Source organism: Rhinoderma darwinii, chromosome 5 (assembly GCF_050947455.1).
Source record: "Rhinoderma darwinii isolate aRhiDar2 chromosome 5, aRhiDar2.hap1, whole genome shotgun sequence".
NCBI lineage: Eukaryota > Metazoa > Chordata > Amphibia > Anura > Rhinodermatidae > Rhinoderma > Rhinoderma darwinii.
The window spans coordinates 205,312,241-205,384,329 of NC_134691.1; the positions used below are offsets into that span (position 1 = coordinate 205,312,241).

The window sequence follows — 72,089 nt, forward strand, 5'->3', positions numbered from 1 at the left end:
AATTTTTAATCAATTTTTTTTGTAACACAAAGTTTTACCAGAGAAACGCAACTCAATATTTATTGCCCAGGTTCTGCAGTATTAGGAAATATCCCACATGTGGCCCTAGTGTGCTACTGGACTGAAGCACCGGCCTCAGAATCAAAGGAGCTCCTATATTATTTTGGGCCTCCTTTTTATTAGAATATATTTTAGGCACCATGTCGGGTTTGAAGAGCTCTTGCGGTGCCAAAACAGTGGAAATCCCCCAAAAGTGACCCCACTTGGGAAACTACTTAAGGAAATTATTTAGGGGCTATAGTGAGCATTTTGACCCTACAGGTTTATTGCAGAAATTATTGGAAGTAAGTCGTGAAAATGGAAATCTACATTCTTTCAAAGAAAATGTAGGTTTAGCTAATTTTTTCTCATTTCCACAAAGACTAAAGGAGAAAAATCACCGCAACATTTATAAAGCAATTTCTCAATTTCCAAAGAGCTTTTGGAGCTCAAATTTAGCAGGAATGGTTTGCGGAGGCCATGTCACATTTGCAAAGCCCCTGAGGGACCAAAACAGTGAAAACGCCCAAAAAGTGACTGCATTTAGGAAGTTAAACCCCTTGAGGAATTCATCTAGGGGTGTAGTGAGCATTTTGACCCCACAGGTGTTTCATAGAATTTATTAGAATTGGGCAGTGAAAATAAAAACAATCCTTTTTCTTCAATAAGACGTAGATTTAGCTCAAAATTTTTAATTTTCTCAACAAATAAAGGAAAAAAAGAACCCCGACATTTGTAAAGCAACTTCTCTGGAGTACAGAAATACCCAATATGTGGTCATAAACTGATGTTTGGGCACACGGCAAGGATCAGAAGAGAGAGGAGCGCCATCTGGCTTTTGGAGCACAGATTTTGCTGGATTCGTTTCTTGACACCATGTCGCTTTTGCAATGCCCCTAAGGTACCAGTACAATAGAAACTACCCAAAAGGGACTCCATTTGGGATACTACACAACTTGAGGAATTCATCTAGGGGTGTAGTGAGCATTTTGACCCCATAGGTGTTTCATAGAATTCATTAGAATTTGGCAGTGAAAATAAAAACAATCCTCTTTGTTCAATAAGACGTAGCTTTAGCTCAAAATGTTTTATTTTCTTAACAAATAAAGAAAAAAAAAGAACCCCAACATTTGTAAAGCAATTTCTCCCGAGTACGGCAATACCCCATATGTGGTCATAAACTAATTTTTGGACACAAGGCAGGGCTCAGAAGGGAAGGAGCGCCATTTGGCTTTCGTAGTACAGACTTTGCTGGATTGGTTTCTGGTCGCTGTGTAGCATTTGCAAAACCGCTGTGGGACCAAAACAGTGGAAACCCCCCAGAAGTGACCCCATTTTGGAAACTACACTCCTCAAGGTATTCACCTAGGGGTGTAGTGAACATTTTAACCCCGTAGGTGTTTTGCAGAAATTAGTGTGCACTCAATATTGCAGAGTGAAAATGGTTTTTTTTCTATAGATATGCCAATATGTGGTGCCCAGCTTGTGCCACCATAACAAGACAGCTCTCTAATTATTATGCTGTGTTTCCCGGTTTTAGAATCCCCCTACATGGGGCTCTAATCTTTTGCCTGGACATTCGACAGGGCTCAGGAGTGAAAGAGTACCATGCGAAATTGAGGCCTAATTTGGCGACATATAAAGTATTGGTTCACAATTGCAGGCTTTTGAAGCGTTGATTTTGCTTGGTAATAGTTTTGTTTGAGTATTACTGGTATTTCAGTTTATAATGTGGGGGTACATGTAAGCTGTACGGAGTACATCAGGGACATAGTCAGGTGGTATAATAATGGAGTAAACAATAAAACAATCCATAGATGTGTGTTACGCTGTGAAGAATGCTTTCTGCAGAGGCCGGTGTCACACTGATAAATGGTGACTTTACTTTTGGTCCACACTCCGCACCTTTGGAGTTTGGGGAATTTTGCTGGGTAGTGTTGTCCTGGTATAATACGGGCACCCTCGCTTCTAGCAAATATGTTTGGGCCCTCCCCTTCTGGTTCCCGAATTTTAGTGCCCCGCTAAATCGCCTCTTGAAATAGACGAAATATTCCCCTCTGATCTGCACAACCGAATATTTTTATTTCCTGACTTATGGAAGCCTTTACTAATTTTATTTCTTCATAGACGTAGTGGCATGAGGGCTGTTTTTTTGCGGGACGAGCTGTAGTTATTATTGGTACCATTTTGGGGTACATGCGACTTTTTGATCACTTTTTATCCTATTTTTTTGAGAGGCAAGGTGACCAAAAGACAGCAATTCTGGCATAGTTTTTTTTATACAGCGTTCACCATGCGTTATAAACTACATGTTAACTTTATTCTGCAGGTCAGTACGATTTCGGCGATACCTAATTTATAGCACTTTTTTATGTTTTACAACGTTTTGCACAATAAAATTACTTTTGTAAAGAGAATGTATTTTTTCTGTCGCCATGTTGTGAGAACCATAACTTTTGATTTTTTCCGTCGACGGAGTTATATGAGGGCTTGTTTTTTGCGAGACGAGCTATAGTTTTTATAGGTACCATTTTTGGATACATGCGACTTTTTGATCAGTTGATATTTACATTTTTGTAGGGCAAAGTATCCAAAAAACAGAAATTCTAACATTGTTTTTTTACTTTTTTTTACGCCGTTCACCGCGTGGAATAGATAACATAAGATTTTTATAGTTTAGGCTGTTACTGTCGCAGCAATACCAAATATGTATGGTTTATTTTTTTTTTCAATAATAAAGGAAAAAGGGCATTTGTGTTTTATTTTATTACTTGAAACTTTTATTATATTTTTTACAACTCTTTTTTTCCACTTTCTTTAGTCCCACTAGGGGACTTGAAGGTTCAACTGTCAGATTTTTTTCTAATACACTGCACTACCTATGTAGTGCAATGTATTAAATCTGTCAGTCATTCACTGACAGCAAGCCTCCGGGCGGAACCTAATCGACTTCCGTAATGGCAGACAGGAGGCCATTGTTAGGTCTCCTGTTGTCATAATAGGAGTCGGCTGTCGTGCGATTGCAGGGCACAGTTGCCGATCTGCAAACAACCACAAAGATGCAGCGATCGCTGCATCTGAGGGGTTAATGGCAGGGATCGGAGCTAGCTCCGGTTCCTGCTGTTACAGGTGGATGTCAGCTGTAACATACAGCTGACATCCACAGATGACACCGGCTCATCTCCTGAGCTGACGCCTCCAGGCGGGGGCTGAAAGTTTTCTGTGCTAGGCACACCGGTGGGCCAGTATTAGGCCTCCGGCTGCCATTGCAGCCACCGACACCCCGGCGATTTCATTGCTGGGGTGTCGATGAGCTGCAAACACCTTAAATGCAGCGATTGCTGTTGACGGCTGCATTTAAGAGGTTAATGGCAGGGATCTAAGCTAACTTCGGTCCCCACCATTACAGCAGGATGTCAGCTGTAAGATACAGCTGACATCCGGGGATGATGGCACCGACTCAGCTTCTGAGCCGGTGCCATGCATTTGTCGTAAGTTTACGACATTTTGCGGGAAGCACTGGCTTTCCATGACGTATACTTACAACAAATGTTGGGAAGGGGTTATCCTGTTTTTAAAAATTATGTGCAGATGGTTTACATGCAGGAAGATCTATCAATGTTTGTAACGGAGATGTCTCTGTAAGGCTACATGCACACGACCGTTTGTATTTTGCAATCTGTAAAACACAGTCCGCACACGGATGGTCCTTGGTTTTCAGGTCACCATGCACTTGAATCCGTGAAAACCAGTCGTGTGCATGGGGCCATAGTAATAAATGGGTCAGTGTGCTATCCGTTAAATAAACAGATAGCGCACGGATGAAAACAATAGTAGTGTGCATGTAGCCTAAGCCAGTCTGACATGTAGTCACATGACCATGCTCCTGGTGTTTATCTCCTGCTTGTGTGATGTTGCGGTAGAGAGAACCACATGGTCAGAATACGGAACAACAAAACGTCACACATCACATGACTTATCTCCTCCGCTCTCTCCCTGATTTATGTCACAGGCTGGGCAGCAGATCCTGTAATGTCAGTAGCAGAACCTGTGTTGTGTGAATAATTACAGCACTACCTTCCACCGTGTAAAAGAGGCCAGGCAGCTGTGAATAGAGGCAATGTCTGTGAGAGGAACCATGGGAACTGTAGTCCTTTACATGATAACTCCACCGACAGCATCTTGCCAGGACTTTTGTACTTTTCTGTATTTTTCCTTATCAAAGAACCTGTCACTGCAGTCCCCTAACGTTGGGAGATGGCTCCCAGACCTGACTAAGATTTGTCCACATGCATGGGAAAATATAAAAGAAAAAACACGTTTCCTATCTTATTTCCTATAGTTTTGATTCTTTTTACTTTAATGAAAATAGAATCATAATTCACATGACATTCCAAATAATAAAGTACCAGCAAAAAATGTGTTTATTTTAAAGACAGCCTCATGGTGCAGTTGGAAATAAATAGCATGAACACAGTAGACTTGAAAACAATCCTCCATGACACACCAACATCACTCATCTAGAACACTGGTCCAGATCTCTGCAGCTTTTGGAATCCCAAACATAGCAGGCAAAACTGATCCACTGTGTAGCGCCTAGTGCAGCGCCGGAGGGTGCAGTGCATGACTCGAAGGTGACCAACGAGAATTCCGGAGTCACGTTTCGCCCCCTCTAGGTTTAACACAGTGGAACAGTTTTGCCTGGAGTGTTCTTTTTAGCGGCTGTTTCCTTACATCTTTTTAGTCTTGAGTCTAGTTTTCTGCATACTGTAAAAATCCTAGACTCAAATATTTTCCCGTATAAAGCAATCCCCAATGCGGTCTGTCATCTTAGGGAATTTCTACTGCTTTGAGTACCTCCTTGATAGTATAGGACAAGAGAACGCTGGGACTTCTCCATTATTTGTTAATAGGAATTGGGTGTCCACGTGAACCCTCAATCTCGAGTCAGTTAGTCTGCAGGTTAACTGTCAAATTCCAAACCAAAAAGGCACATACTAGCAAATTAACATTTTTCAATGCAAAATTCTGGTCAAAAACAAAAACAGTATAAAAAAAACCCATATGTATTTCTTCCTATAAATATCTTTGGCTTCTTTTCATTCCACCAGCTGACATATGTAATGGTACACCTGATTTGAAAAAGCTTCAGAAGAAAACTTTTCCATAACTCTTGCATGCCCAGATTTCCCCATTGTTGTCCTAAGGTTAGGATCTTTAATAAACTTTTCCATTGCCTCAGCAAACGCTTCATGTGTAGGCGTACATAAAAACCCTGTGATATTATCGACAACAGATTCAAGGGGACCACCTGAGTTAACAGCGATTACTGGACAGTACATGTACATGGCTTCTATGGGGACAATTCCAAAATGCTCATTGCTCGGAGTGTATAATATACATGTGCAGTTGTGTAGAAGATTAAGTTTTTGTTTATCAGAAAAAGATCTTAAGAATGAAACGTGATTGCTAATGTCATACTTCACTGCAAGGTGGTTAAGTTCTTGATAATACTCAACATTCTCTCTTACTCGCTCATCATATCCCCCAGCCAAGACGAGATGAACCTTCTCCCAATCCTGCAAACTTAGTTTGTCACGAAGAGTACATAGAGATTGCAGTGCAAGGTTAAGGTTTTTCTTTCTCTCATAGCGGTTGATTGAAAGAAATACAATCCTTCTCTTTACAGGGACAAGTTCAGACAGACCATCAAAAACACAAGCCTGGAAGTTGCTAACATTCAATGATGGATATAAAACATCAGGCGTTATATGAGATAATGATGTAAATGTTTCTCTAAAGATTTTAGCAGTGAAATGACTATTGACTAGAATACGGTCTGCCATGCCAGTTGTCTTCTCTTCCAACCAATCAATGGGAGCTCTATAAATCTTCTTAGCCAATGATATCCTCTGAGTAAGTAGCTGGTCCGGAAAATGGCAATAAAATAAAACGCTCTTTCTATTTCTGGCCAGTTTGAAAATTGGAATGCAGGCAGAAACCTGGAAAGAAAAGCAACATGTATCTGAAAAGTAGTTGTCTTCATAACCGACAATTCCCAAATATAATTACCATCTTAAATGGACACTTCCATCGGTAGGGGGTACTATTTTTGAAACTCAACGGGTGGAATATATTAACATTTCTACCGTCGAAAAGTTGAAAAACATGCCTAAAAGTCGCAATTTGCACCATAATTATTATTTTTTGCCTCCCTTTTGTGGAGAAGGGGATGTGGCTTCTTAAAAAGGGACAGGGCCACAGCAGCCCACTAAATTTATTATAATTTATGCAAGAAAGCGGACGTAAATTATAGTGGAAATCTTCGACAGCTCCTAGCTAATGTAGATTTCACTCTGTGGGACGTAACAAGGAGGCCTGTGTTGGACCTCGCACCTTGCCCTCCCCGATCAAACTACCCTCCAACCCCATTTGGACAATAATTAAATAAATGTAAAAAAAATGTATGCTCACTTAACTCTCCCCTCCTGGGCCCCTAATCATGACTCGGCTCATACAACGTACTGTTTCCAAGGCGCGTTAGGACGTTGCATGCGATGCAGCATTGATAACGTTGAGTGCTGCATCGCATTTAAGTCCCTGATGCTACTCGACATCAGGACCTTGTATGTACCACACTGGAATGCAGAGGGTGAGTCAGTGTTGAGGTGAGTATAAGTTTTTTACATTTTATGTCTGATTGGGTGGTGGGAATGGATTGCACACGGTGGTCACGGCCAGCGGAAAGATGCAGATATATTAAGAGGCGAGTGCCTCTTAATAAATCTGTCTGCTCTACTCCAGCAGAGCATATGGCTAATACTGACATATGAAACGCCAGTCTTAGCAAATCTGCCCCAATATACATGGATTTTTTTTTTTTATGTTTTGCCTATTTTTTTCCCATTTTATTTCTGCAGTACTATGCAATTAAAAATGAAATACCAAATATTATGCTCTTCTAGCAGTTTGCACAAACAGTTAGCTAATCTCATTTGAATAGTAGGTAGAGGATTGGAATAACAGCTAGATTGTTCTCTTAATATGTCTAGATAAAATATGGTCTAGAAGACAGCGGTACTGGCAAGTGGAAAAAAATTAAAGAGAAAAAAGTATAGAATAACCAGGGTCCAAATGCTCTTTACACGGGCCGATGATCATGGGAACGGAATTCTGTTTACCGATCATTGTCCCGTGTAGAAGGGCCCAGCGATCAGCCAACAAAACGATCAAACTTGTTTGCCGGCTAATCACATATTTTAGGGCAAGGCCACACGTAGCGTAAATCCTGCAGCAAAATTTTTCAACTGGGTTTGTATATAGGAAAGATGAGATTTGTTGCTATCTTATCCACTTTGCTGCTACTGTAAGGCCTCATGTACACATCCTTCCCCGTTTTAACATCCGTTTGAAACGGATCCGTGTGTCCGTTATGACTTCCGTGTGCTTTCCGTTTTCACTCGGTGTCCGTTCCGTTTTAAACGGACGTTGTGCTTCAGTTTGTATTCCGTTTTAAAAACGGAAGGTATTAAAATGAACTTGTCACATGACACAGGGAACACCCATAGGAACGTCACATGATCGTTTTGGCGCGGCTTTCTCTAGCTTTCAGAGCATAACAGAGCAAAACAGGGCCATAAATAATGAATTACAGCAAAGTGCAATCTGTGTATTTACTTACTTATTTTCTGACGCTGTGCACGAGTTCCCTGCTCCCAACGACGCTGCAACAGCTCCTTTGAAAGCTCCTCCCACGTGCCATCATTTTTGTACAGGTCGTGGCACGATTCTGCCTACGTATCCCACAGTTCATGGTTGGTCATGCACCATTGTGATCAGTCTGTCCACATCCATCTTGTGTGTTGAATGCTGTGAACTTTGGCATGCCCAGCCGTTGCTTGGCAATGGATCCGTCAAAAACGGACGACACACGGATGACTTCCGTGTGCCGTCCGTTATTTTGACGGACCCATAGAATTCAATAGGTCCCACGGTCACTGAACAATGGACAAACGTTGGACATGCTCTACTTTTGACGGAACGGAACAACGGAACCGTCAAAACAACGGAAGTGTGCATGGCACCATTGAAATGAATGGGTCAGGGTGCGGTCAAAAAAACAGATAGCACCCTGAAGGGCATGAGGCTTAATGTATGTACTACTTTTGTTGGTGATTCCGTGACCGTGGGGCCCGTAGAAGTCAATGGGCCCGTAAAAAAAAAAAAACTTACGGCACACGGAAGGCTTTCGTGTGCCATCCGTTTTTGACGGATCTGCTTCCCTAGCAACGGCAGGGCGTGCGAAAGTTCACAGACTACAGTACACATTCATTCCTGAAGATGGATGTTGAGAGACTCATAAGCATGGTGCATGATCACCATGGGTGTTTCCTGGAACACGTGACAAGTTCAAATGAAGTTTAATACCTTCCTTTTATTTAACGGATCCGTGAAAAACGGAAGCCAATTGGAAGCACAACATCCGTTTACAATGGAAACACGGAGTACACACGGAAACCATACGGATACCATAACGGACACAAGGATCCGTGAAAAACTGTGGGAAAACTGTGACGGAAGTGTGCATGAGGCCTTAACGCTATGGAAGTTCGGCACAGGAAATCCGGTCAGAAATTCAAGTGTTTACACTACGCGTGGCCTTAAGGGGGTTTTACAATGGACGATACTTCGGGCAGACAAGTGTTCATAGAAAGCTCGTTTCTGATAATTGCCATGTGTAACCAGGAGAACGATCAGCAGATCTGGTCATATCGTTTTAAAAAAGTTCAGTATTATCAGTGTCGGCAGTACATCTCCCTGTGTAAACAGGGAGACGCACTACCGACATGATAATAACGTATGGGGACGAGCGATCGCAGTAACGACGGCTCGTCACCATCCATAGCACCGTGTGACACGTGCAAAGATCAACGATGTCTCGTTGATCGGCGCTCGCTGCACTGGCCGCTTATCGGCCGGTGTAATAGGGTCTTTACCCGTTTGCGGCAGTAAAAATGAAAGTTGTCAACATCACATATCCCCGTGTAAACAGGGGATTAGCTGCTGACAATGATGCAAACTGTATTGGGACTGTAAGAAATAGGGAACTTAGATTAGTGAATGCCTAATACTATGTTATATAAACATAAGGTATTTCATTTAGATTAAGTAAAGATGGAAAGTCATGGGTTTGTTTGTATGTCTGAATGAAACGTACCTCCTCAGTATACAAAATACTCATTGTTTATCCTGAACAAATAGGTATAATTTACAGATGATAATAGGAGTGTGAACAATATGCCTCAACCTTGCGGTACAATGCGTAAACGAAGGACGATTTCAGAATCCCAGAATATGCAAAAACTGGTTGATAAGGACCTGGCACAATCATTCTTTCTTTGCACATTCACAATGTGGGTTCTCGCCGCATTTTTGAGTTTTTCGGTGAAGTTTTCAGAAGCCCAATCTAAATCATTACAATTTTCTTTGATCATGAAGGTGAGACTAGGTGTTTCTATGCAGTGGGATAGCAGACAGGTGTAGCCACCAAAGAGGTATAAATGACCCAAGCAGGGCTCAGATAGGAGATATTTGGAGGGACATACTGGAAAAGAGACATACTTGAGGAGAGGACAGTCAGGATATAGAGACCTGACTGTGTGGAGGATGTATGGTAACTAGAACGTCTAATGTGATTATTGTTGATCAGGAAAAAGTGTCCCTGTAATGTTTATTGTTTACGACTGTGAATTTGTCATACTTGCGGTGGCAGCCCGAGGGGATCCGGGAAGGGCTCCCTTCCCCTCCAGAAACAATCGCACCCCCTGCAACCACGGCACAGCTCCTCTCATCACCAAGACCTCATTCAGATGTCCGTAATGCAGACGTATTTCAGTGTCCGTACTATGGCGGAATAGTACGGACCCCGGCGGGTTAAGTGAACCATTGTGGGCATCTGAATCTGGCCATAAACAGTATCTGTATTCAATTGACAGCACTGGGGAAAGGGGTTGTATGAGATATGAAATATGAGCTTTGAAAAACATGTCTGCTTTTTTCCAGAAACATGGACATGTGCGGTGTCAGGTATTGCCGCTCTATTTACTTGGACTGATACCGGCCACGCGGTACTTACATATTAACATGCACCTTACTGTAATGTGGAGTGTATGGATAAACTTACCTGGTCACAAAACACAACATCAAATTGTTCTCCACTGAGGAAGACTATGTAGAAGGCCAGAAATATCATTCGAACGTATGCGCAAAAGGCGAGGAATCTGCCAAAAAAGCTTTGAGGAAGCCAATCTCCGCAGCATTTAATTGGGATGCCTGAATCTATGGTTTCTGAGAAGCAATGATTGACATCATAGTGGGCTGTCCACACTTGAACTTGACAACCACGTGATTTGAGAGCAAGAGCCGCATCAACAACAAGTCTCTCCGCTCCTCCAATTCCAAGGTCTGGATGAATAAAAAGTACAGAGGGTCCCATGGTGTCAGCTGTATATAAACTGTATAAAAATAAATATGCAATCAATTATGTTTTACAAACCTATAGCAAAACACCACAAGTTAAAGACAACCAATCTTATTTACAGATAATGTATTAAAAACCCGGGCTGATAATGTACGTGCCAACCCAACCTTATAAAGTATTACAAAATCTTTAACCAATGTAAAAACATTATCTGAGCGCAGGTGACTTCCCATTGGTGATTATGGCATTCTAAATCAAAAGAGGCAATGATGTTTTAAGAATTATTTGGCGATTTTTTTTGCCTTAGCAGAAGTTTAACCCTTCCCGCTATGGCCACTTTTGACCTTCCTGACAGAGCCCCATTTTTCAAATCTGACATGTGTCACTTTATGTGGTAATAACTTCAGAATGCTTTTACCTAGCCAAGTGATTTTGAGATTGTTTTCTTGTGACACATTGAACTTTATGTTACTGGCAAAATTTGCTCGATACATTCAGTGTTTAGCTGTGAAAAACAAGAAATTTTGCGAAAAATTGCAAAAATTACCATTTTTCTAAATTTAAATCTATCTGCTTGTAATACAGGCAGTTATAACACACAAAATTGTTGCTAATTAACATTTCCCATATGTCTACTTTAGATTGGCATCGTTGTTTGAACATTCTTTTATTTTTCTTGAAGATTACAAGGCTTTGAACTTTAGCAGCAATTTCTCACATTTTCAAGAAAACTTCAAAAGGCTATTTTTACAGGGACCAGTTCAGATGTGAAGAGGCTTTGAGGGCCTTATATATTAGAATCCCCCAAAAAGTCACCCCATTTTAAAAACGTCACGCCTCGAAGTATTCAAAACAGCATGTAGGAAGTTTCTTAACCCTTTAGGCGTTTCACAAGAATTAAAGCAATGTAGAGGCGAAATTTACAAAATGTAATTTTTTTTTGCACAAATTCATTTTTGATCAATTTTTTTGTAACACAGAAGGTTTTACAAGAGAAACACAACTCAATATTTATTGGCCAGATTTTGCAGTTGTATGGCATGTGGCCCTAGTGTGCTACTGGACTGAAACACAGGATTTTGGGGTCGTCTTTTTATTAGAATATATTTTAGGCACCATGTCATGTTTGAAGGGCTCTTACGGTGCCAGAACATTAAAAATCCCCCAAAAGTGACCCCATTTGGAAAAATACACCCCTCAAGGAATTTATCTAGGGCTATAGTGAGCATTTTGATCCCACGTTTTTTTTGCAGAAATTATTGGAAGTAGGCCGTGAAAAATCGAATTTTTTTTTAAAGAAAATATAGGTTTAGCTATTTTTTTTTAATTTCCACAAGGACTAAAGGAGAAAAAGCACTCCAACATTTGTAAAGCAATTTCTCCTGAGGAAATGAGGGTTCAGAAGAAAAAGCGTGGTATATGACTTATGGAGCTTAGATTTTGCTGGAATGGTTTGTGGACGCCATGTTGCATTTGCAAAACCCCTGATGCAGCAAAAAAAAAAAAAAAAAAGTGACCCCCTTTTAGAAACCACACCCCTAAAGGCAGGGCCGGCCTTAGGTTGAATGGCGCCCTGTGCAGGACTCTCTATTGCCGCCCCTACACAAACCAAAAATTAACCACATATATAGACACGCTGGAACATATATACTGTACATACATAAAGACAGATATTTAGACATACAGGCAAATATACATACACACATTCTGGAATATATACACACAGTTAAATATATAGACGTACAGACACATATACACACATACAGCGGCAGATAAATACACAGACAGGGACATATACAAATACATAAAAGGCACATATATCCAAGCACAAAGACACATTCACAAACAGACCCATATATACCCAGCACAGATAATGTCATAGACTTCATGTGCAGCCCTATGTAACACCACAGATAATACAGTGATAACTTTCTGAGTACAGCTAATGTAGTGGATGTTATCTGCAGTCCTATGCAACACCGCTGATAACACTGAGTACAGATAATGTCAGATGATAGCTATACCAACAGACACATATAAAACACACACACACACATATATATATATATATATATATATATATATATATATATATAGGGCAGCAGGGTTTATAAGGGGCAGCAGGGGACATAGGGGGCAGCACGGGACATAGGGGGCAGCACGGGACATAGGGGCAGCACAGATATCTTTGTTTTATCTGTTCTACTTTAATATTGAACACACACTTTTACAAAGAGACATAAACACATGCAGACACACATACACACACTAACATACACATAGGGACACATACTGTATAGAGACACACACACACACACACACACACACACTCAGCTGACGGCCGGGAGTCACATGGTCAGGCGCCACGAATGAGGTGGGCTAGTGTGATTGGCTGTTTCTAAGTGCGCTGCCGAGGCCAGGGGGAGGAGTATTAGTTATATCAACTCTGAGTCCCGAAGTGAAGCGTGCCGCTGACATCTATGCGTGCACGCTTCCGTGTTGTACAGCAGAATATCTGCTGATGAATTAATATCGCTGGCATCTTAGCCAGTATGACCACGTTACAGACCCCTGATGATATATTATAGAAACGCGTAGGGTCAGGTTAGTGAGGGATCATAGCGTAGGGAACAGTGGCATTGTTGTGTACCTTAGCATCAGGAGATTTAGGAGCGGTAACTGCAGGCTCCGGTGTGTTTTAGGGTCTTATCCACTGTTACACCAATGTTGAAACGTTGATCCCATATTGGCATCTTTCAAGTATACCCAGTCAGAGAGGGTTCACAAACGAACCAGGACTTGGAGTATGTGTTTAATACGTTTTTAATGCACACGGTAGGGCTTTTCACAGTGGTGACTATACCCCTGTTTTTAGAGTTATGAAATAAAAGTTATACGTTTTACTCATATATCACTTCAGTGAATTAGTATTGCCATAATCATATCGAACCGCAGAATAAAGTATAGATGTTGTTTATGCTGCACAGAGAACGTAGTTAAAAATGTATAAAAACAACAGCGAGAGAATTTCTGTTTTTTGGTCTCCTCACCTCCCAAAAAATTGAATAAAAACTGATCAAATTATCACGTGTCCCAAAATGATGGTAATAAAAACTACAGCTCGTCCCATGAAAATTAAGCACTTACACAGCTCGTCAATGGAAAAATAAAAAGTTCTGACTCTTGGAACGCAATAATGCAAACGACGGCCCAGACTAATTAATATGTGCAGCAGCTCTTTACCTAAAACCCCACGTCATCATTTGCTAGCCCCCACTGGTAGACCCTGTAAATGCAGCGGAAACTATGACATTTTGGGGTCTGTGCTACATATGGGGCTAGTGAAGAAGTCAAAGATTAGGCAGTGCTGGAGTGTGAATATTTTGTACAATACCACGGACACCCTTTGGATGTGCGACTGCTGCACCCAAAAATCCGGCCTGTGCTTAAACGATTGGTTGAAAGCGTACGTCACTATCCATGGATAATTAATTTTATTATTCATTTACCCCATTATTACATCATCCTATTATGACCTGATGCACTCCGCCCAGCTTACATATACCCTGATGTACTTTGCCCAGCTTACATATACATTGATGTACTCCGCACAGCTTACATATACCCTGATGTACTCCGCCCAGCTTACATATACCCTGATGTACTCCACATAGCTTACATATATCCTGATGTACTCCGCACAGTTTACATATACCCTGATACACTCCGCCCAGCAAACATATACCCTGATGAACTCCGCCCAGCTTACATATACCCTGATGTACTTTGCCCAGCTTACATATGCCCCCACATTATAAACTGAAACACCAGTAAAACACTAAACAAAACTACTACCAAGCAAAATCTGCGCTCCAAAAGCCAAATGGCGCTCCTTCTGTGCCCGGCAGTGTGCCCAAACAGCAGTTTATGACCACATATGGGGTATTACTGTACTCTGGAGAACCGCTTAACAATTTATGGGGTGTGTGTCTCCAGTGGCACAACACGTTATAGCATATCTGTGGAAAATTGCAATTTTCAATCTGCAACATCCACTCTGCACTAATTTCTGCAAAACGTTTGGGGTCAAATTGCTCACTACACTTCTAGATGAATTCCTTGAGGGGTGTAGTTTCCCAAATGGGGTCACTTCTTGAGAGTTTTCACTGTACTGGTACCTCAGCGCAAATTTTGTAAAATCTCCACTTCAAAAACGAAATTGCGCTTTTTCCCTTTAGACCCTTGCCGTGTGTCCAAATAGCAGTTTACAACTACATATGGGGTACTTCCCTACTCAGGAGAAATTGTGTCACACATTTTGGGGTGCCTTTTCTCCTGTATTCCTTGTGGAAATGAAAAATTATGAGCTAAATCTACAGGTTATTGGAAAAAAAACTTTTTAATTTTCACGGCCCAATTCTAATAAAATCTATAAAACACCTGAGGGATCAAAATGCTCACTACACCTCTAATTTAATTCTTTGAGGGGTATAGTCTCCAAAATGGGATCACACCTGGGGAATTTCTACTGTACTGGTACTTCAGGGGCTCTGCAAATGCGACATGGCCCCCAGAAACCAATTCAGCAAAATCTCAGCTGCAAACTCCAAATGGTGCTCCGTCCCTTCTGTTCCCTGCCGTGGGTACAAACAGCACTTTATTACCACATATTGCCGTAATCAGGAGAAATTGCTTTACAAATGTTGATGTTCTTTTTCTCCATTATTCCTTATAAAAATTAGAAAATTCTATGTTTTTTCAGAAAAAAAAGTCTATTTTCATCTTCACAGACTAATTCCAATAAATTCAGCAAAAAACCTCTGGGGTCAAAATGCCAACTATACCACTAGAAAAATTCCTTGAGGGGTATAGTTTCAAAAATGGGGTCACTTTTGGGGGGTTTCCACTGTTTAGGTCCCTCCAGGGCGTTGCAAACGCGACACGGCTCAGAAAACCATTCCAGTAAAATCAGCGCTCCAACGTCCAAATGTCGCTCCTTCCCTTCTGAGCACTGCAGTGGGTCCAAACAGCAGTTTATTACCACATATGGGGTATTTCCGTATAAACACATGCAGACACACAGAGACACATACACACACTAACATACACATACATAGAGACACATACTGTATACAGAGACACACACACACACTAACATAGAGACACATACTGTATACAGAGACACACACACTGTAACATAGAAACACAGAGACACATACTGTATACACACACACACTAACATAGAAACACAGAGACACATACTGTATACACACACACACTGTAACATAGAAACACATACTGTATATACACACACACACACACACAAAATCTCTCCATGCTGACAGGATCACAGTCTTCGTGCAGGGAGGGCTGTGGGTGGAGCTTCCTCCTCTGCTCTTATTTACTCCATGTGTGTAACTAAGAACAGAGTAGAGGCAGAGCCTAGTGCCCTACAGCGTTTGTGTGGGACTTAATGACAGCAAGCATGATCTCGCGAGATCACGCTGTAAATGACAGCACAGCGTGATCCCGATGTGCTGTGTAAGTAAGTGACACACAAACGTTACCCAAGTGTCGGGATTATGAATAGACATCGCGTCCTGGCTGGAAGCGATGTCTATTCACTCTCAAGACACTTCAGTAACGTTAATGTGTGATCAAGTGACAGCACATCGTGATCTCGCAAGATCACTATGTGCTGAGCACATGAACGGAAAGAAGTGTATGACGCTGATTGGTCAATAGCATAAATCTAAAATAGGTCATAACTCCGTCAAAATTGATAGTTTTTCTAAATAAAAACCACTGCCGTTATCTACATTTCAGCGCCAATCACATTATGTAGGAGATAGAGCACTTATAATGTGGTGACAGAGCCTCTTTAAGGCACCATGTCAGGTTGTTTTACAAATAAACACTGAATGTATCGACCAAAATTTTACCACTAAGACCCCATGCACACGACCGTAAGACCGTGGACTGTAACACGGTCCACGGTTTTACGGACCCATTCAGCTCTATTGGCCGCGGACACCTTTCCATATCGCTACGGATGGGTGTCCACGCCGTAGAACTGTGCCTGGAATTATGGAGCATGTCTGTTTTTTTTGTGTTTTACGGGCCGTGCTCCCATACTTTGTACGGGAGCCCAGCCCGAAAAGGCAGGCGGCCGTGCCCACAATCGTGGGCCGTGATTACAGGCATAGTCATGTTCATGGGGCCTAACAAAGTACAATATGGTACGAGAAAACAATCTCAGAATCGCGTAGATTAACAAAGGCATTCCAAAGTTATTACCATGTCATCTCCGCCATCTGCTTCCAACACCGGCCACTGCATAACATCCGGTGCCCAAAGGCATCTGGAACAGCGGATTGGTGCAGGGTCCTGGTGCCGGACCCCACCGATCATATACTGATGACTTATCCTGTGGATAGGTCATAATATGAAAACCACCACCTGCCCGGACAACCCCTTTGACAACTTTGCACAATCTTGGCCAGGGTAACCAAAAAAACAGCAATTGTGGCGTTTTTTGGGGTTTTTATGTCTTTCATCTTGAGGAATAAGTAACTTTGTATTATAATATTAATATAATTTTTACTTTGAGGGTCAATTCACATGTTGCAAAAATTCTGCGGATTTTCCGCAACAGAATTAGTTGCGGAAAATCCGCAGCAAATACAGTAGCAGCAAAGTGGATGAGATGAAAACAAATCTCATCCACACGCTGCGTAAATACTGAGCGGAAAAAACGCTCATAAATTGACCTGCTGCACGGAACTTTATTCCGCAGCATGTCAATTAAATTTGTGTAAACGCTGCGTATTTATTGCGGGTTTTCCCCATTGAATTAATTGGGGAGGTAAAACCTGCAACAAATACCAGTTGTTGCGTTTTTTAGCGGCGGGTTCGCAGCCATTCCGCCACAAAAAATGCAACTCAGAGAAAAAAAGAATCTTATAATTACCCAGGAGTCTGTGTTTCTTCCTCCAGCCCGGCCTCCTGCGATGACGCTTCATCCCATGTGACCGCCGCTGCAGCGGTCTCCTGGTATGAAACATCATCCCAGGAGGCCATCCTGCTAGCAGGCCGGCTAAGTGCTGCAGTTTGCTGCAGTGGACATTCTGTGCGCAAAAACTGCACCACAGTTGGTGCGTTTTTTCTCCCGAAATTCCCTGCGGTGCACAGGGCGGATACGCTGCTTGCTTTTACACTGCATATCTACCCCGTGTGTACTCAGTTTTGTCCTCTTTCTGACAACTGATGACCTATCCACTGGAACCCGCACCGATCTGCCACTCCAGCTGCCTCTGTGCACCGGATGTATGGAACAATATGCAGTAGTTGAAGCCGGAAGCAGATGGCTCCAACCACTTCATAGCAGCCATTCGGCAGAACTGGAGCCGAGCTATAGTACTGCAGCTCGGCCGCTATCCTTTGACTGGAGCCATCTGCTTCCGGCAATATCGTCCGGTGCCCGGAGACAACCAGAGTGGTGGATTGTGGCGGATCCTGTGGATATTATCAGTCATCAATTGTCAGAACGTAGAAAACCGCTTAGTATTTTTTTTCTCCTATATTCTTAAAACTGTATTAATTTACTTTAAAAAAAGGGGACTTAAAGAGGCTCTATCACCAGATTTTGCAACCCCTATCTGCTACTGCAGCAGATCGGCGCTGCAATGTAGATTACAGCGTGTTTAAAGTAAAAGTCCAAGTGGGCATGTATTATGTGCGTACATCGGGGCGTTTTTACTACTTTTACTAGCTGGGCGTTCTGACGAGAATTATCATCCACTTCTCTTCAGAACGCCCAGCTTCTGGCAGTTCAGACACAGCCGTGTTCTCCAGAGATCACGCTGTGACATCACTGACTTCCTGCCCCAGGTCCTGCATCGTGTCGGCCACATCGGCACCAGAGGCTACATGTGATTCTGCAGCAGCATCAGCGTTTGCAGGTAAGTCGATGTAGCTACTTACCTGCAAACGCCAATGCTGCTGCAGAATCAACTGTAGCCTCTGGTGCCGATGTGTCCTCGCTCGTCCGACACGATGCAGGTTCCTGTGAGTGACGACACAGTGTGATCTCTCGAGAACACGCTGTGTCTGCACTGCCAGAAGCTGGGCGTTGTGAAGAGAAGTGGATGATACTTCTATACACAACGCCCAGCTAGTAAAAGTAGTAAACACGCCCCGATGTACGCACATAATACACGCCCAGTTGTACTTTTAAACACACCCACTTGGACTTTTGCAAGCCTCATTTGAATAAATACAAAAATGGTCATAACTTGGCCAAAAATGCTCGTTTTTTAAAAATAAAAACGTTACTGTAATCTACATTGCAGCGCCGATCTGCTGCAATAGCAGATAGGGGTTGCAAAATCTGGTGACAGAGCCTCTTTAAACATGCAATTGTTAGATCGCTGGCACAATACACTGCAATACTTCTGTTTGTGACCTCCTATTAAAGCGGTTATGTGGGGAGCAAAAAGTATTTACTAACAGTATTTACGGGTAGATGAAAATACGGTTGTGTCCATGGGGCCTTAGCAGTCCCCCATCACGCGGATTATAAGATTTTAATAGATTACATAGGCCCCATGTACACAAACGTATTTTTGCGTCTGCAATTCACCCGCAAATCTGCGGGTGAATTGCGGCCCCATTCATTTCAATTGGCTCATGCACACGAGAGTGGTATCCACGGTTTGTGCAGAGTGTGTGTGTGTGTGTGTGCGGTGTGCAGTGTGTGCGGGGACCTCTAGTATTTATTGTGGGGAGAAGACCGAAGTCGCTGTAGGTATTTCTATTTTTTATATTGTTAACTTTATTTTTTTGGTTTTGCAGGTTCCGCTGGACCTATTGGACTTTTTAATAAAATGGATAACGAGGATTGTGTGGGGGAGCTTTTATTTCAAGATATTTTCTCATGTCTGTTTTTTTTAAATCCTTTATTAGCGCCTTAGTAATGGCTGCTGTCTGTTTGACGACGTCCATTACTAAGGCGGGGCTTAGTGTTAGCCAGTAAAAAGGCTGCAACTAAAGCCCCGTTATTACCCCGGTACCCACCGCCACCAGGGGTATCGGGAAGAGCCGGGTACGATCCAGCACCCGACCACTGCCATTACTAAGGCGCTAATAAAGTATTAAAAAAACAGAGACATAAGAAAATATTTTTATTGAAATAAAAACTCCCGACACAATCCTCGCTAACGATTTTGTTTAAACAAAAACCGTAGATTCATTTCTATGGGGCCATGCAAAATTCCTTTTTATTTGCGGGTTTTTTTGGTGCAGTTTTTAGGCGCGTAATTAGGACTCCCACTGACTCTGGGTACATATAGCGCATTTTACGCACCAAATAATTGATCCAACGCTTCTTTTTTACGCAACACATTTTTTAAAAACACTTGGGTAAAAATCTAATGGCTCGCTTTCCCATTGATGTAAATGGGAAGCTTAATCAAGCGTTTGATGCTTTTTTCTCGTTTTTTTTTTTTTTTTACACATTTTGTGTGCACTTTTTGACACGTAACTAGGACTCCCATTAACTATGGGAACATTTGACACGTTTTACGTGCAAAGGAATTGACTCGACATTTCTTTATTTACAAAACGCGCGTGTAAAGTGCGTTGCATGTACGAACAGCGCACTTTACCATTTATGTAAATGAAAAGCGGAATCAAGCATTTTTTTTATGCGGTTTCTGGCACGTAAAATGTTCCAAAAAACCAGGTCAAATACACATCGTGTGAACCTGTCAATTGAAAAGTCATTCACTTGACTTTCATCGTTCTCAGCCTTTTGGTATGTCCTATAGCTTCTACCAGCTGCATTGTAAAAGCTCTCCCAAAATGGCAGCCGGACAATGCTTAGCAATGTGAAGACTTTTTCCTGGCTTGTAGCCAAAAATAGGGGGGATGGGTGAGATTCCCTCCCACATTTACAGCAGCTGTGAGTCAGGTTGCTTTCCCTTATTCACCTTGCTGTAATTCTGGGAAGTGCTCCCTCTGGTGGCCAACATAGGAAAACATGTCAAATTATTATTTAATTTGTAATACTTTCCATGTGGAAAAAAAATAAAAAAAACAAGTAACTTACTTAAAAAAATGTTTTTAATTCGCGATACATTCCCTTTAAGCCTTGCTTCCTTCATTAGGCCACTGGCTGCCGTGACAACCAATAGTCACCCTGCAATCCCGTCATGGGGTGGGGTAATAGAGGGTGTTACCCGGTTACCCCATTACCCTCTGTCTAGCGGCAGAGTTGTGGTCATCACTATTGACGGCGGCATCAAAGCGTTTAAATGGCAGGGATCAGAGTTATGTGTATAAGAAAAATAGTTCTGACCACTATAAGGAAATATTAAGAAAATTAATCAGCAAAGAATCTTTAGATTTAAAAACATAAAATAATGTTCAAGAATGGACATATTTTGAGGTATCCGAAACGGATACAGCAAATGTAGTCAGTGCAATGCTAAGAGAGCCTTACATGAGCAACACAAACATTAACACCCCCACCCATATATAATATGAAAGAAAAAAATAGTCCGGCGTCACAATGGTGTTTGATATTTATCTAAAAAGTCTGTACTCACACAACTCGACAGGAAGTCTCCGGCTAACTCTTCATGGATACACATACATACTGGGAACTACAAGCCACACGCCAGACACAACATTCGCCACTGACCATTATGAATTTTTCTAACAGCAGACTACAAGCTTAGATTTTAGGCCATGAACGCTGACGTGTCCTAGAAGCTGAGCTGCCACAGTTTACACGAATGGTCTGTGGACGTGTGTTAATGGTATGTCTCGAGACCACCAGCCATTATAATGGCGGTATTTATAGTGGTTTGTAATTAGAATGTGTCTTCGACAAAATGGCTACCGCTGCAGACGTGTGCTAGTCGGATGGAGACCAAGCCAGGCTATTAAAATACCTCTGCTACATAGGCGCGGAAAAAGTAAAGGACTACGGACGTAAAACTGGTGACGCTCGGCGCTGTGATTGGTCGCCAGCTGGATTTCCGGTGACGTGTTAATTTTATTAAAGTGAATAGGTCGCTACGCTTTGCTCCTTTTAGGCTACAGATTGAAGCTGTGAAGAGAACGTCAGCGGTGTGAACAACCCGTCAGTAAAATGGTGAGTGTCTCTATGGTTAGATATGCGGGTTCTTGGGCTTCACTCTTTATTAGCATCTCACGCCTTATGTCATTTTGGTTAATTTCTGCTCATTGGCATTAATTTCGACCTTTTGTTGTTTACACTGATGATCCTAGAGATTTTTTGGTGGAAACAATTTATTTAAGGGCAGAGAAGCACAAACTTCTGTTTTTGGGCTGTATGCCACATTATCAGATTGGTAGTCCGTACTACTCAAAGGGGCTACCACAAAATTTGGGCGCGTGTTCTCTGCACTGCTGAATCCCTTCTTGACATATGGAGAGGAATAAATGTGAAAAAAGTCTCCCATTGTCCTCAATCGTGTCAATCTGCGTGCAGAAGCGTCCCCTTCCTATATCAGCCTCCGATTTTCTACTGCGGAATCCACTTCGGATTTTTCCTCAGAAAAAATATGTTCTTTGAATAAGACCTTACAGCGCTGAACACCGGGATCGGAGATCACTTTGATCCCAGCTGTTTAACTACAAAGATGCAGTCAAGCATCTAAGCTGCTAGAAAGCGGCGGCAGCTCTTCTGTTACTCAATTGTTACATGATCATTGGGTGCTGATGGTTGTCATGGCAGCCTGGGGGACTAATGAAGGCCCCCCCCACCCCCAGGTCTGCCATTTTGGTACTCCTATTAGAGGGATTATCCGGGGACCAAAAATTGTATTGCAATAATATATTTATGTGAAACTAAGTAACTTACTAATGTACCTTTTTAAAGAGACTCTGTCCCCACATTAGTGCCCTATCTCCTACATAATGTGATCGGCGCTGTAATGTAGATAAGTGAATATGACTGCAAGGGGCTGGCACATTGCCTATTGCTTGAGTCCCGAGCAGAGTATCAGCTAGCACTTTGCTCGGGACTCCAGCGCTGCTCCCGACGTCCGTATTTGGTCAATTCAGGGGTTTCCTATCACCGCAGTTCCCGATTTAGAGCATCAGCTGATGCTCTGCCTGGGGACTCCACAGCTTCTGCCAACATCACTGTCCACATATGGACAATGACGTTGGCAGCAGTACTGGAGTCCCTGAGCAGAGCATCAGCTGATGCTCTGCTTGGGAACTCCAGCTAAAGGAAACACCTGAAGTCACTGACTAAATATGGACAGTGACGTCAGGAGCAGCGCTGGAGTCCACTGGCAGAGCATCAGCTGATGCTCTGCTCGGGAACTCCAGTACTGCTGCTGATGTCATGGTCCACGTATGGACAGTGACGTGGGCAGGAGTGCTGGAGTCCCTAGGCAGAGCATCAGCGGCTGATCTGCTTGGGAACTCAAGTGATAGGAAACCCCTGAATTGGCCAAAGATGGACGTCGGGATCAGGGCTGGAGTCCAGAGCAACAGCACATGAAGCAAGCCCACAGTCACGTGCGGCCGTGTCTGAGCGTCATTGCTAATCGCAAAGCTCCAGCACTTCCGGGAACAATTCACGAGGTTTGAACTGCACCATTTAGTACAGAATTTTTAATTAAAGTATATTAGTAAGGCCCCATGCACACGACCGTAAAAAACGGAGCCATTCACTTTCATTGAACGCTGACGCCTTTCCGTAGCACTACGGAAGAGTGTCCGTGCCGTGGAAATGTTCCGGGAATTATGGAACATGTCCGTTCTTTTGCGGGCCGTGCTCCCATACTTTGTATGTGAGCATGGCCTGAAAATGCGGCTGTCAGTCGGCGGCCGGCCGTGCCCGCAATCGCGGGCCGTGATAGCGGGCACGGTCGTGTGCATGGGGCCTAAATTACTTTTGTTTCACGTAAGTATTTTTGCAATGCAGTTTTTGGTCCCCGTATAACCCCTTTAAGTTCTGCCAGAGGCAGGGCTTATGGAGAACTTGTCAGCAGTTTTGAGGCGTCAAAACTGATGATAGAGCAATATAGGGGAGGGGAAGGACATTGTAACTATACCATTTGTCTCGGTCATGCAACTTGAATGACTGAGAAACCCACGTTTCATTTCTTCGGTGCGGTGCTAGCAAGTGTCACTCTGCTCTAAGTGATGGCTCTAGTGGCCAATCAGAATACAGCTAAAGCCTTCTCTCAGAGCGGTGGGGCAGCGTGCAGTGCTGGCACATGCGTTCGTGGCACTGGGGGAATAAAAGCGTACGTGACTTTTCAGAATTCGCTGTCATTTGTGTGTACATGAGAAATAACACTATTTCTGGCCATTATATGACTTGTTTGGAATTATTTAGCAGTCTTCCCCTCTGCAGGCTCTGTGTCAATCTCCGTTTTCTCTGAGCTGGTGGGCGGATCCGAACTGCTATCATGTCTGCAATACACTGCACACAAAGGAGAATCCTGCTCTCCTATCTCTATCTAAAATATATCTATACTCTGCAGCAGCATGGAGAAGAGTATACAGCAGTGTAGCTGAGACTCCAGCATTGGGATAACACTTGCCCAGAAGCAGCAGCACGTCTGTGTGTTTATTACTCACTCGGCTCCTGCTCTCCTTCTCCTCTTAGACCCGTATGGGCAGCGTGTCTGTGTCTGATCAGCTCTGTTCTTGGCCCCTCCTCCTGCTCCACATAGAATTGCATAGGCAGCAGTGTTTCTTTCTCTTCTTCTGCCCCCCCACTCTCCATAGACCTATATAAGCAGTGTCTGTGTCTCCCTGCTCTCCCCTCTCCATAGTCTTGTATGGACAGTGACTGACTAACTCTGCTACTGTCCCCCTTCCCTCTCAATAGTTATGTATGGGCAGGCATTGACGATATATATGCACACGCACGCACACACACACTGTCTGCAGTCCGTCAATGCAGCTTTTTTTTTTTTCTAACCAATTGACACAAGCGATTTTGCATTTGCTGTGATGTGCATTGAAAATGTAGAATTAAATGGCATTTATTTTAGAGCGCAGAGGCTGCTGCTGCTCTCTTGCTTTGGCTAGTATTAATCCTGAGAGGCCAGTTACAAAAAAAAAAAAAAAATTTTTTAACTGGCAATTGTATGTGCAAGTATTTTTTGCATAATTAAAAATTTGCATTCAGTCAGGTGTCTTATTTTTTTATTTTTTTTTTATTTATTTTTTTTACACGTTCTGCGCAAAATCACATCACAAATCTGCCATGTGTAGATAAACCCTAAAACTAGACGGCACTTTTGGGTGGAAAAGGTGGCAACCCCAGCTGATAGTGGGGAGGCTTCAGCAGCGGATCCCTTGTTGACATCTTTCTGAGCAGAAAAAAAGACAATACTTCCCTTCGCTGGCGTTGGCATAGAGTTGCGTCCCTCTTGACTTCGTGCAGCCCGGCCTCCTGTGATAAGCTTCAGCTCATGTGACCGCTACAGCCTGTGATTGGCTGCAGTGGTCCCATGGGAGGAAAAGTCATCCCAGGAGGCCAACAGCACAAAGAACAAGGAGCTGTCGCTATCACAACGCCAGAGAAGTAAGTATAGGATTTTTTAAGTCCACTTTAACAAGAAAAAGGGTTTGTGTCCTTTACAGATTTGCGGTTTTTCGTGGCTCTTCAGTAGCAAAAATGCAGCATTTGCTATTTGTTGCAGGTTTTACCTCCCCATTGAATTCAAGGTCCATTTCTGAAAGTTTTCTCAGCAGATTTTTTTCCACAGCATGTGGATGAGATTTGTTCAAATCTCATCCACTTTGCTGCGACTATAATATGCTGCAGACTTTCCGCATTGAAATCCATTGTGGAAAATCCGCACGTAATCTGATCAGTGTGCACATACCCTTAGGCTTCATGCACAGGATTTGGTGCAAAATCACCTAATAGTGTGTTTTTAGGTGCATGTTTTTATTATTTTGATGAGGATTTATGCCTCAGATTTCAGGGGGGAAAATTTACCATTCCGATACCATTCACAAGCGGAAATACATGATAAATTGACATGCTGCGTGTTTTAAAGGCTATGTAGACCTTTGAAAGGCATTTTTATTTTTTTTTTAAAATTCTCTTACCCTAATATGCCCCCATGTAGATCACTTTCAGAAGGATGGGAAAGGTGTACCTTTGTGTGACCACTTATTTTATGCTTTGTTGGCATCTTCTAGACACCCTTACACTACTGTCAAGTTCGTGGCACTTTAGGGCCCTGTTCACAGTTTTTTGCAGGCGGATTTTGACCTGTTTGCCACATTTTTCCACTGCGGCCATTGAGCGCCGTGGGCAAAAATTGCCGCAAAAACTGCTTTCTCTCTGCCTCCCATTGATGTCAATGGGATGTCAGAGACGGAAACACCCGGAGAGGGGGCATGTCGCTTTTTCTGAGCGTTTTTTTACCGCTAGCGAAAAAAAACCTCCGCCACCCATTGAAATCACTGGGAGGCAATTTCGGGTGTTTTTTAGCGCTGCTTCTGACCGTTTCCACATCACAGCAGCGCCAAAATACTCTGTGTGAACTACCCTAACCGTTGTGGTACATATGGAAAAATAAAATTTTGTTTTTATATGTGTTAACTTTACGTTCATCTTGAGTGAGACAAAACTAAGGTTGCGCTTTATTGATAGCAAATTGTAAATAGATAACATTTCTATTGCTGTCACCTTGCAATACTGCCACTAGTTACAGCAACATCTACACTAGTTCTTCAGGAAAATAAACGTCAATTATTTGGTCATGCAACTTTCATGACCGGCGCAGCAGGTATGGTTACATTGCCCTCCCCTATATAGCGCTGTCAGCAGTTCTGAGGCCTCAAAACCGCTGACAGATTCGACAGGCCATAGCATAAAAACTGCCTGGGTTTAAAACTATATTCCATTAGATGGCATCTCGTCACAATTCTTTCAGTACCCTTTACATTTTATGCCTACTTTGTTTTTCAGCCTGGTCCTGCAGCAAGTTCTACCAATGTTGGTTCTTCTGGACGTTCCCCGAGTAAAGCGGTTTCACCCAGAGCAGCAGGATCTACTGTCAGGCAAAGGTAAGAAGGTTTTGTATGATCTAGCCTTAAATAAGTGTACAGAAATATTCTGGGCAAAGCTCAGTTTATCCCAGTCATGTAGTGCTGTAACGCAGCCAAATTGTCTGGATGCAGCTAAACGGGACCCATGAGAGGTGAGGGTTATGGGAATGGGAAAATGACCACTCCATGGGCAAAACTTTGCTTTTTAACGCCAAGTGGTCTTAGTGGCTGAATTTTCCCATTGTTGGAGCTGTTTATAATCTGGTGACAGCCTCTTTAATAACCAGCTACATTTTTCTGTTATTGCGCCCCCACATTTCAGTAGCAATAATATTTTTTTATTTTTTCATTGACGCAGCTATGAAGCGTTTTATGCGGGAGAAATAGTATTTTTTTTATTGTTACGGCGTGAATATAGGAAAAAGCAATTCTCAACATAGTTTTTCTTGTTTTGTTTTTTTATCCTGTTCATGTTTCACACTAACCTGTCAAATTAATTCTTCAGGTAATTATGATAGTTTAGATACCTAATATGTGTGGGTTTTTTGTCTTTTATGTAATGTAGTGGCAATAAAATCTATTTAATGCAAAATAATGACACTTTTTTGGGGACTTTTTTTTTAAATTTTTTTAATCCCATTAAGGGATAACTTTTTACTTACAACTTTATTTTTTACTTATAATGTATTCACGTACTCCTGTATGCTAATACATTACACTGTGTCTCTTTGACACAGGCTTCTGTTAGGGCAGCACAAAGTGTGCTCTAGCAGCAGGCAAACTGAACAGACAGCCCTGGGGTACTTTATAGGTCCCCAGAGCTGACTGCAGAGGGGAGTTTCCCTTGATCTTGGCACGGTCACGGAACGCGGCGATCAATGGTTTAGACAGCTGTGGCTGGAATGTTTTCCGACCCCCCCCCCCCACCAGATGTATTCGGCAGGCTTCTCTAAGATCAGGAGCTGTAAGTTACAGCTCCTGCTCAGAGGAGGATTGCTCACAGGAACGCTCAGCAGCCTCTTCTACAGTGACTCAAAAAGACGTTGCTGTAGACGAAGCACCTGCACTGCCTGCCGTCAAGACAGTGGACGGTTGTTAAGGTGATAATCACTTTATAATGAAATTACGCAATGGAATAGTACATTGGACGTGGAAATACCATTTTATTTTCTGAGCTAAATGCAGCAGCAGAAATCTTCTGTCCTGGCTGATTAGCTTTTTATCTGCACTGATCCATTGCTCAGCAGAGCGGTTTTCAGCTTTGAATATAAACCGTAAAGGTTTTCTTTTAATTGACAGCCAGTGAACACTTCGAAAATGGTGCAGAAGGCAAGCACAATGTATACTGAAACTTTCTGATATTGGTGTGGAGAGGATGGGAGCAGTAGTAAAACACTGTTCACAGTGGCAAGGGTCATCTCACCAACCTTCTCTCACTCCCAGGGCTGGCACAGTGAAGAGGGGGAGCACTATAGGATGGTGGTGGTGGTAGTAGTAGTCCCCCGGGGCACACACTTGGGTATTTGTCTTCCTTCCTGGTGTATGTTGGGGTGTCCTTGCTGGTGTAGTACAATGAGACAGGGATGCAACTTGGTGAACTCACCTTTAGGCCGGATTCACACGAGCGTGTGTGTTTTGCGCGCGCAAAAAGTCAGTGTGTCATCAGCATATGATGCGTGGCTGTGTGATTTTCGCGCAGCCGGCATCATTATGACACGGTTTTTATATTTGTAAACAGAAAAGCACGTGGTGCTTTTCGGTTTTCATTCATAGTTTTGAATACTGTAGTGCGCGGCACACGGAAGTGCTTCCGTGTGCCGTGCACGGTTTTCACGCACCCATTGACTTCAATGGGTGCGTGATGCGCGAAAAACAGGCAAATATAGGACATGTCGTAAGTTTTACGCAGCGGACATACGCTGCGTGAAATTCAGACCGTCTGAATGGCCCCATTGACTAACATAGGTTCGTGTGACGCATGTGAAAAACGCGTGTAGCACAGACGTACTATACGTTCGTCTGAATAAGCCCTTACCATTACTAAAGGCAGTACATTTCCAGCAGTCACGGTTCTGGTTGTAGCAGATTTTGTAGAGAACCGTGCAGGTCTCACTTCTTTCTTTCCCCTTCTTGTTAGCTATTCTGGATATGCAGTTGCAGGGCGCACAACTTTTCGGTTGGTAATTCAGTCTGCGCGGTACCAAACTATTACCTTCAGAGCAGCATGGAAGGAATTGCTAGGTTATGCCAGTAAACCTAGTCTTAAGTGTCATGTCCTCACTTAAGAAATTCTCCCCCCGCTCCTGCTGAGAGAGCGCTTTATTTATAATGGGACATGTCCTATATTTTGAGGCAAGCTTCTACGGCACAGGCACCTTCCCATAAATATACGGGAAGGTGTCCGTGGACAATAGAAGTGATTGGGTCCGTAACTGCGGACTGTATTTACGGACGATTTTCCCGTCAGTGATCCGAGGAAAGTTAGGACATGTTCTAGCTTTCCTTGGATCGGAGGCTCGGACCATTTTTCACAGACCAGATTCACCCGCTAAAGTGAATTGGTCCGTGAAGACTATCAGGTGCCACTCGGATGCTGTCAAAAACGGCCCGAGTGGCATAACGGTTATGTGCAAGAGACCTTAGAGATGATGTATGAACCTGCCCTGTTTCCGGAGTCCAAAATCTGACAATTTTCTTAATGGTACATAAACAATAAAGTGCACTAGCATAGAAAACATGTCAACATCATTGATACAACTTTAGTGTAACTGCTGTACACTACATTAGCTCATTAAAGGGACTGTCACCAATTCCCTATCTCCTAACTAATCCAACAGGTGCTTTGCTGCTGATAACTACAGTATGATTTGTTTTAAAAAATGTTTATTTGCAAAGTTATGAGCATTTTTCTAAATATGCTAATGTGGCTCTAATAGCCAAATAGGAGGGGACTCTTTCTTGTCACTCAGTGTAATGTTTTCTGTATGACGCTGTCCAATCAGCTTACAGCTTCTCCACCTTCCCTGCCCAGCAACACAGCGTGATCATATAGTATACAGCTTCCATTCCCGGCTGTGTATTCAACTGGCAAAATCTCCGGTTGTGTCACAGCTAGAACTGCGATCCTGGTTATAATGTTTTGCCATCCTGTACGTATGGAGTAAAATACTAGATGTAACATTCTGGGGTTCCTCTGTACAAAGTGGTCTATTAGCTGTAATCCATAAAATTTTAGAGGTTTAGGTAAATATATGCTGATTTATATTGAATTTCATGTGTTTTTTTTTTTTTAATTCCAAATAGGAAAACTGCAAGTAGTGGTACAAGAAGTTCAGGACGGACCACATCTGCTGGCACAGGGGGCATGTGGAGATTCTACACAGAAGATTCTCCAGGTCTTAAAGTGTAAGTGCTTCTGTTTTTTTCTTTGCTGATAGGAGTCCTGAAGTGTTGAGTTGTGTGCAAGCTTGGCCATAATGGACAAAATGGTTGTAGTATTTTTATTTGCATGAGTCTGAACCAATGAGTTCCATTGTTGGGCTGCCATTGGAATACAACACTTATATATTTGTTTGACCGTGCTTCTCACTAATCCTGCTTTAAATATGTAAGCCACACCATCAACCCAACAAGGAAAATAAAAGTGGACTATAAACACCTGACCACACAGTCTGGGACAGGCGTACTCTTGCTCTCTAAGGGTCTGTTCACACGGCCTATTTTCGGGCCATAAACGGCCGAAAAATCGGAAGCAGAATGCCTCCAAACATCTGCCCATTGATTTCAATGGAAAAAACGGCGTTCTGTTCCGACGGGCCGTTTTTTTGTGCAGACGTTTTTGGAGCCGTTTTTTATAGACTATTGAAAACAGCCCCAAAAAACTTCCGAAAAACGCGAGTGGCTTAAAAAAACGTCTGAAAATACGGAGCTGTTTCAAGGGAAAACAGCTCCTGCTTTTCAGACGTTTTTGGTCAGTCAGGAACAGGTGCATGCTACCGCTATACAACAACCAATCTGAGCAAATACTGCCATACAGTGGTCTGATACTAGCACACCTAGGCGGTCTGCAGAGTATCATACAAGGGGGGGAGGGTTTGCAGACTTACTGAAAAGACCAGCTAAGTGGCAAAAACTATTTAACCAGCAGCTGTGGGAGTGTGCATTGGTTTCAAGTGTGCAGTGAATTAAGATCCAGTGACTTTGGATTGTCACCAAGTGCGGAACCTTCAACACTGCGGCCAATTGACAACATTGAGAGGAATTTTCTGCCCAGTAAGCAAGCACTCATTGGGGCAGATGCAGGAGTGAATGCAGTGTTGGACTGGAGTACCTTGGGCCCACCAAAGAAAATAATTATTGGGGCACCACCCGTCGGCTATATGGAAATAATGCGACCACTCTTAATTGTGTAGTAAACCAAAGACCAATGTTTAGTGGTAGTGCTGCTGTCCTGCATGCTGCTGACACAGGTTCAGATCCTGGTGCTGCACTGTTTGTAACTACAAACTTCGCTTTGTTTTGTTTTTTCCATTTTTTTTTCATGCCTATTCCAAGTGCAATAGTAAATTTTATTGTGGCCATTCTTCCTAATGCGATGCATGCCAACCTCCTGGCCAGATGCCTGCGGCCTCTGCACCCCTGCCACCCCCAGTATCCCTCAACCCTAGTATAATGGGTATGGATCCGGAATGGGCCCATTCCCTTTTCAGAACAGTTGATAACATAGCAAACATTGCTCAGTCCATCTTGGATCTTGGGCAGAATGTCTACTCTCCCTCCCCTGGACTCCTGTTCTGCCCGTCCTCATCTAGACTATCCATGTCTTACTCTCGTAGCAGACCCCACAAGCAAACCAGGTCCACACACCTGCCTTCGTTTTCACTGTCCTTCGATAAAACCTCACCTGTGGTGGGAGAGGTGAAACAGGAGTTCGAACTGGTCCTTATTAGGGCTGATTGACACCTACAGGTCGCTAATTCTGCACCTTCAACTGACTCCATTTCCTTTATTCAGCCCCAGGTGGGCTTTCCAGACCATTCGGATTGCCTTTAAGATATGGAAACGCCCAGAAAAGAAGTATTCTTAGGGTATGTTCACACGCAGTGGTTTCAGATGTAATTCGGGCTGTTTACACCTCGAATTACGCCTGAAAAAAAATGGCACCATTATACCTCCAAACATCTGCCCATTGCTTGCAATGGGATTTACGGTGTTCTGTTCCTACGAGGCTTAATTTTGCGCGTCGCTGTCAAAATATGGCGCGTAAAAAGAAGCCTGCAAAAAAGAAGTACATGTCACTTGGGACGTTTTTGGAGGCGTTTTTCATTGACTCCATTGAAAAACAGCTCCAATAACGGCCGTAAAATTTGCTGCGAAAAACGCGAGTTGTTATAAAAACGTCTGAAAATCAGGAGCTGTTTTCGCTTGAATACGTATTTTGCTAAGCGTGTGAACATACCCTTACTCTAGCCGTCAGGATGTTCTCTACCCCTTTTCAAGAAGGAATTCTTCTGAATGGGTTAGGTCTCTAGTGGTGGATACTCCAGTTTCTCATTATCCAAGGCTACTACTTTGCCTGTGGCGGACTCCACGTCCTTCAAAGATCCTCTGGATTGCTGTGTGGACTCTTGCTAAAACCACTTTTGAGGCCCTTGGCTATGCCTTTTGCCTGACTTTAGCCTCTGTCTGGGTTAGCAGAGCGGTCACTGAATGGGTGCACAAACTTGTTATTGCCTGCTCTCGGTCCTTCCTCAAGAGGACCCGGTGGTTCTATCTCGCCTTCTCTCTAATGCATCCAAGTATGTGTGAAAGGCTGCCTGGTGGCTCGGGCCTCTTCTTCTTCCGTTGCTATCCGCAGAACAACCTGCTTACAAGCATCTCGACGCACATGTTCGAGTTTGTAATTTTCGGATGGAATCTCTTCGAACTGTCATTGCTTCTATGCATCCTTTGTTTGTCAAACGCACCAGGGCTTTCTGCACTCTGCGGTACTGTCTCCATTACCAATTTGTGGCCCTTCCCTGCAGTCTGTCCATGGCCCTGAGAGCTTTTACAAAGATTCCCTCTCTCCCTCGAGGCACGGGGTGACACATCCCTCTGGAGCGAGTCATCCTAATCAAGGCTCTCTCAAGAGGGAAGACAGAGATGGCTCTTCAGATTACTCAGAATTGACTCATTGTTCAAATTGTCAACCGCTCCAAATGTCTCCGTCCCAGCATAGTGTACTCAGGGGGTAACCTTCGACACTTGATCTGCGAAGGTTTTCCTTCCTCCACAGCGTCTATGGATTCATCAGGACGGGATTCGATCCTTGGAGACACCTGTTCCGACTTCATTCCGCCTCTGCACGTGGGTTCTCTGGACGATGATGGCCCTCCCTTTACGCAATTCCACATGTGCCCTCTTCAATGGGCAATCCTCCCCTGGTGGCATTTATTTGGAAATGAGAGCAGTTTTCGTGTGCCTACTGCACTGGGGGTAGTTACTGTCAGGACACCTGGTCTGGGTTCAAACAGACTGACATGACCGTGGCTTATCTAAATCCCCAGGGCGGCACTCGCAGTGGGGCAGTGATGGCCACGAAGATTCTGGCTTTGGCGGGAGCTGATGATCCGGCTCTGAGAGCAATACACATTCCAAGGTTGGACAACTGGGTCGCAGACTGTCACAAAAAGAAGGATCCCGGGGAGTGGTCTCTTCACGAGGAGAACTTCGACTAAATATGTCTCAGGTGGGGTCACCCAGACATAGACCTGATGGCCTCCAAGTTCAATCATCAGGTCCCCTGCTTAATCTCTTTAGCACATGATATGGAGGCCTAAGCCGTGGACGCTCTAGTCTGACCTCAGTCTCCTGTATGTCTTTCCTATCCTGCCGCGGCTCCTCCGTCGGCAGAAGGGAATTCCGGTAACCCCAGATTGGCTGCGCCGTTGATAATACATGTACCTGTTGGCTGTAGTCCCGTGGCCCTTGCCTTTCCGTCCCGACCTTCTCTCTAAGGGACCTCCCTTCCACCAGAATTTAAGGGTGCTGCTTTTAACGGTGACAGTTGAGGCCACCGTTCTGAGGGCTCGTGGTCTCTTCGTTATTCTCACTATGCTTAAGGCTAGGAAGCCACCTTCAGCCCGCATTTACCATTGTACCTGGAAGGTCTACCTTCGTTAGTGTGGGGATCGCAAGCTTCTCCCCTTGCGTTTTATTTTCTTCTCTATTCAGAACTATTTCCTTTTTGCAGGGTGGTCTGGATCAAGGTTTGGCACTCTGCCTTTCCATCTTGTTCAGTTGCCCATTGGCATCGAAGGCTGATGTCAAGACTTTTCTGCAGGTGGTGGCTGATGTGGTCGTCACCCCTTATTGTCCTCCCATCCCCTCTTGGGATCTCAATTTTGTTTTAGATGTCTCACTATTAGCTCCCTTTGAATCCTTGCGAGACATCTCCCTTCGTACTCCCTTTCGGTCCTCTGAGTTGGCCTCTCTCTCTTGCCGTTCTCCTTTTCTGACTCTTCATTGAGACAAGGCTCGCACAATGCCTTCTTTTTTGCCTAAGGTTTTGGCTTTCCACACGAAAGAGGATATAGTTTTGTTGTCTTTTTGTCCATCTCCCAGTCATCTGAGGGAGCTTTCCCTCCGCAAACTGGTTGTCGTCTGCTCATTGTGCACCTCTGTCACTGCTTTCCTCCGGAGGTTGGATTTCCTGTTTATCCTCCCGGGTGGTCCCAGGGAGTGTTTGGCAACCTCCAAGTCCACCTTTTCTTGATGGATTTGAATCACGCTTGATGGATTTGATCACGCTGTGCTGTCACATACACCCACATTAACTTTACTGAAGTGTCTTGAGAGTGAATAGACATTGCCTCCAGCCAGGACGCAATGTCTATTCACACTCCCGACACTTCACCCCTTTTTTTTTGTTTCTGCAGATGCTTCCCTAGGTTGCACAGTCTCTTGCAGGCATATGAAATATCTGACCATGTCCTGTGTTCTGTTCCTACCCCTGGGGACCGCTCTAGGTTGTTCCACTGTCTTTGTCCCCCCAATGTAACGAACGAGAAACCAGGATTTTTTGCATACTCCCTGTAAAATCCTGTTCTTGTCCAGTTCATTGGGGGACACTGCTCCGACCCATTTTTTATTTTTAAGGATTTTTTTTTTTTTTATTGTTTATGGTTGTCAGTTTGAGGGATTCCCCACTAGTATTTCACATACTATCTTACCTTGTATCTGCTTCGCCTACTGCTTGCTGACAGACTGAATGGCTCAGTGTCTTTTGATGGCTTTTGAAGTTTTTGTTTTTTTGGTCAATGTTGCATCAAGATTTTTCTTTAAGGCCTCATTTACACGAGCGTAATATACGCGCGTGCTTTTCACGCGTGTCGTACGCACCTATATTACTCTATGGGGCAGTGCAGACAATGCGTGAATTTTGTGCAGCGCGAGTGCGTTGCGTAAAACTCACGACATGTTCTATAATCGTGCGTTTTTCGCGCATCACGCACCCATTGAAGTCAATGGGTGCGTGAAAACCACGCATGCCGCAAGGAAGCACTTCCGTGCGAACTGCGTGATTCGCGCAAGAGCTGTCAAAAGGATGAATGTAAACAGAAAAGCACCACATGCTTTTCTGTTTACAAACATCCAAACTGAGTGTCAAATTAGAGATGAGCGCACCGAACTTCACCGGGTTCGGCCGAACTCGTTTTGACCGAACCCGGCAAAAATTTTTCCGGTACGTGACGTCAGGAGACGGTCACTGTCCACGGTGCTGAAAGAGTTAAACTGGTTTAGCACCCTGGACAGTGACTTCCGATCACAATATACATGAACGTGTAAAAAAAAGTTCTGACTTACCGATAACTCCCGGCTTCTTCCTCCAGTCTGACCTCCCGGGATGACAATTCAGTCCAAGTGACAGCTGCAGCCAATCACAGGCTGCAGCGGTCACATGGACTGCCGCGTCATCCAGGGAGGTGGGGCCGGATGACGAGAGCGACGCATCACCAAGGCAACGGCCGTGAGACCGGACTGGAGGAAGCAGGAAGTTCTTGGTAAGTATGAACGTCCTTTTTTTTTTTTTTTTTTCACAGGTTGGTGTATATTGTGATCGGAATTCACTGTCGAGGGTGCTGAAAGAGTTACTGCCGATCAGTTAACTCTTTCAGCACCCTGGACAGTGACTGACGTCGACTAGCCTCATCTCTGTGATGGCGGCTGCGCGAAAATCACGCAGCCGCGCATCATACACTGATGACACACGGAGCTGTCAAGTGCCTTTTGCGCACGCCAAACGCTGCGTTTTATTGCCTGCGCAAAACGCACACGCTCGTGTAAATGAGGCCTAAAGCCTATAGTGAAACATAGAAAGCCCTACATACAAAGTGTCCTGGTTTTGTGTGTTTTTTATTTTATTTATTTTTTTATTTTTTTTGTTCTCTTCCCATAGGCTTTTTCTATAGACATTTGAAAAACGCATGTTCAAAATGTGATTTAAGAAAAAAAAAAAATATGCCACCAATAACGCTTGTTTAAAACTCATGACAAGTTTGTGAAAATGCTGAAATAGCGTGTGAAGAAGGCTTAAAGAGATTGTTTCATGGACAGGGATTGTTGTTGGGAGAACCTTTCACCTGCCAATACATGTGCAGCATGTAATGGGCAGGGCTGTACAAACCATGGGGCACTTTAAACATTTTGCCTATCTTCTGCTGTTCTTTAGATATCGGTGCCGTTATATTTGGTGCCCAATATTTAAATAACCCCCTGAACTGTCAATGGGGCGTGTAATTGGCAAGGGGGGGTGTAACATCGCTGTGACACTGTCCAATTGGCTACGGACAGCGCGTGCGAGCATGCATTCGGAGCTATGCGTGCACACGCTCTCACTCTTTAACTCTCGGCAGACAAGCTGAACAAGACTGATCTCTCATGAGTGATCACAGTCTTGTCCTAGTCTGCCGAGAGCTGAAGAGTGAGAGCGTGCACGCGCAGCTCCGATGCCACTCCCGAAGATACTCCTACACACACTCACACACTCTCCTCTCTCCAGCTCTTGCTGTGACAGTCTGTAGCTGATTGGACCGTGTCACAGCAATGTTACACGTGCCTTTGCCCATTACATGCCCCATTGACCGTTCAGGGGGTTATTTAAATATTGGGAGCCAAATATAACGGCACCGATATCTAAATAACGGCGGAAGATAGGAACATTTTTTTAAAGTGCCCCAGGGTTTGTACAGCTCTGCCCATTACATGCTGCACATGTATGGGCAGGTGAAAGGTTCTCTTTAACATCTTTGCAGGTGTTGGTTGCTTTGGTTATATGTAGGCTACAAAATACTTTGATATTTATTCATTTTTTTTTTTTTTTTTTTTCCTTCTAGAGGTCCTGTTCCAGTTCTGGTGATGAGTCTTCTCTTTATTGCTTCAGTCTTCATGCTGCATATCTGGGGGAAATACACTCGGTCATGAAAGTGCTTACTTGCTAATGCATTACTGGACCAAATTGTTTGAACTTCAGAGAACAGTCTATTTAAACCAAGGCATAACATCTGATTTTCCACAGACTTAAGAATTTTATCTCTTTTGTACAACATTTAAGGGCCATGTTTCATAATGTTATCACAGTCTGTAAATAAACTGGTCACTGTCAAGTTACTAAAACCGAGATGTTTTGTGAGATGTATTTTTGGAAGGGGAGACCAAATAAATGCTTTTATTTTTGTTCAGCCATGACCTTTAAAACCACCTGCCTAATATTGTGTGGTTTCTCCTCGTGCTGCCAACACAGCTCTGACTCGTTGTTGAGAAATGGAATCCACAAGACCTCTGAAGGTGTCCAAGTCCTTTAAGTTGCGAAGTAGGTCCAACACATACACGATTGGATTGAGATCTGGGGAGTTTAGAGACAGTCTTCTCCTTTTGAGGAACACGACAAATCATTCCTAAACTATTTTTGCAGTGTAGCAAGGTGCATTCTCCTTCTGAAAGTGGCCACTACCGTTATAGAATACTATTTCGATAAGAGTTAAAGTTGGTCTGCAACAATGTTTAGATAGTTTGATACATGTCAAAGTAGCGTGAATGCCAGAACCCAGATTTCCCAGCAGAACATTGCCCAGAGTATCACACTGCCTCTGGCTTGCTTACCTTAGTGCATCCTGGTGGCAGGTAAGTGCACATGCACCTGGCCATCTATATGATGTAAAAGAAACTGCCACCTTCTGCCTATTTCCCCGTGACCCAGTTCTGTTTCTCGCTTGCCTACTGTAGGTGCTTTAAGCGGTGGACAGACTGGTCAGAGTGCTCATGCTGACAGAATGGAAAATATGTTGTGATCCAGCACTGGGTTCAAAAATGGTTTCAACTTTATTGAAAATTTGTTTAAAAATTGTAGCGAGCACAGAGGGGTGGATACGTAGCGCCTACGCGGTTCAAACTATTCGCTCGTTCTTTTTCAATGTCATGCTGTGAATAAGAATCGTTTGATCAAGCACTGAATTTAAACGCTTTTTGCGTTCTATTGTGATTCAACAGAGCGCCACCTTGAGGACCCGTGTGCAACAGAGGATCAAGTGCCAAGACTGGTGAGCTGGGAAAATCCAATATACAGTCTGCGGCCACTAGAAAGCAAAATTGTTCTTTTTGGGTCATCAGTCCACAAAATGTTGAGCCATTTCTCTGGGCCAGTCAATGTGTTCCTTGGCAAACTTTTTAACCTATTCTGGACATGTGTTTTTTTTTTTTTTCAACAACGGGACTTTGTGGAGAGTTCTTTCTGGCAACGTCTCTTAATTGACTTCGTATTGTAACAGTACTCGCTGCTAACTTCAGATCTTCCATCTTTCTGGAGGTGTTTTATTGGCTGATCCTTTGCCATTTTGGCTATTCTCAGATCTCTTTGAACAGTAGTTCTCCGCTTCCTTCAAAGTCGTTCAGATTTTGGTTGCCACTTCAGGGCATTTTGAGATGATTTTAGCTGAGCAGCCTATAATTTGCTGCGCTTCTCTGTTTTTCCCTCTCCAATCAACTTTTTAATTAAAATAAATTTTTCATCAGCACAATGTCTGGCACGTCCCATTTTTGCCAGTATTTCAGAAGGAAATGCACTATAACTAACGTGCAACATTTGCCACCCTCCCACCTTAAATAAGGGCCAAAATTGACACCTGTTATTCCATAGACTGAGTGACTTCACCAATTTAACTCCTCACTGCTATTATTTTGGACAAGCCCCTTTCAATTAATGATTCAATTACTCAGAATGAGCGGCATGCATGTCCTAATTGTTGGCTCCGTTTTTTTTTTTTTTTTTTTCCTACTACGTAAATTATTTGCTATGTAGAAATATCACTTATACCAAAAACATTTGTTTATCAGGTTAATGATGTTGGCCTATTTATTTGAACATTACTGCATTTGCATACATAGTCCACATATTTATTCATATTACACACACACACACACACACACACACACACACACATGTTGTTGTGATAGATATATATATATATATCTATCAACAAAAATTTGAACAGCACATTCCAACTAAATGATATAAAATGTGTGTGCAGGACACCTGTGACTGCAAATATACAGCAGAAAAAGAATGGCGACAGCACCCTGCAACACTAATGTCACCTAAGCCACTAAATATAAATAAATATATATGCACTAAAGCTAAATCTACTTATAATAGAGAGGTTCTTAGTGCACATTTTGATCAAAAAGTGTTTGCCCACCTGCCACGACCAGGCGACCTCTGTAAGGTGGGAACCTACACTGCACATACACCCAGACTGCAAATATACAGCAGAAAAAGAATGGCGACAGCACTCTGCGACACTAATGCCACCTGCCACTGCTTGTCGTGGCAGGTGGGCAAACACTTTTTGATCAAAATGTGCACTAAGAACCTCCCTATTATAAGTAGATTTAGCTTTAGTGCATATTTATTTATATTTAGTGGTTTAGGTGGCATTAGTGTCGCAGTGTGCTGTCACCATTCTTTTTCTGCTATATATATATATATATATATATATATATTCTCACACTCACACTCTGTATTACACACATGTATTTACATATATATTACACATTATCAAGAAAGCGAGGGAGGGGAAATAAATATGAGGCACTCGGCTCAAATTCACTATAAAAATAGAAAATTATAAGAATATAATTAAAATGTGCTGACAAACCATTACAGACATCACAAGCCCGGCCGGGTAGTAAGTAACATGGTTCACCAAAATTTGAAAGACAATCTTACTCAAAAGGACAATATACTGAGCAATTCTTGCTTAATGCATAAATATATTCATCATAATAGAGGATATAGTTACATACAGATGGTGTGAGAATCATGAAGTGGTAAACATATCAATCAAATAATATCTCTGAGAAGAATGGGGGGGGGGGGGGGGCTGAGTATAATCCCATGGGCCGATAAATAGAGTAGTAACTGTAAATAGAAAATTAATCACAGGATAACTGCTACACAGAAACATAAATGATTATGTAAATAAGTGGAGCCTAGTCGGACGTAGATGTAGACTGTATAACACAACATTCAAACAGTCAAGCCATCTAATGAATGTGTGAAGATATACTTATCATTGGATGTATGCATGACAACCAACAAAAGATCCTTTTGAGACAGGTTCCGTCAGTGGAGCCGGGTATATCGTCCCTCCTGCAAATGAGAACTTGGCCCGCAAAAAACAAGCCCTTGTACGTCTATGGTGATGGAAAAATAAAAAAAGTTATGGCTTTTGGGTAGCGGGGAGGAAAAAATTCAAAAACTCAAATTGGCCTGATCATTAAGGGGTTAATGCTCTTTACTTCCACTGATCTCAAATAGATAGGCAAATACTGTATCAGACAGTAGTTTAGGAAGGGCTACCATTTTTAATAGATTCACTGTAACGTCCCTTGGGTAGTGGACCCTCTAGACTACTCCACAGATGAGCGTAGCAGCTGGCAGCAGATAACAGGCCACAGACAGGTAACTCATAGCTGGATATGGGCAGGCCACAGGTAGGTCGATTACTGGACACAGGCTGGTGCTGGATACAGGCACGTTCCGGATTATTGGACACAGGCTGATACCGGATTACTGGATACAGGCAGGTACCGGATTATTGGACACATTCTGATAGTGGATACAGGCACGTACCGGATTATTGGACACATTCTGATAGTGGATACAGGCAGGTACCCTATTATTGGACACATTCTGATAGTGGATACAGGTAGATACCGGATTATTGGTAAAGGATATGGGAAAAAGGATACAGGACCCTTCGCAGGATAACACAAGGTTTGTCCAACGTTGCTCAGGCACTGGGGCAGAGGGCAGGCTCACTTATAAAGCCCTGGGTGTGCAGGGATAGGCTGGGGACATATTTACTGGTGCGTGCGCTGGCCCATTAAGACACCAAAATAAGGCCACATCATCTAGATGAGTTATATTATCTACATGGTTTGACTAGTGGGTAGAGAGATATTTGCGGTAGTCATCAGAGGTCAACAGATATAAGGTAAACCACCCATTTCAACTGTGGGGTATAGGGGTGCCTATATATATATATATATATATATATATATATATATATATATATATATATATATATATATATATATATATGAATTCTATGCAAATCGGAGCATGATCGGATATAAGTATATTCATGATGTCAGCAGAAGTGAGTGATGGGAAAAGAGAGTTCGGGAGTACAGAAAAAGTATATTCTAGAGTGAGTATTGTGTATAAACTCTAGAATTCTGGTGTATAATACGCGAGGGGTTACATTGTGAAAATATTTCCATTATTGAGAGAAGGGTAGATGCCCCATGTGGTTTTGTAGAGTTGGATTAGATCTACTCACTTCAGGGTTCAGAGTCAGGTTAGAATTATCATCCACAATTAGGCCTTATTCACACGAACGTGTCCGTTTTACGTGCGTAAAAAACGCCGTTTTTTTCCCCCTGCGTTGCAGTTCCATGTCACATCACTGTATGGTGCGTGTCTGGGGTTTTTACGCACGTATGTCATCAGTATGTCACTCGTATCATGTCAGCAAAATAAACTGAAGGTGTTTTTCTATTTTTCATAATTTCTTTAGCATCTGTTGCGTGAATCACGCACAGCACACGGATGTGCGTCCGTGTGCCGTCCGTGATTTTCACGCACCCATTGACTTCAATGGGTGCGTGATTCGTGAAAAACGCATAAGTATAGGACATGCAGTAACTTTGACGCAGCGGATACATGCTGCGTGAAAAGCACTATCTGAATGGCCCCATTAACTTGCATAGGTCCGTGCGACGCGTGTGATTTTCACGCGCGTGAAATACGCTCGTGTGAATAAGGCCTTAAAGTGTGCAACTGTATTTGGAGAAGAAAGTTAGAGAGAAGAAAAGAATTCCACATTGGGGTGGGTGGGGGCATTAATTGTGACATCAATGTATAGAAATCGTCCGTCAGAGTCCGAGTAAGCGTCATGGACTTAAGTATTAAAGATTTGTGTAAGAGGGTTGCCATCCCTCTGGATTTAGAGGTATACGAAGCAGTATACCTGTGTAACAGTCATCCAGCCAAGGAGCCTTTAAGGATCTCATGTCTTCCTCTCGCCAACGTGTCTCCTGCAGGAACCCAATATGAGGACGTAGGCTCTTCAGGTGCGAGACAACCTTTTTGAACTTGACTACAGCTGACCATGTGGGTAGTGTGGTGATAGCTGTATCTAGAGTGCTGTAAGAGGTACACATCCTATTCCTAAAGGAGTAATCTGGGTGCATAGTGGTAAGGAGTAGTAAAGTCGGGGTCCAAAGGCCCAGCAAGCAGGGAATCCGGTGTAGCAATCGGATAGAGAAACGTGTGTCCAAGGAAGGAAGGGAAAGGCCTGGGTCAAAAGGGAAACAAACAATTAGAAAAATCTGTATTATCATATGACAATAAAAGTCAGCAGCATGGAACAATAAAGGCACTGGAGGTGCCCATAAAAAACACATTGAATGTTAAACGAGCATTGGAAGAAGAAAAGGGAGATACGTCCCAGCATTTCACAAAACAAGAACAAGTCAGTCGGGGTTATCTCTCAGAAGTTGACTTCGTGCCTCCCCCAGGATTTTGTTGGTGGTGATCCTTCCATACTCGGTCACTTTATGACGTGCAGGATAAAAAGGTTGGAATCGTATGCTATGATCGGGGAGATGGTGGCATATCGGTGTAAACGCCCTTCATTTCAAAGAGACCACTGAGGAGAAGTCCTGAAAGATAATGATCTTTTGTCGACTTGTAGAGTATTTTTTGTTGACATGTAGAGTGTCGGTCTTTCTGTATGCTTGTAGAATGCATTCTTTATTCGCCCAGTGGAGGTACTTTGCTCTGACTGGACGAGGTCTGATATCTCTCTCCCCCTGCAGAGGTCTGATCCTGTGTGCCCATTCAATAGTGAGTGGATCTGGAGGAAGGTCTATTGAATGTTTCACAAGCGGGTACCCTGGTTTCCAGACCAGATCCGCGATTTTTTGTGCATGTCGTGGATTTGCGTATGGATTAAATCCATTAGTTTTGGCTATTGTGGCATTAGTAAGCGAGACACTTCTTTCGCCACTACAGTAGCATGTTGGTCATCCATAGTTGGAGTAGTCACTGGACTCTCCAGGGGCGACAGGTTTGGTGGAATAATGTCTCCAGTATGGGTAAGATCTGGCGAGCGCAGATAAGCAGTTGAAGTGCCTGGAGTTGGTGGAGGTCTAAGCCACTGTCTATCCTTAAGGTTTTTCCCCTCAGTCATAGTTGGGTGCACAGTACTGTTCTCTTGAGACTGGCGGGTCAGTCGTTGGGATAGACGCTGAGTAGATTTGTTTAGGAATCTGTCCATCACCGTAGCAGGGGGAGAGGCGAGTGGGCTGGGTTTCAAGTGGTCTTTCCCTTACATTTTAAGAGTTTAACAATGTCATCAATCGGGAGTTTGCAGGTACATATAGAGCTAAATAGGTTGTTTGTTGATGGCGATAGCGATATGTAGAGGCAACACTAGATGGCACCAATACTCAAGTATTCACCAAAGATCCTGCATAGATATGAGAAAAACAGCGAAGCACTGCAACTTCCAGAAAATGTCGTATGGGTGGGTAGGGTGCTTGTAATCCAAGGTTTAGTTCTAGAAACATCCACTAGGTGGCAGCAACACGCAAGTATTCCGCAAGGATCCAATAGAAATACACCTCAAAGTTAAAATGACAACACCAATACTACGAATTACACTTTGCTACATCTAAAGGTTATAGGCAGAAGTGTTTGTCTCAATGGGCCCCTTGGACGGCGTTACCCCATGTTCAACTCCTGCTCCACAAGAACTCTGTCACTCTGTGAATGTATCTGTGCTAACTTATACATGGTTTTCGTATCCTGTATCATCCTGTTCCTTTTTGACATCTCATATGTATAATTGCTTGTATTTATCACCACCACTTTTTGTATGTCTGTTTTTATGTTTGTTTGTCTGTTAATATGTCAGTATGTTAACGTCAGAGGCACGTTTCTTATATCTAAAGGTGCAAGCTTTTTCTGTGTTCTGTATACAACACTGTGAGACTTTATCATTGGGATGTTGTATACTTTTGTATTGTACTTTGGCCACTTATCACATACTGAGAAGAACAGAATCCTTGAACTGAGAGACTTTGGTTGATCACTCCGGCAGATCGCTATGCACCTAGGTCTAAATGTCAGCACGATTCAACGTTGCATGTCCTACAGGTTGGGAGAACAACAACGAATGGGAATGACAGCAAGAGGTGTGCGGAGGTGAACCTCTGCACGGCTGGATCATCTGATTGCAAGAATGGCGCATATTGATCCATTCTGAACTGAAAGGGAAATTGGATGTCACGTTCCAAGCCTAGGGGGGCAACCAGTGTCAACGCGAACCATCAGAAAGTGTTTGCACTACATTGGGCTACAAGCCAGACGTGCAGCTACAGGTGATTCATTGACCACATGTCACAGCTCTCAAAGAATATCACGGTGCACAGCAAGACTGCAAAGGAGGCTGGAATGGAGGTCTATCCTTCAGTGATGAGTACCGCTTTTGTCTCGGACACAATGATAGCCGAAGATTGGTCTGGATTTCACGTGGGCAACGCCATGAAGAGGCCTTCACAAGGGAACATCACACTGGTCCTACTTCCGGGATTATGGAGTGGGGTGGCATAATGTACAGTAGCCGGACCCCTCTTGTCTTCATTTCAGGTACACCAACATTTCTGCATTACATTGATTTGGTAGTGGAACCAGTGGTACGGACATTTCTCCAAGTTGTCCCAGAAGCCGTTTTTCAACAGGACAACTCCAGGTCGCATATTGCTCAACACACACACACACACACACACACACACACACACACACACACACACACACACACACACACACACACACACACACACACACACACACACACACACACACACACACACACACACACACACCCACACACTTGTAGATTTCACAGGCAGTCCTATGTAACACCACAGATAAAACACAGTAATAACTGAGTACAGATAATGTAGTAGATGTTGCCTGCAGTCCTATGTAACACCACAGATAACACAGTGATAACTCCCTGAGTACAGATAATGTAGTAGACGTTACCTGCAGTCCTATGTAACACCACAGATAACACATTGATAACTCTCTGAGTACAGATAATGTAGTGGATGTTATCTGCAGTCCTATGTAACACCACAGATAACACAGTGATAACTCTCTGAGAACAGATAATGTAGTAGCGTTACTTGCAGTCCTATGTAACACCACTGATAACACAGTGATAACTCTCTGAGTACAGATAATGTCGTAGATGTTACCTGCAGTAATATGTAACACCACATAAAAAAACACACAGCAATAACTCTCTCAATACAGATAATGCAGTAAATGTTACCTGCAGTTCTATGTAACACCACTGATAACACAGTGATAACTCTCTGAGAACAGATAATGTAGTAGCGTTACTTGCAGTCCTATGTAACACCACTGATAACACAGTGATAACTCTCTGAGTACAGATAATGTCGTAGATGTTACCTGCAGTAATATGTAACACCACATAAAAAAACACACAGCAATAACTCTCTCAATACAGATAATGCAGTAAATGTTACCTGCAGTTCTATGTAACACCACTGATAACACAGTGATAACTCTCTGAATACAGATAATGCAGTAAATGTTACCTGCAGTCCTATGAAACACCGCTGATAACACAGTGATAACTCTCTGAGTACAGATAATGTCGTAGATGACAACTATACCCACAGCACATATAAACACACACACACACACACACACACACACACACGCACACACACACACACACACACACACACACACACACACACACACACAGGCATATATATATATATATATATATATATATATATATATATATATATAAAAGGGCAGCAGAGTATATAAGGGCAGCAGGGTTTATAAGGGGCAGCAGAGTATATAAGAGGCAGCAGAGTATATAAGGAGCAGCAGGGTATATAAGGGGCAGCAGGGTATATAGGGGCAGCAGGGTATATAGGGGTCAGCAGGGTATATAGGGACAGCAGGGTATATAGGAGGCAGCAGGCTATATAAGGGGTAGCAGGGTATATAGGGGTAGCAGGGTATATAGGGGCAGCAGAGTATATAGGAGGCAGCAGAGTATATAAGGGGCAGTGGGATATATAGGGGCAGCAGGATATATAGGGGCAGCAGGGTATATAGGGGCAGCAGGATATATAGGGGCAGCAGGGTATAAAGGGGTGCAGCAGAGTATATAGCAGGCAGCACAAATATCTTTGTTTTATGAACACACAATTTTAGAAAGAGACATAAACACATGCACACACACACACACACACACACACACACACACACACACACACACACAGACACACACACACACACACACACACACACAGACACACACACACACACACACACTGTATACACACACACACACACACACACACACACACAGAAGCATCACAGGCTTCGTGCAGGTCGGGCTGTGGGAGGAGCTTCCTCCTCTTCTCTTGTTCTTGGCTCTTAGTCCGTGTGTGTAACTAAGAACAGAGCACAGAGTAGAGGCAGAGCCCAGTGGCGCCCCCTACATGCTTGGAGGGGCAGCGCTCTGTGCACTCTCACAGCTCGCACACCCCTAAGGCCGGCCCTGGACGCACAGATGCAACCAGAAGCTGGACACATGCTGCATTCGTGCCACTCACACCTAGGACACATGCCCACGCACACCACTCACACCTAAGACACATGCCCTCGCACACCACTCACATCTATGACACATGCGCATGCACACCACTCACACCTAGGACACATGCGCACGCACACCTAAGGACATATGCGCATGCACACCTCTTACACCTAGAACACAGCCCCCACTCACACCGAGGACATATGCCGCACATGCACCACTCACACCTAGGACACATGCGCACGCACACCACTCACACCTAGGATATACCCTCCACTCCCACCTAAGACATATGCCACACGTTGTCTACCTACACCAAGGACACATGTTAAACATGCACTAATCACACCTGGCACAGATGCTGCACACAACACTCACATACTAGACACATACCACTCACACACTAAACACGTACCAGACACTAGACACAGACCGCATGCACTACTTACACTAGACACATACCGCACACACCACACAAATGCTAAACACATACTTCACATAACACTTACACACTAGACCTATGCCACACATACCACTCGCACTGAAAACAACATGCACACAAATGCCACTAATACATTAGAAGAAGACACAAAACTCACACAAATGCATATTTGTGCTCAGGGGGCAGTAGAAAGAACAAGCCCATCACTGATTGTCTGATGCTCAGCCAACCAGAATTAGGTTTGATTTGTACATGCAGACTGGGCAGGTGCTGATTCTCCTTTTCCTCTGCGGTGCCAGAGATGTGCGCTAATGAGAGAGGCATCAGTGCAGAAAACAAGTCTACAGCTGATTAGCTGTGGCTCAGCCAACAAGCACTATACTTAACTTCTCATCATTGCAGAGTACACAGCAATAAATCTCGGAAATATGTGGTTTTAAACACCAGGAGGCAGCAGTTGTTGTAATGTTGGTGCTTGTGTTTACCACTGTCCGCAGGGCCGATTCTAGCTTTTCTGCTGCCTGAGGCGTAAATTGAAATGGCGCCCCCCAGATTTTGATTGACATACCCCTGGCTGTTCTACATCACTAGCAGCCTCCTCTAACTCTTGAGGATGTGCTGTTGCCTTGTACTGGCATGCGTCGTGCAGGCCGGGCAGAGTATACCTCGCTTCACGGTGTGTGCCTAAGTTGTACAAGGCAATGGTGCATTCAAGAAGGTTGGAGGAGACTGGTTATAATGTATAACAGCTAGAGGGATGTCAATCAAGCATGGAAAATTGGGTTTGGAGGCAGGACTATCTGACTCTACAGGATAGCGGCACAGCCCCGTGACCCTTTAATGAGTAATTAATATATAGCATGTTTAAAAGTGTTTTTTATAGATTTTTCTGCATCTGAAAACAACATACAGGGGAATGTTTGGAAATATTGTCAGGTCATGTATTACTGCATGGTGGCAGTTCAAGGGGATAAAACTACCTGACAGGTTCACATTAAATATACAATAAATTGAAAACAATTCTACCTGCCCTGTAATTTTGTTATTATAAATATATTCTATATAATTACAGCATCAGAACCAAGCTCTGACATATATACGGCTCCAGAACCAAGCTCATCCATATATACAGCATTAGAACCAAGCTCAGTACATAAATACAACACCAGAACCAAGCTCAGTAATTAAATGCCACACCAGAACCAAGCTCAGTACATAAATACAGTACAAGAACCAAGCTCAGTACATAAATGCAGCACTAGAACAAAGCTCAGTACATAAATACAGCATCAGAACCAAGCTCAGTACATATATACAGCACCAGCACAAATACAGCTCAATTTAGTGCAACCCCTGCCTTATAGGATTGTACAGAGTAAAACTACAGCTCCCAGCATGGACCGAATAATGGTAAGGATATGCTGGAAGTTGCTGTTTCACAAAAAAAAATATCATACCACCCATCATCTCACTGCAGATCATACAGCGACTACAGTGCTGATTAGAGACAGAATAAACATTTACATTAAGTAACTCACTGGTGACGTCTCAGATTGTAGTTGTGCTTTTTCTCTTTTCTTCTCCATCCTGTCCAGACCTATGAAGATTTCTCCCGGCCACGGCCCATTTCTGCAGTTTGCTGCTCAGATGTCTTCAGCTTCTCACTATTCAAACATTTATGCACCTATAAACGAAGATAAAATTCTCATGGTGACACACACTGTAAATGTGACACACACACCTAAATATAATGGTTCCATACACGGCACCTCTAATTATGAAAGCACCATACTCTGTGTCCCTGATTATAATAGCACCATACACTGTGTCCCTGATTATAATAGCACCATACACTGTGTGCCACACACACACAGTGCTCCCCGCAGATGGTGCCCCACATATAGCCCCCCTGTATATGGTGTCCCACATATAGCCCCCCTGTATATGGTGTCCCACATATAGCCCCCCTGTATATGGTGTCCCACATTTCCCCCCCTATATATGGTGTCCCACATATAGCCCCCCTGTATATGGTGTCTCACATATAGTCCCCGTGTAGATAGTGATCCACATATAGCCTCCCCTATAGAATGTGCCCCACATATAGCTCCCCCTGTATATAGTGCCACATATATAGCCCCCCCTTAGTGTCCCACATATAGCCTCCCCTGTAGACTACACCACATATAGCCTCCCCTGTAGACTGTGCCCCACATATAGCCTCCGCTGTAGATAGTGTTCCACATATAGCTCCCCCTGTAGATAATGCCACTCACACTTTTAAGTGGAAAAAAACCAAAACTATACATACTCACCTTGATCCTCATTCCCACACCGTCCTGTGTCCATGCAGGCATGCTCTCTTCTGAGCAGGTCTGCTGCGGCTGAACGGCGGTGCTGATTGGCAGAGCAGAATGACTTGCCCCATCAATCAGCGCCTTTCAACAACGGATGCGGCGCAATGACGTTATCACGCCGCTAGCATCGTTGAAAGCGTCGATTAACAGGTCAGAATGACTTGCTCCGCCAAATCAGCGCCTTTCAACAATGGAAGCGGTGCGATGACGTCATCGTGCCGCTAGCATCGTTGAAAGGCGCTGATTGGCAACATCATAGAAAAAAAGAAAGCGCTTTCTTTTTTACCTGAGTATGTTGAGGCAGCACATGCAAGTCAAGAAGTTATATGGCTGAAACAACTAATAGCCGATTTAGGTCAACAACAATTAAAAGCAACAAAGATCTTTGAAGACAACCAGAGGTGTCTTGCACTCGCACAGATAGAAAGAGTTAACAAACCAAGCTTATTAATGTGACTACAGGGAGCATAATAAACCTAAATACGGGCACAAATATTTAAGCAATAATAATAATAAAGAAACAGACACAAGTTATAGCTTTTTTGTGGATTGGAGTCGGCCACAGCTTTATTTACATATCGTATCAACAACTTATTGTTTATATATTTATTTTAAATCGCCATCAATATGGAAATCCGTATAACCGGCGAACCGGTGGCATGCACTGCCTAATGGCCCCAACGAACATTAATATTATTTCCACCATGAGGAGCGCACTTTCTCCTACACTGTGCTCCAATCCACCTCCAAGGTGGAACAATACCTGCTCAATACCATCTTGTAAGGCAGATAAAAAGATGTCCAGCCCAATTGCAGTGAATTGGACCTCATCAAGTTGCATCAAGCGACGATTGCCACACTCCAGTTTTCTGTGGCGAAAAACAATGCCACCCATACCCCTAACAAGATGGAACATGCATGAATTAACTGCATGTCTGGCCCCACATGATGGGAACCTGGACATTCCAACTATCAGCCACCAATTCGGGCAGCAAATGTGACCGCTTAAGGCCAAGTATTCCCTGCCAGAAGACAACTACCAACTGGAAACTTAGACTACGTCCACCAGGGCAACTTTTAGGCCGTTGTACAGCCCAGAACATATATGAAAGTCCCACAAACCACACAACTGGCCGTCATGAAAGAAAAGAAGAATTGATCAAGCAATTCAGGATGAACATAGCCCGCATAACACTGCGAATGCCAGCACCCAATCCGCTTGAACTTCGTCTGCGGGAGGCTGGCCCTAGCGGCTTCAGTAACCGCACCACTTCTGAAAGAATGTGTCCCGTAATCCCCAGGAACAACACCACTAAGGCCAGGCATTTCTTGAACATGGCGGTAAATTGATAACAAGTGAGGTGGTACCATCAGGGTACCACCTCCCTGCAAGACACATAAGCTACAACCAAAGGGACCAAAATGCACAGATTAAACTGACTCCTCTCTAGAGAAAGAACCATACAGAGTGCAGGCTGGTACTCCAATTGACATTTCAAAAGAATAAAAAATAGACAAAACTAAACCTACAATATAAGGCAATATGGTTAAAAAGAAAATAAATAATCTACAGTAAAATATACAGTAATATCCCAGACCAGGAACATATTGCAAAAAGATCCACAAACCCCTCCCCAACCAGTCCGCCTTGGAGCGGCGGATACGCAGCCGCACAAAATCAAGCCCCAAGTTTACATTATCAACCTCTAAACCGCCCTGGTCGGGCCTTAGACGGTAAAACCAGCTCACCTATCCTTAAGAGCACTGTAAAAGGCCGAACTTAAAGCTGCACCAAATAATGCCATCTTAAAAGGGGAAGAACAGGCCAGAGGCAACACAGAGACAATGCGACACAGCAACTTAAAGGAAATAGTGCGCCTACATTCAGTACTAATTAATTCCTTGACACCAAGACTTTGTGGACAAGGAATTGCTTACCCAAATTTTCCCAGCCCCGGAGCTGAAAATGAAACTATACCTCGGTAATGCGCTTCTGTGCAACCATTGCAGACACACCCTCCTTACACAAACTTATTTTCAAGAGTCATGTGCAGTTGCTCCACAGCATGCGCAAATACATTCCTGGATCCCACATATGCCCATCATTCCAGGCCTTACCATATGCTGCCAAAGTAGCTGGTACCACATAATTCTCCACCAAGGTGATCAAGACCCCGTCACCAGCTCCCAAAGTGTTGACGGACAAGGAGAGCTCTCTAGATCCGCCACTGGCCACCGGTCCCCCAACACCTGAATATGGAAACAAGAGAGTGCGTCAGTTACTCCATTCTGGAACATGGTGGGCCGAAAACCATATGTTTTATTACAAGCAGTGCAGGACCAAATGGTGCAGCAGACTCAAAACTGGAAGAAAGGAAGATGACAACGGTTTAATACAATGAACAACAGAAAGATTGTTAGTCCAAAAACAAACCTTATTGGACAACAGCCCACCCCAAACCTCCACCACCACCACTATGGGGAAAAGTTCCAACAACGTGAAGTCTCAGCATAAACCACTCTGTTGCCACATCTGTTGCCATGATGAAGGACACTGCACGTGTCTGAAACGCGTAGGTGAAATATAATTGTGATACACCCTTCAGCACTTTGAATTTATAGTTTTAACTCGATTTTCAATAAAATTGGAACTTTGATTCCTTTTATTTACGCACAAGCGCTGGATCATAGTCTCTTCCTTTTCTCTGCTATTGACCGCTGGCCGTGCGGAGATCCGAGCGCTTTTTGGACAAAGTCCACAAACGGTGAGCTGGAGGATTCCCCCCCCCTCTTTTCCCATATGGTCTCCTTGTTTATACCTGGCTCCTTCTTAGGAACAACCCCCTAAAGAGGATACCCTGAGGTTAAGGAAAGGAGGATCGTGAAATGAGCCCGCAATATGACCTAACCGAACCTCCTTAGCGACCTTGTCCCTCAACACCTGAGGTTGCGCCACGGCTGATTTTAAATTCTGACCAAATATAGGGGACCAGTTTAATGTGAACAGTATGAAAAGCCATAAGGGCTGGCAGAGCAGGAGATAGGGGAAGCCTGTCAACCAGAGATTCAACAGACCCTAACAGTGCACCTTCCCCTGACCCACCCGCACCCCAAGCCCCTGCATAACTGCACTCACTAGACACTGGAAGAGCTGATGGTATCACAACAGCCATGGGCCTGGGGCACCAGAGGCCACTAGAGGGGCGACTTCAGCAAGGGAGAAACTGCGCCTGCTGGGAAACCTGTAAAAATGCAGAGGTCTTCACCTCCTATAGTGCCGATGGACCGGACTGCCAGAACTCCTCAAGCTGCAGGACCAATCAACCGCGGAAGGAGAAGGTGACCTCCACCTGGAGGATCTGGACCGGGTAGATCTCCATGAGCTCCCAGAGTCCCTGGAATGATGATGGGACCGTCATGGGGAATACCTGGCAGCACTGTGATTGTGACGCCAACTAGCACCCAGGGATGGCAGAACCTGAAGAACTGCACCTACTGTGCCTACGAGACCTGCAGTGCCCTTCCAAGGGCAACATGGATGTGGCAGTGGGCATTGGCATGCCTGACAGTGGCCGGGCAGCTGAGTAGCGGTCACAAGCAAAGTAGGTGACAGAGGAGCACAGTGTATAACAGTGCTACTGGAACACTGTGGGCACTGTTCCACTAGATGGCTGGGCACCCATGCTGCCGAGGGCTGGAGCTGGAGAAGTGCGGGCAAAAGACTGAGCAGCGTGCGTAACTAAACCTTGCAAGTACCGGGGACCACTGCTCTGGGGGGGTTTAGTCAGAGGTGGGGTGCAGCCGCTTCTCCGAAACCAGTTGTTAAAATTGCAGCGGTTTGCAGTACTGAGGAGAAGCGGTATCCAGAAACAGTCCTCCTGCACTCAATTGTACTCGCAGTCATAGGAAAGGAAAAAAGTGTGTTTTCATATTTTTTTTACTTGGGATTTTTTATTTATTTATTATAACATCTATTAAACTTTTACTTTTTTTTAGCCCCACTATGGAACTTTACTATGCGATCATTTGATAAATTTTATAATACACGGCAATACTTCTATATTGCAGTGTATTTTGCTGTCAGTGTAGGCAGGGCCTAAGGGCTGATTCAGACGAACGTGACGTTTTTATGCGCGCCAAAAACGCTGCATTTTGCGCGTGTGTCAGCAGCGTGTGGCATGCGTATTTGGGGCATGTGTGCGTGTATTACGCACGTACGACATGCGTTTTTCCAGCGCGTGTAAAAAACGCAAGGAGGTGTTATGTTTTCGCCAGCCTACAAAAAGCCCAACAATGCAACACCCCTGCTTGATGTGCGCACCTGTGCTGCAGCATTTGTGAGCTTTTGGTGCAATAGAGTGTTCGAACCACTATTTGCGGTTACTTTGCATGCCTCACTGCATTGATGCCACCTAGCTCGCTGGCCCGTGTTCTCTTAGCGTGGATGGTTTCCCGGAGGTTTGGGCAACGGCGTACCATGCTACTGCCACTCCGGCGGAGAAGAGGTAGGATGTGGGTTCACCCAATAGTGGCCCAACGCACCTCAAATGGGCATTTTCATACCCTGTATGCTGACCTCCGTCGTCACCCAGATAAATTTCCCTCCATATGCCGCCTGTCTGTGCCCGCCTTTAATATGCTGCTTGAGCTGGATCGCCCAGGAATAACCTATCAGGACACCAACATGTGGCGCTGTATTTCCCCAGAGGAGCGTCTCCTTGTCACCTTGCGGTATGTGCTGTTTCTTAATCCAGGTTACACATTGGTTTATGTGCTTCATGTCCTACCTAACATGTTGGCTTTGTTGTTTGTGTTCCTGATTTCATGTAGATTTTTGGCGACAGGCAATAGCTACCATTCCCTTCATTTCGAGTTCCTTCTTGGGGTGTCCACTATTTCCGGCATTGTCCCAGGAACCTGTGTTGTCCTGTGGCTGAGATTGAAGAGCAGCGTGATGCCTCAGCCAACGGCCCAAAACTGGCTTCGAATAGCCCAGCAGTTTGAAACCGACACCCAATTTCCACACTGTATTGGTGCACTCGATGGGAAGCATATTCGTGTCCAGAAACCCCCCCACTCTGGGTCGCGATACTTTAACTACAAACAGTTTTTTTCCATAGTCTTGCTGGCCTTGGCGGACCCTAATTTCTGCTTTACCATGGTCGACATCGGGTACTATGGAAGCTCTGCGGATGCCTGCATATTTCGCTCGTCCAGAATGGCCCAGCGTCTAATGTCTAACCAACTTGATGTTCCCGAACCTAACATCCTCCTTGGCACCAGCGGTCCACCCCGTCCTTATGTTATGGTTGCAGATGAGGGTTTTGTCCTCAGCAGACAAGTAATGCGTCCATATGCGCGGAGGGGCTTGGATAACCGTAGGCGCCTTTTCAATAATCGGCTAGGCAGAGCACGGAAAGTTGTGGAATGCGCCTTTGGCATCATGTCAAACAAGTGGAGGGTCCTGATGACAGCAATGCAAATGTCGCCGGCCAATGTGACATCTGTGATCAAAGCATGTGTTGTGCTGCACAACTTTACCCGCATCCATGATGCCACTCATGATGGGGAATATATGTTACCAACTGCACCCACCACCAGCATCGGCCAGCCTGGTCAGCCAGGGCGGCCACCTACATCTGGCCTGTGAGTTAGTCAGCTATTTGCTGAGTATTCTGACAGCCCGGCTGGAGCTGTACCCTGGCAGAACGTAGCCATTTGAGGTGTGGTGAAGTTAGAATTCTTTCCTAGAACGGCTGTTTCTCCCTAGGCCCCTTGATGTGGGTTGCGAGCTTAAACCTCGGGAGGGGTTTGGACTTCCATTTTTTGTGGCCACCAATTCCTTGACATAACATCCTCTTGTGTAGACCAAGGATTTCCTGGCCTATGACAGCGGCCCTTTATTCCTGAGCCAAGCTAGGTGTGGGCAACCAAATACTATAATACCTCAGTTCCTGGAATTCCAAACCCCTACCGATCAACTAAGACCTCAACAATGGGGTGGAGAAATGTCGTACCGTCCAAACCTCTTACGACATGGCACCTCATAGCGGTAGAGGCTATACAAATCGGTGAGATATGTAAAAGAAGGATTGTCCACACGGAAGTGAACAAACTTACTTCTGAGTTTATGTTATTGTCACATAAACTACATAAAAACAAAAGACATACTGGGATTACATACCCAAACACACTTATGCACCAACATTAGAGATGAGCGAACTTATGAAAAGTTCGGTTCGGCTAGTTCGCCGAATTTCACGAAAAAGTTCGATTCGAACCGAACTAGTTCTGACCGAATCTGTAATTTCCGTGCGCCAAGCATGGTACTGTCCAGGGTGCTGAAAGAGTTAATGGGCTGCACTAACTCTTTCAGCAACCTTGACAGTACCATGCTCGGCGCGCGGAAAATAAAATTTTAATGTAATAAAAAAAAAATAATAAATACGTTCATACTTACATTCCTCCTGTCCGGCCTCCAGCGATGACGTTTCATCCATGTCGCCGCTGCAGCCAATCACAGGCTGCCGCGGCCGCTGCAGCCAATCACAGGGTTTGTTTGTAATCAGTTACCGTAGAGACACACATTGTGTTTTTAACTGGGCGTGTTTATGTGTATGACGCTGACCAGTCAGCGTCATACACTCCTCAACATCTGCACGCTCCTCTCCTGAAATCACAATCGGGCTGGATGTCAAGAGAGGGACGCGTCACCGTTGCCTTGGTGACGCGTCCCTCTCTACATCCAGTCCGACCTCCCGGGATGACGCGGCAGTCCATGTGTCCGCTGCAGCCTTGGATTGGCCTGTGATTGGCTGCAGCGGTCACTTGGACTGAATCGTCATCCCGGGAGGTCGGACTGGAGGAAGAAGCAGGGAGTTATCGGTAAGTAGGAATTTCTATTTTTTTTACACGTTGATGTATATTGTGATCGGAAGTCACTGTCCAGGGTGCTGAAACAGTTACTGCCGATCGTTTAACTCTTTCAGCACCCTGGACAGTGACTATCTCCGCCGGGTTTGGTCAAAACGTGTTCGGCCGAACCCGGTGAAGTTCGGATTTGCTGCGAACCGAACTTTTCCCGATGTTCGGACCGAAACCGGGTTCGGTTGTCCCAGTTCGCTCATCTCTAGCCAACATGATGCTTTAAACATAATAACCAGTAACGATGACAAGCCGGTCATGGGTTTCTGACATTTGTCCTTATTACACGGCCTTGCCCACGTGCACCTACAGATTATGATATGCATGTGGCGGCGAGGTGTAGGCGGACATATCAGCAGCACTATGCTGTCCCCGGGCCTGATGAGGATGTTCCTGAGCAGCATAGTGTTGCTGATACTGGGGCTGGTAGCTGTGAGGCTGGATGGGAGGCTGAAAGCTTGGGGCAGGTAGGGAGTAGGGAGGGAAGTGACGCACAAGGCCAGCCATCGGCCCAGGGGAGAGGTGTCTTGGCCCTGGACCATATTGCAGCATATGCGATATGCCAGGGGCAGGTTGGGAGGGCCCTGGCAAATGGACCCCCGAGGAGGGAACAGCGACAGTACGCCACTGCTCTATAGCACTGAAGCACCGCCCTGGACTAAGCGGGGGTGTAGCACTGTCGATGAGTGACAGGATGTTTGACTGTAGTCGCCCCAGCCTATGCTCCGGTACCCGTCGCATTATGGGGCCATGCTGCGACAAAAGAAATCGCAGTTGTCCTCATCTGCTGCACGCCGCAGGTACTCGAGAACACGCGCGTCCACCTGTGCACCTGCGGGCGGGTTCACTGTGCGTCTGTGGCGGGGTGCTGCATGCGTAGGTGCCACTTCCTCAGGTGGGGCCACTTCTGGCGCTGAGGCTACTGGGGCAGGCTCCTCTCTGGTGGGTTCCGGGGTTAGGGTGACCAGGGGAGCGGCGGCTTCGGACGCCTGGGACGACTCGGCCCGTGCCTCCTCTTCCGACTTGTCCAGATTGTCGCTAGTTCTAGAATATAAGGGAAACAACAGTTGAGGAACACATTTTTACTGTTCAAAAACCAAACATCTTTGACGTATATGAAATTTTTGCGAGGTCACGTTTGCTAAAAGGGGCAACGTCGATTACTTACGGTCGCATGTCCATTATTTCCCGCAAGAACAGCAGCTGGTCATAGTAGATATAGCGGCGCTTCCTCGTGCCACCTTCTCCGCTGCGGCCGCTGGAACCATATTCACGCCGGAACTGGTCCCGGGTGCTTCGCCACCGTCTCTTTACATCATCCGCTGTATAATAATGAACACATCATTCAATCAACACACATGATGTTACTGCGCACACAGGCACTGCATAGAAACGACAGGACGTCACCTACACACAAGAACAGACATTACTTTCAGCTACTAAAGCTGCCACTGAACCTAAACGTTGGCCATGAGAGGCACTGTTACCACAGGGACACAGTAGTCAATATGGATGACATTACACGTATATCTATACACACATATATATAGACTCACCAATGCGTTGGCGGTCGCGGGAGCTGCTGTTGGCCCAATCCTGCTCGAACAGCGCCTCGGCAATATGGCCCCATGCCACCTCCTTCAGTGTGCGGTCATGGTATGACTCCGCACGGGTGTTCCATACCTCCGGGCGCTCCTGAACTAAAGCGATCAGCAAGTTGATTGTGAAGCAGGAGTACGGTCTGTCCTCTTGTAAAACCTACTCTCTAAACAACTTCCTGCTTTTCTGCTGTTTTGGACTAGTTAGGTCAAACTCATTAGCATAGAGACAACGTGTCCGGCGTGAAAAACGCGCGTTCCATGCAGGTGCCTCCGTGTGACATGCGTGATTCAATGCGCAGAGATATTGAACTTGTCACGCTTTTTACGCAGCGTCCAAACGCTGCGCAAAAACCACGGACTGTCTGTACTGCCCCATTGACTTCTATTGGGCTGTGTGTGGCGCGTGAAAAACAACGCGCCCTGCACGGACGCGATTCACGTTCGTGTGAATCCGCCCTTACAGATATACACTGAAGGCAGATCTGGGGGGCCTTTGTTAGGCCCCCGGCTGCCATAAAAAGCATCGGCACCCTGCAATCACGTCGTGGGTGTGTCGATGGATTGAGAGAGGGTGCCCCCATCCTCTGAAACTACATAGATGCCGCGGGCGCTATTAAGAGTTTAAACATGCGGGATTGATGCTAATTATGATTCCGCCCACTAGAGCAGGTACCTGGCTGTTTCTAGACAGCCCGTCACCTTTTTTAGCCAGCTTGGTACACTCGTGCCGGGCTTATGTAACAGCACCACCTTTTCGACGTGGTGGAATAAGTGCCATTAATGACCGCCGTGAAAAGGCGTACTGGCTATTATGGGGTTAAAAGTGGAACTTGTTTGTTTGGAAATTCAGTCAACCAGCGTGTCTGATGTTTAGTTTAATGTTTTAGGCACTGGTGAACATGAAGGCCCTTAGAGAGAACGTGCCACTACAATTTATGAGTCACCCATTTCTTCTTTGACTGAATCTTGTCGTGTGTTTGCTTGTCAGGATGAATTTCAATCAGTATTTCCCTAGGGACAAAAAGCCATATATTGTTTCTACTCGTCTGACTCCTAACAGATAATTTCCAATCTTCACAGCCTTTATTAAATTCCGTGTCCTGACGTCAAGCTACAAATGCTTATTCATTTGTTTAATCATAATATATAGATTATACTAAATACATCATAAAGCAGGCAAGTACTTTGTGTTATAAATTGGTAATTAAAGCAAAAGAAATAGGAAAACATTCCAGAAAAAAAAAATACATATAAAAAATTAAGTATTCTGGCTACACAGCAACTCAAACTCACAAGTGAGTTGCTTGTAAATCGCAATTGTGTTGGAATTTCTCAAATAGTTGTAAGGTCGTATGCAGCCTTTTCCCTGTAGGGAACAAGAACCTTTGCTCTGTTCATCCACTTACAAATAAGTTTGAGATTGAGTTGGCTGTGTTAAGTTTGTGCAAGACATGGGCTTGTCACAGGTTCTCCACAAAATGGAATGGACTACAGAGTGAAGTTAGTTGTTAGTAGGATTCCATTCATGTCGGTCAGTGTACTGCTGCTAAAAGCAAAAATATGTCTTTATTATGAATTAACCATAGACAATAAACGTCATCACGACATTACTATCCATATATGGACAGTGATGTCACGAGGAGAGAAGGAGTCCCAGGTAGAGCACTAGCGCCTCTGAACCTTGACTTGGTCTCTGGGGAAGCCCCTGACATCACGGTCGAAATATGGACAGTGATGTCAGGAGGAGAGGAGGAGTCTCAGGCAGAGCGCTAGAAGCGGCTCTGCTCCGGGACTCCGTCTCTGGGGAAGCCCCTGACTGTCAGGCGCTTTCCCAGAGACAGAGTCCCGGAGAAGAGCTGCTTCTAGCGCTCTACCTGGGACGCCTGCTCTTCCCCTGACATCACTGTCCATATATTGACAGTGATGTCAGGAGGAGAGAAGGCGTCCCAGGCAGAGTGCTAGTAGCGCTCTGCCTGGGACTTTGGCTCTGGGGTTGGACAGTGACATCAGCGGCTTCTCCTGAAGTGGAATTTCCAGCTACCCACAGGGAGGGGGACTGTGTGGCACTACCAGGGAGGATGGCTGTGTGGCACTACCAAGGAGGATAGCTGTGGGGCACTGCCAGGGAGGATGGCTGTGGGGCACTACCAGGGAGGAGAGGGCTGTGTGGCACTACCTGGGAGGGGTATTGTGTGGTACTCCCAGGAAGGGGGCTGTGTAGCGCTACCTGGGAGGAGGGAGCTGTGTGGCACTACCTGGGAAGGGGGGCTGTGTGGCACTACCTGGGAGGGGCTGTGTGGCAAATAAATTTATGGCACTAAATTTATGGGGGTACAAACTAGGGGCCTAACTTCTATATGGGGGCATAAACAGGGCCTAAAATCTATATGGGGGACAAAGTGACGTTTCCTGCCATTTTACTGCTGCCGTGAAATCCCCGCAAAGGGGCCTACTAAGGGGCCTACTAAGTCTGTGTCACCCATTGGCCCACATAAACCTGGAGCCGGCTCTGCGGAGAACAATCATCATGGTCTCCAGGCATGTGATCGTTGTGACAGCCTGTCACAACAATCACAATACTTTCCCCCTCAGAGGTTACCTGCCATCTATCTATCTTATCTATCTAAGCGCTTGTCCACACGCAACGGATTTGATGCATATTTTCTGTCTGGAATTGCGGACGGAAAATACGCAACGGAATATAGTAGCAATAAAGTAGGTGTGATTAAACAAATGTCATCCACATGCTGCAGGAAAATTCAGTCCAAAAATTCACCTGCGGTGCGTAATTTTAGTTCCACAGCATGTCAATTATTGCTGCGGAAAGTGGTCTGATTTCCTGTGTTTTTCTGATGTACTGCCTAATTTGCTGCTGAAACATCTTACAGGGGGTGGAAATGACATTTAAAAAATATCATCACTCAGCCCTTGAAAAAAATGCACCAAAAAAACGCAGCAAAAATTTGCAGCGGATTGTCAGCTAGATGATGCGTAAATGCTGCGGAAATTTTCTACAGCAAATCTGTTACGTGTGGACAAGCCCTTGGTCCTTTATCATATATACACTCCTCAACATTGAAATTGCAATACCAAGCAGGTCAAGCCTTAGGCCCTGTCCACATGGAGGAATTTCTGTGGCGCAATCTGCCACGGATTCCGCCGCAAAATTCCACCTCCCATTCATTTTAATGGGAGTCGGGCTCTTCTTTTTCCCGCTAGCTGATTTCTTCAGCTAGCGAGAAAAGGAAGCGTTCTGCCCTATCTTCCGGCCGATTCTGCCCGAATCACCCATTGAATTCATTGGGAGGAGCAATCTTCCTGCCGACAGCAGGAATAATACCGCGGCGGATTTTGTGGCGGGACCTGGCACACAAAATCCGACGTGTTAACTAACCGTTAGGGTACGAACAGACACTGCGTAAACACTGTAGTGCGATTTTCCAGACAGCATTCCCTGCGGTGTTCAGGGCGGATACGCTGCGCAGCTTAACGCAGCGTATCCGCCCTGATTACGCTGTGTTTGTTTCTACCCTTAAGGTTATGCAAATCAAGGAATGAGCAGGCGTCGCTAATATCTGCAAATTATCAAATTTTCAAGCACTCAGCTTCCATCTGTGGCATGTGGGAGGGGCATAAAAGCCAATTGAAAGCAAAGTTTTTTAACCACGTGAAACCTCAAAAATTGGATCAAGTGGTTTGGGATGATTGTGCGATGCCTCCTTTTCATCGATGTGCCAGTTATCGCCACTTGTAGCAAACTGAAAGGGACAGAATCCTTGAACTGAGAGACCTTGGTTTATCACTCCGGCACATCGCTACTTGCCCAGTTCGAGATGTCAGCACTGTTAAATTTTGTGTGTCCTATAGGTTGGAAGAAGAACAACAACGAATGGGAATGACAGCAAGAGGTGTGCGGAGGCGAACCTCTGCACAGACGGATTGTCTAATTGAAAGAATGGCGCCTGGTGATCCATTTTGTACTGCAAGTGAAATTGGACATCACATCCCAAGCATAGGGTGGCAACCAGTGTCGACACAAACCATCAGAAGGTGTTTGCATGACATTGGGCTATGAGCAAGATGTGCAGCTACAGGTGTTCCATTGACCACATGCCACCGCTCTCAAAGTCTATCATGGTGCACAGCCAGTCAGCAATGGATGCTGGAATGGAGGTCTATCCTCTTCAGCGTTGAAGCACGCTTTTGTCTCGGACACAACGCTACCCAGAGATTGGCTCGGAGACCACGTGGGCAACGCCGTGAAGAGGCCTTCACTAGGGAACGCCACGCCAGTCCTACTCCTGGGATTATGGTGTGGGGTGGCATAATGTAATGTAGCCAGAACCCTCTAGTTTTAATTTCAGGTACACTAACAGCATTACTTTGATTTGGTCGTGGAACCAGTGGTACGGCTATTCTCCAAAGTGTCCCAGAAGCTGTTTTTTAACAGGACAACGCCAGGCCACATGTTGCTCATGCTACTGTGAGCAGCCTAAGTGGCATAAACGTGCTACCATGGCTTTTATCTCATATATATCTATCTATCTATCATCATATATATTGATGTATTGTACAATTTGAGCCTGGGGCGACTTTGGCCGCGACACAGGTCCCACACTCAAAGAGATTGCTATGTCCCGTAGCCTACATTCTAAGTCATAAAAAACAATATGGTGGTGTCGTGACCGCAAGTTGCGATGGCATGAGAGCTGCACGAAATCTAAAGTGTTGTCGTAAATGCTTTCAGGTCGCGACTACATTGACTTTCATTACGTGCAATGTAGGCTAAGTTACATAGCGATCTTAGGCCATGTGACCTATGTAGTCCCAGCCTTGGGGTGATTTTACATGGGGCAGATTTGCTGCATATTTTACATGCGGATTTGCACAGGTAAAGTCTGCAGCGGATTACAGTACAAGGAAAGTAGATGAGACATTGATGCAGACATTTTAGGCTACAGACTTTTAAATCTAGCATATGTCGTTAAACGAATACCTCGGAGGGTCTAATTTCCATTTTAGGGGCATTCATGATGTTATGGCACTTCACAACATCTGTAATGGTCGTATGGTGTCAGCAAACCAGCTTTGGAAAATTTGCTCTTCAAAAGCCAGTCACATATTCACTTTTTTTTCATGCTTTCCTTTTTATTTTATTCTTCTATATTTTTTAAAAAGGAAAATATAATTATTTTTTTTTAATGTAATATGGAAGCCCAATACACTACCGTTCAAAAGTTTAGGATCACTTAGAAATTTCCTTATTTTTGCAAGAAAAGCACAGTTTTTTTCAATGAAGATAACATTAAATTAATCAGAAATACACTCTATACATTGTTAATGTGCTAAATGACTATTCTAGCTGCAAACGTCTGGTTTTTAATGCAATATCTACATAGGTGTATAGAGGCCCATTTCCAGCAACCATCACTCCAGTGTTCTAATGGTACATTGTGTTTGCTAACTGTGTTAGAAGGCTAATGGATGATTAGAAAACACTTGAAAACCCTTGTGCAATTATGTTAGCACCGCTGTAAACAGTTTTGCTGTTTAGAGGAGCTATAAAACTGACCTTCCTTTGAGCTATTTGAGAATCTGGAACATTACATTTGTGGGTTCGATTAAAATCTCAAAATGGCTAGAAAAAGAGAGCTTTCATGTGAAACTCGACAGTCTATTCATGTTCTTAGAAATGAAGGCTATTCCATGCGAGAAATTGCCAAGAAACTGAAGATTTCGTACCACGGTGTGTACTACTCAGTTCAGAGGACAGCACACACAGGCTCTAACCAGAGTAGAAAGAGAAGTGGGAGGCCCCGCTGCACAACTGAGCAACAAGACAAGTACATTAGAGTCTCTAGTTTGAGAAATAGACGCATCACAGCTTCTCAACCGGCAGCTTCATTAAATAGTACCCGCAAAACGCCAGTGTCAACGTCTACAGTGAAGAGGCGACTCCGGGATGCTGGCCTTCAGGGCAGAGTGGCAAAGAAAAAGCCATATCTGAGACTGGCTAATAAAAGGAAAAGATTAATATGGGCAAAAGCACACAGACATTGGACAGAGGAAGATTGGAAAAAAGTGTTATGGACAGACGAATCGAAGTTTAAGGCGTTTGGATCACACAGAAGAACATTTGTGAGATGCAGAACAACTGAAAAGATGCTGGAAGAGTGCCTGATGCCATCTGTCAAGCATGGTGGAGGTAATGTGATGGTCTGGGGTTGCTTTGGTGCTGGTAAAGTGGGAGATTTGTACAAATTAAAAGGGATTTTGAATAAGGAAGACTATCATTTCATTTTGCAACGCCATGCCATACCCTGTGGACAGCGCTTGATTAGAGCCAATTTCATCCTACAACAGGACAATGACCCAAAGCACACCTCCATATTATGCAAGAACTATTTAGGGAAGAAGCCGGCAGCTGGTATTCTATCTGTAATGGAGTGGCCAGCGCAGTCACCAGATCTCAACCCCATAGAGCTGTTGTGGGAGCAGCTTGACCGTATGGTACGCAAGAAGTGCCCATCAAGCCAATCCAACTTGTGGGAGAGCCTTCTGGAAGCATGGGGTGAAATTTCTCCCGATTACCTCAGCAAATTAACAGCTAGAATGCCAAAGGTCTGCAATCCTGCAATTGCTGCAAATGGAGCATTCTTTGACGAAAGCAAAGTTTGAAGGAGAAAATTATTATTTGAAATAAAAATCATTATTTCTAACCTTGTCAATGTCTTGACTATATTTTCTAGTCATTTTGCAACTCATTTGATAAATATGAGTGTGAGTTTTCATGGAAAACACAAAATTGTCTGGGTGACCCCAAACTTTTGAACGGTAGTGTATGTTCTGAGAAAAACAAGACCAAATACATGTCGTTTGAAAGAGCAATAGAGCAACAATTGCCTTATAAATTAACACATGGCTAAAACTTGAAAATGGGCCTGGTCAGGAAGTGTGGTAAAGTGGTTAATGAAAACATTCTTGGCAAATGCTTTCGCTTTTATTCATCTTGCGCCAGTCCAAGAATTTTAGCTCTAGTGGCACAATACAAATGCACCCGGCCATCCCTCCTAATCAAGGCCCCATTTCCGAAAACCAACAGAATAGACTTGGAGTCCTATTTTATTATTCTTCGTTAAAGTATTCAGGCGACCGGACTGCTTTGAACATGCTAATTAAACCCTTCTGGCCACCAAGGCACTCAGTAAAAAGCATCTGGGAGTTGCTGAGAGGCAGGGGCTGGGATAGGTTGTAGCTTGATCCCAAGCCCACTGGCTTGATCCCAAGATCCAAGTACAAGCTTTTTAACTGCAGCAACGTTAACATACGATATTGGAGCTGGGACACTTTGTTTATTAAAATTCTATATACAATAAAATTTCCAAACAAATACAAGCCAAAGCCATAATACATCAAAATAGTTAATCAAAACATATATAACAAAAAAATGTTTGCAAAACAATACAACCATACAAAATCAAATATACGATACATCACCACAAAATATATGAAATATTTGCAATACAAAAATCAAAACAAATTATTATTTTCTTATGCAATAAATAATCAGAATTGGTCTAGCCACTGATCATCCCATTTTTAATATTCATTTATTCTCCCTTGCACCTATATTTAAAAAAGTAGAATAATATACAACCAATAAATAAGTACAGCCAATCTATATACATAACAAAATACAACAAATATAACACAATTTGTTGCCTAACTAAAGGAAGAAAACAAGTTAATAAAAAAATAACATAAAAAAACATAACACAAAATGAAAAATAAAATAATTAATTCTACTCAAAATATAATTCTAAATAAACTTCTTATTCTGATATTCATTTGCCTCTTATAACAATAACCCCATCACCTAATCAAAATAACACCCAAAGAAATCACACATACAAACACACACATTATATATATTCTAGCGTCCATGGCCGCGGGCCGTCGGGTTCACTCACTTCCCGATGCCCGCAGCCATGGATCTGTGAGCGCTGGCCCCATCTCCTTCCTAGGAGATGCCAGCGCTCACTTCCGCTCCAGTCCGTTGTGTCCCGTAGTGTGCACGAGCAAGCTCGTGCCCGCTCTTAAAGGGACAGCGCGCGCACATGAAAATCATCATCATTAACCCACATGATTTCCTGGTCTATAAGAAGGCCCCAGCCCTTCTGATCCTTGCCTGAGCGTTGTTAGTTTATCCCAAGTCTATCTTGCAAATGGTCCCTTAGTGTTTCCCATTCCAGTTGTTACATGTGCCCTGTTACCTGTTCCTGTATCCCGTGCTGTGTCCTTGTTCCTGTGCCTACTAGTGTTGGAGTCGTGTCCTACTGCACCTGCTCTCGTTTGCCACGTCCAGTGTCTTCTGCCACGTCCAGTGTCTTCTGCCACGTACCAAGTGTCTTCTGCCATGTCTTGTACTGCGCGCCACGTCTGGCGGAACTTGCTGCACCGACCTCCATTCGTGCTGAAGCCACAGCCACTGTCTGGACTAGTTCAGGTACCCGAGTGTTACGAACTGCTGTAGATTTTCGTATAGACTGAGACCTGGTCAGCTGCCTCTCCGCTACGGCGGAGCGGCCTAGTGGGTCCACATAACCTGTGATCGTGACATATATATATATATATATATATATATATATATATATATATATATATATATATATATAGGTTTGTGGATCCCCTGGGCTACTCCACCTGTTTGGCTTAGGGCTACCTCTAAGGGCGTTATCTAAGCAGCCTCCCCAGTCTTTACCCTTTAACCCCTATATAGGGATCTGGTCTTCCCTGCAAGGAGACTGTCATGTCAATACCTCTTGAGGTGGTCCCATCGGAGTAGCTGCTGGCCTGACAGATGCAACACAGGCACAGGTAGATGATCCTTGTTGGAGGCTTGACTGCGGATCATGAATGACAGGTGGATAGCAACCAACGGATTATAGGCAGGTAGCAGGTAACTGGTCACAGGCCGGTTAGAGGATTACTGGATGCAGGCTAGTAGTGGACTACTGGATGCAGCCTTGTAGGGGATTACTCGATGCAAGCTGGTAGCGGATTACTGGAAGCAGGTAGGTAGGGGATTACAGGATACAGACTGGTAAAGGATTACCGCACACAGGCTGGTAGCGGATCACAGGATACAGACTGGTAACAGATTACCGGACACAGGCTAGTAGCGGATCACAGTATACAGACTGGTAACAGATTACTGGACACAGGCTGGTAGCGGATAGCACCAGCAGACAGAATACAGGCTGGTAACCGACAACTGGATACTGGTAGCAATAGCAGACAGAATCAGATACATAGAGGAACCTACCCAAATAACTCTAGGTTGCTCCAAAATTGCTCAGGCAATCAGGAAGATTGTGCAGGTGCTTTCAATAGTCCTGGGGAGCAGCAGGAATGATTGGGGGATTTTTTAATTTCGTGCGCACTGACTCATTAAGAAACGGCTGTGAGGTGTGTGCTTGCACTAGGAACGCAGCGGCCGCAGGCAGGAGAAGGCAAAAGACATTGGCGGCCTTGTGGGAGGAGAAGCCACCAAGAAACGTTTCAGGACCCGCCATCAGCGTTACAATGCCCCCTCTTCTTGGGTTCAGCACCAGAATGGAACTTCCTGAGAAGCATTAGGGCATTGATGTTCTCAGACAGCTCCCAAGATCTCTCTTCATTACCAAATCCCTTCCAATCTACAAGGTATCGTTAACAGGGTATCGTCTATATAAAAGATAGCCCTTAGTTGTGTATAAGCAGTTACACACCTGATGAAGTTGTGCATAAGTGGGCACATAAGTGGGCACAACAACCATATAAGAGGGTTTGCAAAGTTCTATATGACATCTTAATAACAGGAAAACCCTTTACAAAAATAACAGGGACGAATGGTATAAGGCTGAGTTCACCAGCTGCAGATTTGTTGCAGAAATTTCTGGGACTACAAAGTCAGTTCAATACATGTGAATGGGGTTGTTTCTGCAGCATGTGCATTAATTTCAACAAACCCTATTCAGATGAATGGGACAGTCACAGAAATTTCTGCAACAAATCTGCCACATGTGAATATACCATTGCAGTCACAGATTCGCTTTGCTTGTGAATCCAGCTTTATAACAAAAACTGTGCAGCTGGTGTAATCACTGTTCAATTGCAGCGCCATACTAAGGTTGGGGCTGGACCTACACTTTTTATCACTCACTAAAAAAAAAAAATCACTGTCCATAGGAATGCATGAGGATAGGGTTACACACCGCACTACAAATAAAATAAAATAAAAATCGCTGTGATATCACTATCCATAGGAATGCATTGCGTAGCTTAAAAATCTCTTGAAAATTCCTGCAGGATTTGCTAGCCATTTTTTTCCATCGGTACATGGTGGGATTTGAGAGCTACTCACTTGACTGGAGCGATTTTCAAGAGATTTTTAAGCTACGCAATACATTCTTATGGACAGTGATATCACAGTGATCAGTGCAGTTTCTGGGGAATTTGGCCTTCAAGCAAAACATAAAAAAAAGCACCTCCCCCAACATCAAATAATACTTAGAAATAAGGCTGCATAATGCAGATAAATGCAAATAAATATGTTTCTTACCGATAACTCCATACACACCTCAACTGCAGTGACTGGTTAGAGTAGTATTTGTGACCTTACTGGAATATGGAAGCTATCATGGGGGTTGAAAAGGCAAATGGTGACCTCTGCCTTCTTCCTTCCAAGACTGATCAAGGACCTTTTGGATAGCTTTCTAAAAGGTCACTTCAAGTGCATTTTGCAAAAGAATTTACTGTGCCAAAACCTCAAGCACTTAGGAAAGCCCTGAGAAACGTCAACCATGTGCAATCAGGAAATCTGCTTTAACAAAGGTGAACAAAAAGGACAACTTGTGAAGCAAAGACGTGAGAAGTATCCTGAAATTGACACCACAACTGCTGCAGAACATCATAAAACACACCTCAGTTGCTGCAGAACATCATAATGGAAGGTAATGAATAACCACTTATAAGGAACACAATGCCAAAGATGCTACAGAATTTTGGGTGCTATATGTGTCCTATGGCTTCACAATTAGGTTACCACAGTATAGTAAGAACAGTGGGGATGGTAGCCAGAGTATATTGTGGCCATGTTGCGGTGGTAATGCTGAAATCTGAGTCAGCACCACAAGACTGCTAGAGGCCAAGTTACCTTTGAGAGCTCATAATATCCCTGTGAGTGCACCTCAACATTAATATGTCAGGGAGGGGCCTCAGTTCAAATCTAATTGGTCTAAAACTGCATTTTGCTGTCCCCGCGGGGAGCTCGGAGAGCGGCGTCCCGCTGTGATGGAGGGAAGGCACGCCACGGCGAGTCCGATGGGAGACAGCAGAGAAGGACAACCATCAACCTCACCGCGTTCCTCCTCTCCAGCCTGTTTGTCGCGGTCGGTCGCCATCACCCCACATTGTTCAGGACCAGGAGGCAACGCGGGTTGGCTGCACGGGAGTCGGGGCACAAGGGCGGCCAGGCAGAGGAGACGGCAAAATACTTAGAAAAATTAAATTTGCCTAAAATTTCTAAAGGAGCTTGGGAAGAAGTAGAAGCACCTTTGTCAATAGAGGAACTTAGATTGTCAGTCCAGTCATTCCCAGCAAATAAAACCCCTGGAACTGATGGAATGGCTCCTGAGATTTATCAAAAATATCAGGAGACATTCCTTTCATTTATGTTAAAGGGATTTAATATATTATATATCGTGTCTCTCCCTGACTCGAAAAATGAAGCTATTAACACACTTGCTTTGAAACTGGAGAAGGATCTGTAATGACGGGGTAGGGAGACAGACAGGTGAGCCCTAATCTACCCGCCACTCAGTCCCTGCCTATTTGCAACGGCCCGTCCTAGGCGACGGTGTACAACTGGGCGACGGTCCCTACGCTCAATAAGTGCACGACAGACAAACAGACAAGGGTACACAGAAGCTAAGGGAAGTGGGGCAGTTGTCCACGGCAACACAGTGAGCAACAAGAGTAGTGAACGAGCCGAGTCAAACCAGGAGTGCACGAGGTACAAATCGCAGAGCAGGAGCGTAGTCCGTAAAGCCAGGGTCAAAAATGAAGCAAGGTCAATAATCATAGCAGGAGCAGCAGAGCCAGGAAACAGAAAAGAATCACAGGCAAAGGAGGAGCAGGAAATGCAGGTATAAATAGACAGAGGGCGGGAGCTAGCTCCGTCTGGCCAGGCTGTGATAGGCTCTCCCACTCCTCAGCTTCCCAGCCTGACTGGTAGAAGATCATGTCACTCTCTCAGACTTAGGAGCAGGTGCAGACTGATTACCCACGGGCGTCGACACAGAAGCTGTGTCTGGCAGATCCTTTACAGGATCCATCTCTTGTAGATTCATACAGGCCTATATCGCTGCTGAGTGCAGATTGTAAAATATTGGCAAAGATTATTGCATTAAGAATAAGGAAGTCAATTAGACAGATTATAGATGAAGACTAAATGGGGTTTATGAAACAAGGGTCAACCTTGTTTAATCTGAGAAGAGCCTTCACTACATTGCAGGTAGGACTTCAGGAAAAAAAAGGTAAAGCACTTATAGAATTAGACGCTACAAAGGCCTTTGATTGTACTAATTGGTCCTTTCTATGGCTGGAAATTAAATCTTTTTGATTCGGAGATTCTTTCATCTCATGAGTTAAATTATTATATTCAAATCCAAGTGCCAAAGTTGTGGTTAACAAGTGACCACAGATACTTTAAGCGTTAAACGGGGATGAGACTGGGTTGCTCCCTGTCTCTGCTGCTTTTTTCTATCGCCATAGAACCATTGCCAGTGGCCATTAGAAATGAAACAAGAATCCTCAGTTTTGGTTCAGGAGGAACTGGTAATAAGGTGTCTTTATATGCAGACGATATAATGCTTTTCCTCGACAATGTGTCTGTAACTTACGCAATAGTAATGGAGGTAATCAAGGTATTTTTAGAATTGTCCGGTCTTTATATAAACTGGGGTAAATCTTATTTGCTTTCGTTGCATAAAATGATTTGTGATATTGGCAGTGGATGCAGTGGGTAACTCATTCTGATTCTTTTAAATATTTGAGAGTGGTGATCTCAAGAACAGTAGAAGACTATTTGAGTCTTAATCTACGACCGTTATTGAGTTGGGCAAAGGGTAAGATGAAGAATTGGAGGAGGCTCCATCTCTCTCTGGCTCATCTCGCTCTTTTAACCCCTTCAGGACCCAGCCTGTTTTGGCCTTTCTGACACAGCTGATATTTCAAATCTGACGTGTTACTTTATGTGGTAATAACGTTGGAATGCTTTTACCTATCCAAGCGATTTTGAGATTGTTTTCTCGTGACATGTTGTACTTTATGTTAGTTAAAAAATTTTGTCGATAATTTTGGTATTTATTTCTGAAAAATACCACAATTTAGAAAAAATTTGCAAAAATTAGCATTTTTCTAAATTTAAACGTATCTGCTTGTAAAAAGTAATAGCACACAAAATAGTTACTAGTTAACATTTCCCATATGTTTACTTTATGTATGCATCGTTTTTTGAACGTCCTTTTATTTATCTAGGACCTTTCAAGGCTTAGAACTTTAGCAGCAATTTCTCATATTTTAAAGAAAATTTCAAAAGGCCATTTTTTCAGGGACCAGTTCAGTTCTGAAGTGGCTTTGAGGGCGTTATATTTTAGAAAATCCCCAGATGTCACACCATTTTGAGAACTGCACCCCTTAAGGTATTCGAATCAGCATTCACAAAGTGTTTTAACCCTTTAGGCGTTTCACAGGAATTAAAGCAAAGTAGAGGTTTATTTTTTTTGCAGAAATCCATTTCTAATACATGTTTTTTTTTGTAACACCGAAGGTTTTACCAGAGAAATGCAACTCAATATTTATTGCCCAGATTCT

At 44.1% G+C, this 72,089-nt stretch overlaps 2 protein-coding genes across 2 annotated transcripts; one reads left to right on the forward strand and one right to left on the reverse strand.

Annotated features, from left to right (window-relative positions):
• Window positions 1-5,081: 5,081 nt before the first annotated feature.
• ALG2 (ALG2 alpha-1,3/1,6-mannosyltransferase) lies at window positions 5,082-21,396 on the reverse strand. Its single transcript, XM_075826885.1, has 3 exons — window positions 21,127-21,396; window positions 10,223-10,553; window positions 5,082-6,041 (listed from the first exon to the last, which is right to left on the reverse strand). The coding sequence occupies exons 2-3, from the start codon at window positions 10,532-10,534 to the stop codon at window positions 5,139-5,141; spliced, it is 1,215 nt and encodes a 404-aa protein (XP_075683000.1). The 5' UTR covers window positions 10,535-10,553; window positions 21,127-21,396; the 3' UTR covers window positions 5,082-5,138.
• Window positions 21,397-21,565: 169 nt separating this feature from the next.
• Window positions 21,566-37,244, forward strand: SEC61B (SEC61 translocon subunit beta). The gene is made up of 4 exons (XM_075826886.1): window positions 21,566-21,677; window positions 26,505-26,602; window positions 29,888-29,989; window positions 36,961-37,244. The coding sequence occupies exons 1-4, from the start codon at window positions 21,675-21,677 to the stop codon at window positions 37,046-37,048; spliced, it is 291 nt and encodes a 96-aa protein (XP_075683001.1). The 5' UTR covers window positions 21,566-21,674; the 3' UTR covers window positions 37,049-37,244.
• The last annotated feature ends 34,845 nt before the right edge of the window (window positions 37,245-72,089 follow it).

Coding starts and splice junctions, on each gene's coding strand:
- ALG2 (XM_075826885.1), bottom strand. CDS start 10,534: ATGGGACCCTCTGTACTTTTTATTCATCCAGACCTTGGAATTGGAGGA. Junction 6,042..10,222: donor ATGTTGTGTTTTGTGACCAG/GTAAGTTTATCC, acceptor TTTTCTTTCCAG/GTTTCTGCCTGCATTCCAAT.
- SEC61B (XM_075826886.1), top strand. Junction 26,603..29,887: donor GGATCTACTGTCAGGCAAAG/GTAAGAAGGTTT, acceptor AATTCCAAATAG/GAAAACTGCAAGTAGTGGTA. Junction 29,990..36,960: donor GATTCTCCAGGTCTTAAAGT/GTAAGTGCTTCT, acceptor TTTTCCTTCTAG/AGGTCCTGTTCCAGTTCTGG.